Source organism: Meles meles, chromosome 11, assembly GCF_922984935.1.
Source record: "Meles meles chromosome 11, mMelMel3.1 paternal haplotype, whole genome shotgun sequence".
In the NCBI taxonomy this organism is placed as follows: Eukaryota; Metazoa; Chordata; class Mammalia; order Carnivora; family Mustelidae; genus Meles; species Meles meles.
This window is the reverse complement of record NC_060076.1, coordinates 95,467,381-95,539,469: the sequence shown is the minus strand read 5'-3', so window position 1 is coordinate 95,539,469 and position 72,089 is coordinate 95,467,381. Positions and strand designations below refer to the sequence as shown.

Genomic DNA, 72,089 nt, shown 5'->3' with positions numbered 1-72,089 from the left:
TGTTGATCTTTTGCTTAGATGATCTGTCCATTTCAGTGAGGGGAGTGTTAAAGTCCCCTACTATTATTGTATTATTGTCGATGTGTTTCTTTGATTTTGTTATTAATTGGTTATATAGTTGGATCCTCCCATGTTAGGGGCATAGATATTTAAAATTGTTCGGTCTTCTTGTTGGACAGACCTAATAGTAGACCAAATGACAGAGAATAAAGAAGCTGAGCAAAAGAGAGACAAATACTGGACCACAAGGGGAGAATTTGAGAGATGAGTGACACCATAAGATGAAACATTAGAATAATTGGGATTCCAGAAGAAGAAGAAAGAGAGGGGAGCAGAAGGTATATTGCAGAGAATTATTGTAGAGAATTTCCCTAATATGGCAAAGGGAACAAGCATCAAAATCCAGGAGGTGGGTTTTCAGACAATGATGTTCCCTGAGTTAGGTCCTCCCGCTCCCCTCAAGGGGGTGAGCTCTGAGGAAACTGTTTTTTTCAGCCTTTTGTTCTCTGGGGGTTTTTATGTTCTTTCATCTGCTTTCTCTCGCATTGACAGCTTTTGATGGTTTTTGGAGGTTTAGAGGAGAGCAAACTGCACCCCGACCTCCCTCTCAGAGAGAAGCCCCAGAGTGTTTTGGAAAAGCTGCTGGCTGAGTCGGTTCTGAGTCACTGTCCCTGGGGATGCAGGAGCTCCTCGTTGTACCCAAAACCAGGGCAGCGGTGGCTGTCTAGGCAGCTCCAGACCGCCAGAGAGGTTCCGAGCAGAGATCGCACACTGAGATTTTCCCGCTGTCCTGGGCTGGGAATGTCTGGTTTTTCCGGATGCCAGAGCTCCAGGCTAGTGCCTATGAGCATGTATCCCAAGGGAGGGTGTGGGATGCGCGCGTTTCAGGATTGCGATCTGGCCAGGCTCCCAGCCCCTCACGGGAGCCAGACCCCACTCGTTCTCGGGCGCACTGGCGTTCAGGCGCACTGGCAGCTCAGGGACGGAGACCTGATTTCTCCGCCGCACTCTCTCTGGCTCAGCGCCAGGGGAGGCTGTCCTGGGTCCGGGGACTTAGGTCCCTGACCCTAACCGCCCAGGTTCCCACTATTACCCCCCGCGATCCTTTGCTCTTTGTTTTTTGAGTGCTTTCAACCAGACTCCAAGTTAATGCTGGTCCCCAGACGCAGAGCACTCTCGTGTTGGGGTATTACTTTCCAATGGGTCACCTCTGGTGGCTCCCTCCCCCTTTTGTTTATCTTTCGATATCAGTCCGCCGCTCCCAGTCGGCTTTACCTGCCACTGGCGTCTTCTGCTCCTGTAGAGATCCAGACGTGTATAATTCTGATCTCAGGCTGATTTCATGGGTGGTCGGAGTTCTTTGGTAGGTAATCAGCTCACTTTAGGGTACAGGTTGAAATGGTGCCTCCTCCTACTTCCCCGCCATCTTGACTCCCCCCTAGGGTTGGATCTTTTATATTCTAGTTGCTCTTTCAAATTGTGGGGTTTCCCCCCTGTACTTCAAGGAAGAAAAGACAGCTCATGGTCCCTCAGCACCGTCCTTCCCCACTGTAGTTTTCACTTTCACAGCTGCCATTCTCTGTATGGTCTTTCTGTCTTCTGTTGTGAAGAGGCTGTTCAGTAAGGCCTCAGTTTTTCGAAAGTAATTACTTTATAGATAGGTGTAGATTTGGGGTGTCCATGGAGGGAGTGAATTCAGGGTCTTCCTGCATCACTATCTTGGCCCCTTTCTTGCTGAGATTCTTCTAAAAACTTAAGTATTTGCAGGTGGTTCATAGATAACCTACTTCTTTCAGGTTACTTACTACAAATTTGTTCCTTTGGTGGTATATTACCTTGGGTTTTTTTTTTTTAATGTTTCTTATAGCCTTGTGTTGATGTCTATACATTTGAAGGAGCAGTAGCCTCTTCTAGGCTTTGTGGACTGGCTTTGGGAAAGACTTTCACATCCGGGTGGGAATGAGGGCTCTGACTGAGTTGGGTGTAGCAGCTCCAGCTCCAGGGTGGCACAACAGTGAGCCCCACTCTGGCTCTCAGGGGGCACAGTGGTATTGAATATGGGCAGCTTTGTTAGTTCAGTCAGCATCATCAGAGACTGAAGATTTCCATGGGAGTAGTGAGGGCTGCTGGGATTCTGCTCTCCCTTTCCTCTGCATAAGGAGGTTGCAGTTTAAGGGATGTCTCTTGGCACCAGGATCCAAGGCAGGGACATACATTAGATAGTGACACCAGGGTCTCGGGCATGGGAATGCATGGTAGTTGTAGGGGTGGTGGGGAGATTCACAGCATCAGCTTCTGCTCCAGAGGAGCACAGTGGCATGAACCCTGGGCAGCTGTGTTGGTTAAGGTCCAGATCAGTGAAGTCTACACTAGTCCCTGGTGGTGAATGGCAAGGGCTGCTGGTGTCCTCAGTGATGAAGGCTGTTGGGGTCCTCCTGCTATCCTTTGGCCTGTAGAGGAGGGTTTCAGATCACATGGGGCACCAAAATGCTGGGTTAGGGGATGGAGTAACACAAGTAGAATGCTTTCTTCACTTTCCTTTGTGTATATCCATGGATTTTGTGCTCCACTGGGGTGCTGCAGCTTCTTAATTTTATTCCGGCACTTTTCCAGATCTATTTTTATTTGTGGGTAGTTGTTATATTATTGTTTTGTATAAGGATGGGGTTATGACTGCCTTATCTGCCATTTTTTAAAAGATTTTGTTTTATTTATTTGACAGAGAGGGATCACAAGTAGGCAGAGAGGCAGGCAGAGAGAGGAGGAAGCAGGCTCCCTACTGAGCAAAGAGCCCGATGTGGGGCTCAATCCCAGGACCCCAGGATCATGACCTGACCTGAAGGCAGAGGCCTCAACCCACTGAGCCACTCACTCAGGCACCCCCTTACCTGCCATCTTGATGTCATTCCTTGTTTAGTTCCTGTTACAGTTGAAAGACACAGGATTGGATAAATATTCAACATTTTGCTTATCCATTCAGCCACTGGTGGTTTGTCGTTTACAGTGTACGAGTCTGATATCTCCTTGGTTAAATTTATTCCTAAGTATTTTATTCTTCTATTTTTTTATTATGTCCAGTTAGCCAACATATAGTAGTACATCATTAGTTTTGATGTAGTGTTCAGTGACTCATTAGTTGCATATTAACACCAAGTGCCCCTCACAACACGTGCCCTCCTTAATATCCATCACCCAGTTACCCCAACCCCTCACTCCCCTCCCTTCCATAACCCTCAGTGTGTTTCTTGAAGTCCCAACTCTCTCTTGGTTTGTCTCCCTCTCTGATTTCTTCCCATTCAGTATTCCCTCTCTTCCCCTGTGGTCCTTCACGCTATTCCTTATGTTCCACATATAAGTGAAATCATATGATAATTGTCTTTCTCCGCTTGTCTTATTTCACTTAGCAAAACCCCTCCAGTTCCATCCATGTCAATGTAAATGGTAGGTATGCATCCTTTCTGATGACTAATATTCCATTGTATTCTTTTAGATGCTGTTGTAAGTGGAATTTTTCCCCTAAATTTTATTTTCTGATCGGGTCACTGCTAGATTATAGAAAACAGCTGATTTTTGTGCTAATCTAATATCTTGCAACTTTGCTGGATTTGTTGATTTGCTCAGATAGTATTTTGTGAGTTCTTTGGGCTTTTCTGTACATAGGATCATGTCACCTGCAAACAGATAAGTATACTTCTTCCTTTCCAATTTGGATGTATTTTATGTCTTTTTCATGCCTAATTACTTTGGCTAGAACTCCCAGTACAAGACTGAACAGAAGTCGCGAAGGCAAGCATCCATTCTTTCACCAGTAAGTATAATGTTAGCTGTGGATTTTTTGTACTCTTCTGCTCATTTAGGACATGACCTTCTGTTCCTAGTTAGATTATCTTTTTCCTATATATATGTGTATATGTAGAGATATACATTTTCTATATATAAAAGAATGATAGATTTCATTAAAATTTTTGCATAAACTGAGATAATCATGTCTTTTTCATTTTAACAGTTTTTATTTAAAGTCATATATACGATTACTTTATTCCTGCATCCTCTCAATTGTTTCTTCCTTATATTTGCCCTTTTCCTTTACTACATGGCGAGATATGGCTTTCTTTTTGTGGTCTTTGTCTAGTTTTAGTCTAGTGGTAACCACCTTGCGAGGGTGAATGCCCACATGGATGGTTGTGCTATTGGCTTTCTCTCACTGTACTTGTTCAATGTATATGATGTGTTTCTTCTTGTAAACTTGGACTACTTTGCCAATTTGCTGACCTCTGTAGTGTCCTCATACAACCTGTACTTTATCATCCTTTCAGATGGGCATGGATCAAATGTATTTCCTATATTGTGACTAAACATAATAAAAAAAAATGTTGTGCTTCTGTCTCAGCTCTGTGGAAAGAGAGGAAGACATAGTCTTCCTGCAAATATGGGAGGGTGCATTGAAATGCCTGTTACAGTTCTTGCTCTGATCAGAAGTCACAAAAGGATTGAATTTCATTTTGGCTACTGGCATTTCAGCAATGGCCACAAAAGGGAAAAGCCATGTTTGTTATTTCCTTCATTCTATTAATGTCATACATTATACTGATTAATTTTCATATCTTGAAACATCTTTCCATTTCTGTGATAAATCTCAATTCATCATGATGGCTAATCCACTTAAGATGCTGCTAGATTTGGTTAACAAGTATCTTTTTGAGGATATTTGCATCTGTATGTGAGGGATAGGGAAATAATATTTGTGTTTCTTGTGGTATCTTTATGTGGCTTTGATGCCAGGGTAATATTGATATTATGGAATGTTCCCTCTTGTATTTTTTGGAAGGGTTTGAGGATTGGTGATAATTCTTTAAATGTTTGGTAGAATTATTAGTAAAGCCCTTTAGTTCTGAGCTTTTCTTCATTGGGGTTTTTTTGTTGTTGTTTTTTTGTTTTTGTTTTGTTTTTGTTTTACTACAGACTGCATCCCTTTACTTGATGTAGGTCTGTTCAGATTTTTATTTCTTTGAGTCAGTTTTAGTATTCTGTTTCTAGGAAGTTGTTGATTTCATCTAGGTTATACTATTTGTTGGCATAAAACTGTTCATAGGATTCTCTTATGATTCTTTTTCTTTATGGAAAGTTAATGTCTCCACATTCCTATATGAATTTATTCATTTGAGCCTTGTCTCTTTGGCTTGGTCCATCTAGTTAAAGGATTGCCAATTCTGTTTATCTTTTATAACATTCCATGTTGAGCAGACCTTCTAGTGATGAACTTCTTTAGTTTTTCCTTCTGTGTATATGTCTTTAAAAATTCTAGTAAAAATACACATAAAATTTACCATTTTAACCATTTTTGAAAGCACAAGTCAGTGGCATTAAGTACATTCACATTGCGACACTACTCTTACCACCATCATCCACAGAACGTTTTCTTGCAAAACTGAAAATCTGTAATTATTATACAATAATTCCACATTTTCCCCACCCCCAATTTTGTCTGGTTTTTGTCTATGAATTTATTCCTTTTTGTTTCTATGAATTTAATTACTCTATGTACTTTATATTAAGTGGAATAATAATAGTATATGTCCTTTTGCAACAGGCTTACTTTACTTAACCTAATGCCTCAAGGTTAATACATGTTGTATTTTTATTTTTTGAATATTAGAATCAAATATGACACATTTTTAAAAGAATATTAATTCATTGTATGTGTATACCATATTTTATTTATCAATTCATCTATCAGTGAGCACTTGTCCCTTCTGCCTTTTGGCTGTAGCAAGTAATTCTGCTGTGAACATGAGTGAACAAATGATTCTTCAAGTCTCTAATTTCAGTTATTTTGGGTATACAATGGGAAGTAGAATTAAGGGACAATGTGGAAAGTCTATTTTTAATTTTGTGAGGAACCACCACACTATTTTCCATGGTATGTTTTAAAATTATTCTTTATTTTCCTGATTGACCCATTCATTTAGTAGGATCCTTTTTAACCTCCATGTAGTTGTGGTCCTTCCAAATTTTTTCTTGTGGTTGACTTCAAAACTTAATGAATTTTGGTCTGAAAATATGCATGGTGTAATCTCAGTCTTTTTGTACTGGTTGAGACCTTATTTGTGACGCAGTATGTGATCTATTCTGGAGAATGTTCCATGTGCACTCGAGAAGAATGTGTATTCTGGTGTTTTAAGATGAAATGCCCGGTATATGTCTGTGAAGTCCATCTCGTCCAGTGTGTCATTCAAAGCCTTTTTTCCTTATTGATCTTCTGCTTAGATGACCTGTCCATTACTGTGAGTGGGGTATTAAAGTCCCCTATTATTATTGTATTATTATCAGTGAGTTTCTTTAATTTTATTATTAGTAGTTTATGTATTAGGCTGCTCCCAGTGAGGGGTGTAAGTATTTACAATTGTTAGGTCTTATTGGATAGACCCTTTTAATATTATATGGTGTCCTTTTTCATTTCTTATCCAGTCTTTGGTTTAAAATATAATTTGTCTGATATAAGGATGAGCACTCCAGCTTTCTTTTGATATCCATTGAAATGATTAACGTTTCTCCACCCCCTCACTTTCAATCTGGAGGTGTCTTCAGTGTCTAAAATGAGTCTCTCATTGGCAAATTACCTATGGGTCTTGTTTTTTTTTTTAATCCATTCTGCTACTTTTGATTGGATCAGTTAGTCCATTAACATTCAGAGTGATTACTGAAAGATATGAATTTAGTGGCATTGTATTACCTGTAAATGTTCCTATAAATTGTCTCTGTTCCTTTCTAGTCTTTGTTACTTTTCATCTCTCTCTCTGCTCAAAGGGTCCCTTTTAATATTCTTGCAGGGCTGGTTTAGTGTTCACAAATTTCTTTAGTTTTTGTTTGTCCTGGAAGGTCTTTTTTTTTTAAATATTTTATTTTGTTTGTCAGAGAGAAGGAGAGAGAGAGCGAGAGCACACAGGCAGGCAGAGAGGCAGGCAGAGGTGGAGACAGAAGCAGGCTCCCTGCCGAGCAAGGAGGCCATGCGGGACTCGATCCCAGGACCCTGGGATCATGACCCGAGCTGAAGGCAGCGGCTTAACCCACTGAGCCACCCAGGCGTCCCTGGAAGCTCTTTTTTTAAAAAGATTTTTATTTATTTATATGACAGAGATCACAATTAGGCAGAGAAGCAGGCAGAGAGAGAGGAGGAAGCAGGCTCCTTGCCGAGCAGAGAGCCCGATGCTGGGCTCAATCCCAGGACACTGGGATCATAACCTGAGCGGAAGGCAGAGACTTTAACCCACTGAGCCACCCAGGCGCCCTGTCCTGGAAACTCTTATCTCTCCTTCTGTTGTGAATGACAGCTGTGTAGATAAGGTATTGATGGCTGTATATTTTTCCCACTTAGTATGGTGAATATATCATGCCAGTCCTTTCTGATCTACCAGGTCTCTTTGGACAGATCTCCTTCCAGCCCTTTGTGCCTACCCTTGTAGTTTAAGGATTTTTTTTTCTCCTAAGCTGCTTTCAGGATTCTCTGTGATTCATTGGGTTTTGTAAGTTTCACTGCAATATGTCATGGTGTTAACCTGTTTTGTTGACTTTGAGGGGAGTTCTCTCTCAGCTATAATTTGTTCAAGTGAACCTTCTGCCCCTTTTTCCCACTCTTTCTCTTCTGGGACTCCTATGATACAGATACCATTTTGGTTTATGGAATTGCTGAGTTCCCCAAGTCTACCTTAGGGATCTAAGAGTTTTATTTCCCTCCTCTTTTCAGCTTCATTATTTTCTGCAGTTTTTCCTTCTGTATCATCTGTAATCTCCTCTGCTTCTCCAGTCTTCATAGTAATTATACCCAGTCTGCTTTACATCTCAGTTTAGCAGTTTTTACTTCAGCCTGAGTAGTTTTTAGGTCATTTATCTCTGAAGCAAGTGTTTCTCTGCTGTCTTCTATGCTTTTTTCGAGTCTAGTTAATAGTCTTTAAACTGTTGATCGAAGTTTTTTTTCCCAGATATATTGCTTATACCTGCTTTGAGAAAGTCCGTGGATGTGATAGCTTCCTGACCTTTTGTTTTGGGGAGAATTCCTCCTTCCTGTCATTTTGGCTAAGTTTCCATATTTTGCATGTTATGAAAGCTTATTATGGTTCCGGCACCTGAAAGTATGCTATATTAAAAAGAAATCATACACTGTCCAGGGCCTGGCACTTCAGGAACTGTTTCTGGTGTCAGAAACAGTTGGCTGATGGATTCTGGCTATTCTTTCCCACTGGTCCATCCTCTACAGAGTTCCTCCTTCTCTGGGGAGTGTTTAGACCTTTAACTAGGTTTGCTTTATTTGTTAAGCTTGGAAAAGAAAAAAGTGTGATCCAAGACAAGTGAAGAGGGAGAGGAACAAAAAAGCAAAGAAACAAAAAAACTGTAAGTTTGATTCTAAAGAATAAGAAAGAAGGTGAATGAGTAAGGAAAGAAGAAAAATCAAAAGCCTGATTCAAATAATAAGAGAAGGAAACAAACCAAGAAGTGAACAAGAAATGATAAGCCTGATACCAAAAAAAAGAGGAAAAAAGAAAAAATACTTAAGGAAAGATTAAAAAATAAGACATTCTTTAAAACTGAAAAAGAAAGGGGCGCCTGGTCCTGTTTCCACTAAAACTGACGCACTCCTCCATCAGTAGACTTGGTACATGCCAGGAGCCTGCGCTGACCTTCTGAGGGGGAGTTCTGGGCTGGCTCACAAACAGTCTTTCCCTTGTAAAGATGAGCCTGCCAGGAGAGGGGGAGGGGTCGGTGTAAGCGAGTCCAGCCTCCCTGGACGTGCTGTGCTGCTCTCTGAAGTCTTGTGCTGGTAGGCAGGTGGAAGGAGAGGTGGTGAAGGAGGAAGATGGCGTCACCCCCACCTTCTTGTCCTTGGGAGGGCCTCAGAGAAAAGCAAACGGTCTCTTATGTCCTGGGCTTTTGTCAGATGTCTGCCCTTAACCTCTCTGTGCCTGGGCCATCAGCACATCTGGAGCCACGGATCTGCTGTGTTTTATCTCTGGCCAGTGGCTAGGATTCAAAACTCCAAATTTTAAAGTCCCTGGCAATGTATGGATCCACTCCCCTCCTCTGAAGGAGAGGCTTGCAGCACACCCAGCACCATCCTGTCCCAGGAAAGCGGTCGCACAGGGTGCACATGGTGGCTGCCGTCTACTATGATGCACAGCAGAAAGCTGCGACCAGGTTATCTGCCATGCGCCTCAGTCCCCTACTCTGTTCTGCCCCAGAAGAGCAGTCACGCCGCAGCTTGAGTCTGTTGTGGCATACAGTGAAATGCTGCAGCCGGGTTATCTGCAGTCTGTGTGTCACTGCGCTCTATTCAGTCCTGTCCCAGAAAAGCAGCCGCTTGGCGTGCACATGGTGGCTTAAATCTGTTGCGGCTCATAGTGAAAAGCTGCAACTCGGGTATTGGACGTCTGTGCACCTCTTTCCCTGCTTTTAAACTCCACTCTGGCTCCCAGGTGACCTTTTGTTTTTGGAGAAGCACATTACACTCTTCCAAACGTACTCCAGGAAGGGGAGCTTCTCCCCTGTGACCCAGATGATCCCCTCACTGTGGCTTACTGTGCCAACCCTATGTGCTTCACTCTCTCCTCCTCTCTCCCTGACTTTGCACCACGAAAAACGTTCCCTCCCTTTCGCTGCCTTGTAGCTTTCCTCTCCCCCGGTTCACGACTCTTTGAACCTCATCTTCCCTGTTCTCTCCCTTCAGTTGTGCTGGTTGTTTTCTTAATCCTCAGATTGTATTCCTAGTTTTTCAAAATAGTTACCTGTTGATCTGTGTTTGAGGGACAAGGCAAGCTCAGGGTTCCTCCATTCTACCATCTTAACCTCTAGGTTTAGCTGTGATAAAAAAGAGTTGTATGGAAAAACTTCATACCTTTAGTTCTCTTCCTCTGTGGTTCATGTTATTGATGTCAAAATTTACAATCTTTTTATTTACACTGTGAATTGCTTAACATATTTATATGTTTCTATCTATTCTACATTAGAATTGATTTTCTCACCATTACAGTATTTTCAGTCTGTATATCTCTGCATATTTATCTTGATGAGCGAGTATAATACTTTCATTTGCTCTCCTGTTGCTGTTTCGCATGCTTTCATTTCAACTTGAAGATTCCCTTTAGCATTTCTTGTAAGAAAGGTCTAGTGGTGAATGAACAGCTTCAGCTGTTGTTTATTTGGGAAAATATTTCTCTCTCCTTTGCTTTTGAAGGATAGTTTTGCCACATACAGTGTTCTGGGTTGTCAGGGTTTTTTTTCTTTTAGTGCATTGAGTATATTGTTCTACTGCCTTCTGGCCTGCAAAGTTTCCACTGAGAAATCTGCTCAAAATCTTATGGGGGACGCTATACATGAAGTCATTATTTTCTTGTTACTTTTACAGTTCTTTGTCTTTAGCTTTTGACAGTGTGATTATAATGCTTCTTGGTGTGAACTTCTTTGGATTCCTCTAACTTGATTCTGTTAAGCTTACTGGATTTGGTTGTCCATTTCCTTCCCTAGATTTGGCAAGTTTTTAGCCATAATTTCTTTGAATAAAATCCAGTACTATGTGCTTTGGTATTTGAAGCCAGCAGGACCTCAAGTGGCATACTTGTAAGTTCTCTATACTGTTTCGTCAACCCTCCTTATCACAGAGACCAGGTACGGTGCCATATTCATGAGAAGTAGGTTTCAGTTCCCTGAGAGCCCACAGAGTTACTCAAACAAAGCAGTAACACAGTCCTGTGGAATACAAAGGACTGCAAAACCTGTCTCCCATCATGGAAGGATTGGTGCTTTGTTTCTACTAAAATGGACACTGAGTTTTGGTGAAAGCAATGCATGCAGTGAAGACAAAACCATATCTAATAGACTCTCATATGTGGATTTACAGAATGTCTTATCTACCCTCGTGCTATTCCATACAGTATTGGTTCTGGTCAAAGAACTCACTTTACAGCAAATGAGGAGTGTGAATGGGTTAACACGTGAAATTCATTGGTCTTACCATTTCCCCACAATCCTGAATAGTTGCCTGAAGTGAACTGGCCTTTTGAAAATTCATTTCCAGCGCCAGCCTGGGTGGCAGCACTTTGCACGGCTTGTGCAGTGTACTCCAAGCTCTGGCATATGCTCTAAATCTGCCTTCAGTATAGAGTGTGGTTTTCCCACAGTCAGGATTCACTGGTCCAGGAATCAAGGGGTGGAAAAGGGAGCAGCTCTACTCACTATTAGCCATAGAGATCCTCTAGCAAAAATTGTGCTTCCACCAGGAGACAGCAGTAATTCTATTGACCTGGAAATTGAGACTCCTTCTCCCCCAGCCACTTTCAGATGCTCATGCCTCTCAATAGGCGAAATAGAAGATCACTGTAGTGGCTGGGGTGACTGGTCCTAATTATTCAGGAGAAACTGGGCTGCCACTACACAGTGGAGTTAAGGAAGAGTGTCTACAACACAGGAAGTACCCGAGGACATCTCCCAGGTCCTGTGATTAAAGTCAGTGGAAGGGGCACCTGGGTGGCTCAGTGGTTAAGCCTCTGCCTTTGGCTTAAGGTCATGGTCTCAAGGTCCTGGAATCAAGCCCCACATCAGGCTCTCTGCTCAGCAGGAAGCCTGCTTTAGCCCTCTCTCTCTCTCTGCCTGCCTCTCTGCCTACTTGTGATCTCTCTTTCTCTGTCAAATAAATAAATGAATAAATAAAATCTGTAAAAAAAAATTAAAAAGTCAATGGAAAATTGCAATTCAGGCAGAACTAATAATGGCCCATTCAGAAATGAAATTTTGGGACACTTCATCTGGCAAAGAACCATGAGGTGAGGGGCTTACTGAGGGCAAAGAGAATAGAGAATGGGTAGTGGAAGAATGTAGACATAAATACCAACGACAACTACATGTCCAGTGAACTCTGTAGGACCAAAAATGAACTGCCACTTCCCTACAGAGTTGTATCACTTTAGGCAGAAGTAACTTTGTTGTTACTTTATTTGGAGATTAAGTATGGTTTAAGGAGATGTATGTAGGTTTCAAGTTGACAAAGTGTGGGCTGTGGTGGATAATTCTATGTGTTAAATTGGCTAGACTATAGTACCTAATTATTTAATCAGACACAAATCTAGATACTTCTGTGAAGGTATTTTGTAGGTATAGTTAGCACCTACCATTAGTTGACTTAAAGTAGAGATTACTTTTAAGTGTGGTTAAGCCTCATCCAGTGAGTTCAAGGCCATAACAACAAAAACTGAGGTTTTCCAGATAAGAAATTATGCTGTAGCATGTTTGCTAGCTTTTTTTTTTTTTTTTTTAACCTGGGAATCATGAGTTGGTTCATTGTATCTGAGTTTATCTCTGTATTTTGTTGTTTATTTGTGCTCCAAAGCATACTTTTCACTGGGTTCTCAGCCTGCTGGCTTGTCCTACAGATTCAGACTTGTCAGCCCCTCTATCATATGACCCAATTCCTTAATAAAACACACACACACACACACACACACACACACACACCTATTGGTCCTGTTTTTCTGAAGAACCCTATACACTGAAGTTTTTTTTCTTCCTGTTTCATTTAGTTTCTGCTACTAAACACTTTCTTGTTTTTTATTTCCTTTTTCCTTGAGCATTTACCTGTTATTTCTCCAACTTTCTGAGTGAAATGCTCATTTACTTCCACCTATTAGTGTCAAATAATGGCAGCTTGGCTATTGATTTTCCTTTACCATTTTAATTGTTCTCTATTTATGATACATATTGAGTTCAGTATTATTCAGTTACAAACATAGGTTTCTATGATTTCATTTCTTAACACGTGAATTAATAGAATTTTGTTTAGTTTTCTAAATATAAGAGGATTTTTCTTATGGCTTTTATTTGTAATTTTATTGTATTTTGGTCTAAGAAAATGATAACATCAGCCCCCAGACTTTTGTGTTTTGTTCTTTTATTTATTTCCATTTTTTTCAAGGCAAGCTATGTATTAAAATTGTATGATTTTCTAGAATCCCTGTGTTGGGGAGTGGGCATATATGTTAGTACAATGTGTCCTATCTCAGGGATCTTGATGTTTTAGGAAAGGGGGTTAAAAACCCCTAATGTTTTTACTTTAGAAGTTGTTCTAGAAGCGCTGAAGTTGGGAATGCAGAGTCTCTAATATTTGATAATCTCGAACCCTGAACATTCTACACATTGTGTCACTTATTTCTAAAACAACAACAACAAAACCAAAAACCCAAGTGGTAGATACTATTACCAGTTTCAAGGATGACAAATATCTGTCCTATGGACAGAATAAATAGGAGTTGCATGCTTGGCTGTCAGGCATGTATGCAGAAAACAGGCTGCTGATAGCCCGAGTCATGTCCATTTGTGCTGCCTCTTCTCTTCGTGGACTAATTCTGAGAGTTCTCAGCACATTTCAGTCTGGTTCCTTCTGGAATGGAGCCAGGAGACTAGAGAGGGGATGGTGCTGATTGCAAAACCCTATCCCTTCCAGGAGACCCAAGAGTGAGTAAGTAGTGGTTTGCTGAGGAAACCAGAATCTTCTTGCACAGACTGAAAAGATGGACCTTCATTCTGTGCTCAGCTGGGCCAACCATATTATGTGGATTTAATAGAAAAAAAATTGTGTCCCATCTTTCTGCCATTTTAAAAAATAAGAGGATTGGAGTTTTTTGTTGTTGTTGTTGTTCCCATATGGAACAGAAGCAGCACCACAGTTGAGGGAAAGGCCATTTTATCTTTGTCCTGATTGCCTCAAACACACCACCACACAAACTTCCCTTGTGGCTTTCAGCTCTAGCCCTGGGAGACACAGTGAAGGACTGCACTTTATTGGAACTGTGGTGCTTATGAGGCCTAAGCATCATTTTTTTTTTTTTTTATTGGTAGAGTTTTGGGTTTATGCACAATTGTTGAAGTACTTATTGGTCTGAAAAGTTACTCAGTACAAGAGCAGTAGTAGATCTTAAAAGTTCCTAGAAAAGAAATCTCCAGGCCCAGATGGTTTCACTGGAGTATTTTACCAAACATTTGAAGAAGGATTATTAATACCAATGTTACACAGTCTCTCCCAGAAAAGAGGAAGGAACATTTCCAGACTTATTTTATGAGGCCAGTACTCCCTAATAACAAAAGCAAAGAAGGTGTAGAAGTATAAAATGACAGACCAGTATCTCTCATGAAAACGCATGCAAAAATCCTCAAAGTTAGCAAATAGAACCCAACCATGTATAAAAGGAATATTATGAATTCATTTTTATAGTGGTTATGTAAACACTCAGATTATCTATTTGACCTAGAATTTGGGATGTGGTTTTTAAGGAATTGGTCCACTTCTTTAGAGATATGGAATTTATGACCATAGTAAAATTGTTCATAGCACTCCCTTATTACCATTTTGATGGCTACAAGATCTGTAGTGATAATCCCATTTCATTCCTGATTTTGATGATCTGTATTTTTGCTCTAATTTGTGTCATTCTTACAAGAGCTTAGTCAACTTTCTTTTACTTCCTAGAGAACCAGCATTTTATTCCTTTAACTATTTTTCTGTATGAACTACATTGGTCTTTATTACTTCTATCCATTTTATGCTTTTGGGTTCTACTTTTCAAGTTTCTTTAGGTATAAATTTCAGTTACTGATTTGAAACATTTTTGTATGTATGATGTATTTAGTGCTGTCAGTTTCCTCTTCATGGCATTTGTGGCACCCCACAGGCTGATATGTTGTATTTCATTTTCATTCGGTGCAATGTATTTTTTAATTATTTCCTTTGAAACAACTTCCTGTTTGACCCATCGTTTAGTACTCTGTTAAATTTCAGAGTCTAAGTGTCCCTATTGTCTCTGCTTTTGATGTCTGGTTTGATTTAATTATAGTTAAAGAATATACTCTTTCTTTACTAATTCTTTTAAATTTGTTGAGGTATGTCTTATGGACCAGGATATGGTCTTGGTGAGTCTTTGAAAAACAAACATATTCCATTGTTTTTGGATGGAGTGATACATATGTCAGATCCTGGTGCTTGATTATGGTGTTGGGGTCCACTATACATCCTTGTTGACTTTTGTTCTGTAGTTCTCAGTTGCTGAGAGAGCAGTGTTGAGGTCCTCAACAATAATAATGAATTTTCTCAAAATCTCTTTCAGCTGTTTTTGTTTCACGCATATTGTTATTTGGTTCATTCACATTTAGGATTGTTATATCATCCTGGTGCATTGATTCCTGTATTATATAATAATAATAATATAGGAAATAATCCCTTTGTCTCTGGTCATTTCTTTGCTGTGAAGTCTGTTGTATTTGATATTAATGTGGGAACTTAACTCTTTAAAAATTAATGATTGCATGGTGTATATTTTCCCATACTTTGTACTTTCAGTCTACCTATGTCATTGAATTTGAGGAACAGTGTATAGTTGGGGAGTTGTTTTTTGTTTTTTTTGAAGTCCACCCTCACAATCTTTGTCTTCTGATTGGTGTAATTAGAACCAGTCTTAAGGTAATTAATTGCTGATCTGTTAGGGCTTAAGTTGGCCATTTTAGTACCGAATTTTAAATTTGTTTCCTCTAAGTCTAATTTTTCTGTTTCTCTCTTCTGTGGGTTAAGATTCTCTTTGGATTAATTCCTTGTTTTTTAGTGTATCTCTTTGTATAGTTTTCTTAGTGGTTGCTCTGGGTATTGCAATACACATAAGTCCTTATCACAGTCTATCAGTATATTACTACTTGGAGTGAAGTGTGAAAATGTTATTTTTATTCTGGGCCCTTTACTTTTCCCACTTTTAAACACCACTGTCTAGAGCATCAGGTGATACTATAACTTTGCTTCAATCATCACATCTAATTTTAAAAACTTGTGGGTAGAAGGATGGCCTGTTTTACGTGTCATATCTATGCTCTTTTCATGTTTTTTTCTTTCTTCCTGATGCTCCATTCTTTCTTTTGTTATTTTCTCTGTTTGAAGAACTTCCTTTTAGCCATTTTTTAAAGTCAGGCCTGCTAGCAACAAATTCTTAGTTCTCTTTCATCTGGAAATGTGTTTAATTCTGCCTTCATTTTTGAAGGATGGTTTTGGCGGATACTCAGTCTGCAATTAATAGTCTTCTTTCAGCACTTGGAAGAAAAAATGTTGTGCCACCTTCTTGTGACCTCCATAATTTCATGAGAAATCTGCTGCCATTTGAATTGGTGTCCCCCCTGTGGGTAATGAGACATATCTCAGGCTGCTTTCAAGATTTTTTTTTTGGTCTTTAGATTTCAGAATTTTAATGATGTCTTAGTGTGGACATCTTTGAATTTGGTGTTCACTTGGCTTCTTGAATATGCACATGTGTTTCTTGCCAAATACAGTATGTTTTATATTCGAAATATTTCTTCAAATATCTTCTCAGTCCCACTTCCTTTCTCATTTTCTGGGACTCGACATAAAAGGTAGCTTTTTTGTTCTTGTCCCAAAGATTTTTTTTTTTCAGTCTTTTTTCTCCATTGTTCAGACTTACTAAATTCTATTAATCTACCCTCTGTTCTTCAGTTCCATTTTCTGGCATATCAACTCTACCATTAAGCCCATCTAATAAGCTTTTAAATTTCTCTGTTTTTTTTAGTTCTACAATTTCCAATTGAACTTCGGTGTAACTTCTGGGTTTTTTGTTCTTGAGATCTTGTACTTTTTTCATTTGTTTCAAGAGAATTTGTGATTGTTTGAAGCACTTTTATGCTGGCTGCTTTAAAATCCTTGTCAGTTCTGGGGCACCTGGGTGGCTCAGTGGGTTAAAGCCTCTGCCTTCGGCTGAGGTCATGATCCCAGGGTTCTGGGATCGAGCCCCACATCAGGCTCTCTGCTCAGCGGGGAGCCTGCTTCCTCCTCTCTACCTACTTGTGATCTCTGTCAAATAAAATCTTAAAAAAAAATCCTTGTCAGTTCCAATATCATACTTATTTCAGTGCTGGTGTCAGTTGATTGTCTTTTCTCATAAATTTATAAGTTGTGATATCCTGGTTCTTATGATGAGTAACTTTCTATTGCATTTTGCACATTTAGCTGTTAAGAGACTACGGGTCTTATTCAAACCTTTGACTTCAGCAGGCAGTCACCCTATTTTTAGGTTTGTTTCCAAATCAGAGCCTATTTTTGTGGGTTCTGTTTGATCCAATGATAGTGTAGCTTTCAGAGCTCTTGCAATGCTATTTAGGGCTACTTGGCTTATTTGGTACCACTGTTTCTTCCACTTTCTCCTGCTGGTGTTGGGAGTGTGGAAAGAGTTGCCCCGAAACAGGATGCCTGGTGTCTCCAGATGGGGAAGGGATGCTCTGGCCCAAAAAGGAAGCAAAAGCTTCACAGGCTGAGCTGCTAACGTGTCAGGATCCCCATGTCCAGTGCCTCTTGGTGACCTGTTGTCTACCAGTAAGGGAGACGGATCTCTTCTTGGGCTGGGCAGTTTAGCAGGAACGTCCTTGCTGGTGCCACCTTCCTTAGTGTCTTGCATCTAGATGGGGAATCTCAGGTCTCTGAAGCCAAAGAGTACTTCCTGGAACAGGTGTTTCTGTGGCAGGACCGACCCTTCTTGGCTGTATTGGGTCTAGGTGAGGCAGGGTTCTCAACCCTGTGAGGAAAGAATCATTTCCACCTGCTGGTGCTGCTGGGCTCACCTGGTCTTGTCAGCAGGACTTCTGTTCCATCCCGCGAGGAATGGACCTACCTAGGGTGTCTTTGGCTAGTTTGGGAGCCAGAACACACTGGGCCACTTTGTTCTGTGGGGTGGGGGATGCAAGAAGCACTAATCGTAAGGTGCATTCTCTGGGAGCTTGGGCTTAATTCCCTTCTCTTGGAATATGGACTGGACTTAATGACTACTTCTAGTGAGTGGACACAGAAGGAGAAAAATGGGGAGTCCACAAGTCTACAGTAGAAAGTCGTGGCGGCCACCACTTCTACCAAGTGAGCAAGGTTACATCACTTGGAATAAGCCTTGCTGGTGTCATTACCCTTTGATACAATGTAGTAAGGATTCCTCACTTCTGTGGTATTCTAGAAAGTCCATAATGCAAATCTAATAATGAGAAAATATCAATCCCAAACTGAGGTTCTATAAAATATCTGACCAACTCTAAGAGTCAAGTTCATGGATGACAAAGACTGACAGAGAACTATCCCAGATTGGAGGAGACTAGCGAGACATGAGAACAAATGCAGTATGGGATCCTAGATCACAAAAAAGACAATAGTGGAAAACTGAATAGTTCCTAACAGTGCTGTCCTAATAGCTTAGCTTTGAGAAAAACACTGTAGTATGTTACTAGGAGAAATAAATGTGGTTACCAGTTGGCCCTCAGCATTCTGCTGTAAGCAGCAGACTGTGCTTATTTGTGTACTTAATAGTGGTCGTGTCTTTTGCCCACTTTCTGTGGCATTTCTGGTCTTTTGGTTTTGGGGAGTTCTTAGAAAAGGGAGATACCAATCCTTTATGAAGTATGTTAATAGATTTCCCTTCCAGACATTTGTCTTTGGTACTACTTGTTTTTTGACATGTAAAATTTTGGGTTATTTTTTGTGTATTAATCTTTTATTGCCTCTGGATTTTAAGCCAGTAAAGCCTCTGGGCCTGGGAAAAAGGACTTTGTGGGGACCATTCTGTGCCCAGAGCAAAGGGACAAGGCCTTTACTGGGCTGGGCACTTGTCAGGCTCTGGGGATTCGAGAGCAAGAAGCAGGCTAAAGGGACAGAACCTTGGGTTGGATGTAAAGACAGGTGCTCTAGTTCCTCAGTCCGACTGGAGGACTAGGGAGGGTCATAGAAGAAAGGCCCCACATCCTCAGGCTGGATCACTGGCACACGGGTGTGGCTAACAGGATGCAGGACTCGGGGTGCAGGAAGAGGCCCTCGGTGGCACTGTTGGAGGACCTACGAAAGGGTGATGATGAAGGCCCTGCCCACACACGGGGTCAGAGTCCAGAACAAACAGACGTGACCTTCCATGTCTCCTGAGGTTCAGGACCATGGGATTCTTGATAGCTGAATGAGATACATGATCGGGGTTTAGCTTTATAAGGAAGCAGTTTCTTAAACAGACCTGGGTGTGGAGGAGGGCTTAGAAAGCAGCTCTGTCCAGCTCTCCCCCACCCGCCACAAACACACACACACACCCTGGCCCCTGAGAGAACCAGCATGCTGCTTGCCTTCCACTTCAGGAAAGTGCAGCACTGCCCAGTGCTTCCTGCTAGCTTCACACTCCTGGGAAAGGAAAGATCAGATTTATGGCAGGGGTCGAGGGCTAGGCAGGAATTGGGCGGGGTCCAGAGGGCAGTGTTATGAATGGAATTTCCCTGCAGAAGTCCATGATGAAGCCCTTTCCTAATGTGACCATATTTGAGTACAGGACCTACGGAAGTACCGAAAGTCAAATGATGTTGTAGGGGTGGAGTAAGGGACACCAGAGCTCGCGTGCTCTCTGGCACACATGCACAGGAACAGCCACATGAGAAGGTGGCACCTGCCAGCCAGCGGGCAGGGTTCAGTAGGTCGCAGTGGTCTTGGAATTCCAGTCTCTTCTTTCGCCAGGGCTGCCGTAACAAAACCATACAGTTTGGGTATGAGTGATGTGCTGTGATAAATATGAGGACTCTGGAGGTGGTTTTGGAGCTGGGTCGTGGACAGAGGAAGTTTGTTGACAAGCTTGCTGGAGAAAGCCAGGGTTGCTTCAAGAACACTATGGTAGGAACAGGGGAGTTAGAAGGGATTCTGCTGGGGCCTCAGAACTGTGGAACATGACTGGAAACTAAAGGGAATCCTGATTATAAAGCACCAGAGAATGCCGCTGGGTTGTGTTCCAGTGTTCGGTGGAGGGCTGAAATCTTCTGTGACTTGGCTGAGGATGTTTCTAAGCAGGGTGTTGAAAAGTATGCCTGTTTCTCATGGCTCCTCACAGAAAGATGTGAGGAGGGAGGTAAACTGCAGGAACTGTTTAGCAAACAGAAGCCAACAACTTGAAGATGGAGAGCATTCTTAGCCTGTCCATATTGTGAAAATGAGAAACCCTGCTCCAGAGCGAACAGCAGTGGACAGTCACTTGAGGCTCAGTTGAACTAAGAATGGTACAGACAGGACAGAGCGAAGGCCAGCTGTCAGACTTGTGTGGTGCTGCCCACCCAGAGGAGGAAACGGTGACCCCAACGGTGAAAGCAAGCAGTCCCACGGTGGGCCCGGAAGGGAATGCCTCCATGGTCTCAGGGCGCTGCGCACGGCTGCTGCCGGCCCAGCAGGACTGGAGCCTTCACCAGCCATTATTCTCGAGCCTTAAAACCTAACAGTTTGCTTGCTGGTCACAGCCCTGCTTAGGACCCAGCAATCTTGTTTCCCCTTGTGTTAAGGAAATGCAGTTAGTTCTACATCTGTGGTAACTTGTCTGGTTCACGGCTGGAGAGGAACATTGCCTCAGGACGAAACGTACCCCTCACCTCACCCACATTTGATTTACATGAGATTTTGGACAGACTCATTACTGGAATTGGTCAACATGTTGGGAGCTGTTAAGAACATGAGTTTTGGGGGTTCAGGAGGCTGACTAATGGGCTAAAATGTTCCAGATTCATATGTTGAAGCCAGAACCCTAAGTGTGACCTTATTTGGTGATAGAGTGGCCCTAACCCCGTAAGGCTGTGGTTTGTAGAAGCAGCGCACATACAAAGGCCATGAGAGGACACAGTGAGGATGCAGGCATCTGCCAGCTGAGGAGCGAGGCTTCAGTGGAAACCAGAGTGCATCCACTGATCTTGGACTTCAGTCCCAAGAACTGTGAGAAAATTGTTCTTTAGCCAACAAGTGTGTGTGGTCTTTTGTTATGGCAGCCCTAGCAAATTAAAGCATATAGCTAGCATGGAAAAGAAACCGTAAATCAGGTATCTTCTGATCACTGAAAGAACACATTTCTTCCTCCACCACATTTGAGGAACATTTCCTGGTGCTTTCTGCCACTCAGAAGGAAAGGGAAGGTTAGGAGAGCAGCCCCGGAGGTGGGAGGCGATGGCCAGACTTGGTCCTCCTGTGTCTGTGAAGGTGAGACTTCTGGCTAAAGCCTCGGCCACACTCCCTGCACACATACGGCTTCTCTCCCGAGTGAGTGCGCTGGTGTCTGATGAGGGCCGACCTGAAGCCGAAGCCTCGTCCACATTCACTGCACACACACAGCTTCCTCGAGTGTGACCTCGGGTCAGAGGTGCAGTGGGACTTCTGGCCCAGTCCTTGCTCACATACTCCGTACACATCAGCTGCCTCTTCTAAGTGCGTCCTCTGGTGTCTGGTGAGGAGTGACTTGAAGGTAAAGGTGAGTCCACACTCTGGGCACAGGTAAGGCTTCTCCCCTGTGTGTGTCCTCTGGTGTCTGATGAGGGTGACCTTCTGACCAAAGCCACGGCCACACTCTGGGCAAAGGTAAGGCCTCTCCCCTGTGTGCGTCCTCTGGTGTCCCATGAGGGAGACCTTCTGGCTAAAGCCACGCCCACACTCCGGACACAGGTAAGGCTTCTCCCCGGTGTGCGTCCTCTGGTGTCTGACAAGGGTGACCTTCTGGCGAAAGCTGTGGCCACACTCAGCACAGACATAAGGCTTCTCCCCTGAGTGTGTGACTTGGTGGCTGAGGAGCAGCGCCTGCTGCCTGAAGCCACGCCCACACTCAAGGCACAAGAAGGGCCTTTCGCCCGAATGCGAGCTGCGGTGTTGGAGGAGCGACGCCTTCTGGCAGAAGCCTCTGCCACATTCAGGACACACAAAGGGCTTCTCCTCCAAGTGTGTCCTCTGGTGCAGGACGAGGGCGATCTTTTGGCGAAAGCCTCGCCCGCATTCCTGACATTCGAAGGGCCTCTCCCCAGAGTGTATCCTTTTGTGGCTGGTGAGTGAGGACGAGTACCTGAAGTGGTGCCCACACTCCCCGCACACGTAAGGCTTCTCCCCGGAGTGTTTCCTCTGGTGGATGGTGAGGGAGGACTTGCGGCCAAAACCTCGCCCGCACTCCCTACAGCTGTAAGGCTTCTCCCCTGAGTGTGTGCTCTGGTGCTTGGTGAGGTCTGACTTCTGACAGAAGCTTCTGCCACAGTCAGGGCACACATGGTGCTTTTGGAGGCTCAAGAAGTCAGATTTGGTATCGAATCCCAGTCTGTATTTTCCACACGGGGCTGCTTCAGATGCTGAGAGGCCTGCCTCCTCAGGACGCCCCGCTCTGTTGCCTTCCACCCAGTCTGCCGGCTGGCCCTGAGAGGGTCTGAAGAGCACCCTGGAAACCCCACTCAGGTGAAGTCTCCCGTCTGTTTCTCCATCATCTGCTTGTTCACTTGAGCAGTCTGGAGCTTCTGTTGGGATGGGGCTTCCTGCGTATGAGCTGGGGACGATGGGAAGAAGGTGGCCGCACAGCACATACTGTTCGAGGAACTGGGTGCTGGAAAAGGTCAGCGGGCAGGAATGGCCATACGGCTGGCGTTCTGTCCCTGGTTCTGCTGGAGAGAAAATGTTGGTCAGAATCACCACAGGTGCCTTGTGACGGTTGCTTCCACCGACCCAGTGTTCATTCCTCGCTCTTCCCACAACCAAGGCTTCCTTTGCCCACCTCCATTCCATCCCTCGCTGCCACATTCCGTCTCGCAACATAGCAGAGACACATGATGAGCCAGCTCCAAACACCAGCCCAGCGAGAAAGCGGCAAGGCAGCCTCCCCCTACAAACTGCCGCCTTTAGAGTTACACATTTTCCCTCCAATGCGATTCTCCAAGCCAGTCAGTCATCAAAGCTGATGCAAACATTATCCACAAATATATGCTTCCTCTGAGAAACCACGTGACTCGGGGGCAGCAGTGCAAGTCGGCAGCGTAAGAGGACCCTGAGCTCACCCGGTCCCATGGTTACAACTAGCTATCGCTCATACCCGAGTCTGTAAACGAGAATGACCTGAAGACGGGCAGAACTCCACACCTCACCTTTGAGAGGTTATGAAGGACAGAAACAGTGGCTGGAAGCTGCCTGAAGGATGAAGCTGTGGTCATGGAAAGAAGAAAGCACCATGGAGCCCACAGAGAGCAGGCAAATCCCCAGAATGTCTGGCCTTGAAAACCAGAGGGGCTGAATTCAGTGAGTCTGTCTAAGCGCTGGATTTGGAGCCTAGAGCTTTAAAAGTCAGCCACTTCAGTGCGAGGCCAGGGCTAGCCAGGGCCTAACCCTAAAGTGACAGAAGCCCAAGGAGAGGCAACACAGAAGTGAAAGCCTGCACAAGAGGGAGATCTGTATATACTGATTTCAGAGTGGGGGATGGTGGGGGGGGACTTCTCGGGACCAAAGGAGCTGGCAGGTGCCACTTTCCTCCCCCATCCCCCAGCGTAAAGAGAGGGCAACCTGTGGGAAGGAGGGCTGCAGAGACACGTGCTCTCTAACCTGCTAGCAGCACACCACACCCATGTGTTCTCCTGAGGATTTGCCCATGCCAAGCCTGCCAGCCTCGGGCCTGGGCTTAGCAAACATTCTGTTACTGTCCTGTGTGCTATGCTTCTGTGGCCACTGCATTTCTTCAAAAGAATCTGGATTAGGATTAGCAGTTCATGCATGCCTTGCCCAGTGGCTTCATGCCCTGAGCTGCTGCATTTTGCGGGGACTGGCCTAGGACTAGTGGCCCAGTGCAAATTTTGCTGACACTGTGCATGCCATGTCCAGCCACCATAGGCCCCCCAGCTGCCAAATGTCCATTGTTGGCCACGGCTGCTACTATACACCATGTCCCCGGCCATTACCACCCTTTGGGGTATCTGGCCTAGTGACTCAATGAAGATCTTACTAACACCATCACCCTACTACTGAGCCCTCCTATGGTCACTCTCCTTCAGAGCCAATCTGCCTAGGTCTCTCTCACACCACAGGTAGCAAGCAGAGCCTACCACAGGCAGAGTCAGTGCAGAGTCTAGACAGAAAGGAAAAGCTACTCAGACAATAGCGAGATGCAGGCACCACACACAGGAGACACTGCTAAAGCACCAGGTCCTGGTGAACAGGGAACGCTGCACGGGCACTGCAGGACCTCTTCACAGAACCACTACTTTCTAGAGGAGATGTAGCTGAGTTTCCTAACACCCGGAAACAGAGTTAGACAAAATGAGGCGGGGGACTATGTCCCAAATGAAAGACCATGACAGAAACACAGCAGGAGAGCTAAGCAAAACGGAAGTAGTAGCCTGAAAGAGAATTTGAAGTAATGATCATCAATGATCCATCAGTGGACTTGAGAAAAGTGAGACCCTTAACACAGAGAAAACATATCAGAGATGAGAACTCAGTAAGGAAACTAGAAACGCGGAGGATGGAATAACTAGGCTACAGGAAGAAGAGGATGTATCAGTGGCCTGGAGGATGGAGTAATACAAAGCAGTCCGACTAAGCAGAGAGAAACACTGCATAGAGGACAGACTCAGGGACCTCAGTGACTCCATCAAGCATAGTAACATTTGGGCGCCTGGGTGGCTCAGTGGGTTAAGCCTCTATCTTCAGCTCAGGTCATGATCTCAGGGTCCTGGGATCGAGCCCCACATCGGGCTCTCTGCTCAGCAGGGAGCCTGCTACCTCCTCTCTCTCTCTGCCTGCTGCTCTGCTTACTTGTGAGCTCTGTCAAATAAATAAAATCTTTAAAAAGAAAAAAAAAAGGCACAGTGATATTTGCATCTATATAGGGAGCCCAGAAGATGACAAAGGGGGGAAGAGAAGAAATTATAGCTGAGAATTTCCCAAATCTGCGAAGGGAAAAAGAAATTCAGATTCAGGAGGCACAGAGATCCCCCAACAAAATCAAAATCAACATCAAGACACAAAAGTAATTAAAATGACAAGACACAGTGGTAAAGAATCTTAAGGCTGCTTCAAGAGAAAAGACGACCTCCATACACAGGGAAACCCCGTAAGGCTATTAGCAGATTTTGCAGGCCAGAAGGGAGTGGCATGATATGTTCAAAGTGCTGAAAGGGCAACTTCTGCGGCCAAGAATACTTTATATCCAGCAAAGCCATCATTAGAATAGGTGAGAAAGTTTCCCAGACAAAAACTACAGTAGTCTGTAACCCCTAAACCAGCTGTAGAAGGGAACACTTTCAGTGGAATGGAAAGATAAGAGTGAAAAGCCAAAAACAGAAGCAGTAAAAGTATTTCTGTAAGAGTCAGTCAAGGGATTCATAAAATAGAAAGATGTAAACTAGGACACCATATACCTAAAACACGGAGGGGAGGGGAGGAGTAAAGAATGAAGGCAACACAGAGTGACCATCAGCTTAAAATAGACTGCTGTGTGCAGAACATGTTATGGTAAACACAAATCAAAAAAACAGTAATAGATAAAACAAAGAATAACTACATCGCTAAAGAAAACCAACAAACCATGAAAAAAAGAAGAATCAGGGGTGCCTGGGTGTCTCAGTGGGTTAAAGCCTCTGCCTTCGGCTCAGGTCATGATCCCAGGGTCCTGGGACTGCTTTCCCCACTAAGATCAGGAATAAGACAAGGATGTCCACTCTAATTGGCACAGCAAGTAGACAATATATAGAAATAAAAGGAATCCAAACTGGTTCATAGAAAATCCTAAGGACTCCACTAGTAAGCTATTAGAACTGATAAACAAATTCAGTAAAGTTGCAGGATACAGTATCAGTCTGGAGAAATCTGTTGCATTCCTGTATGCCAATAATAAGGCAGCAGAAAGAGAAATTAAGTAAATTCCATTTATAATTGCTCCCAAAATAATAAGATATCTAGAAATAAACCTGACCAAAGAGATGAAAGACCTATACTGTGAAAACTTTAAAATACCCATGAAAGATAATGAAGACAATACAAGGAAATCGGAAAACATTTCTGTGCTCCTAGATCGGAAGAACAAATATTGCTAAGATGTCTATACATTTAAGGCAATCCCTATCAAATACCAACAACATTTTTCACAGAACTAGACTAATCCTAAAATTTATATGGCACCACAAGAGACCCCAAATTAACAAAGCAGTTTTGAAAAAGTTGGAGTTATCACAATTCCAGACTTGAAGTTATATTACAAAAGTTGTGGTAATCAAAACAGTGTGGTACTGGCACAGGAACAGACACACAGATCAATGAAATAGAACCCAGAACCCAGAAATAAACCCACAATTATATGGTCAGTTAATCTTTGATAAAGCAGGGAAGACTATACACTGGGATATTCTTTTAACAAACAGTGGGGAAGACTGGTCAGCTACATGCAAAAGAATGAAACTAGATGACTTTGTTACACCATACATAAAAATAAACCCAGAATGGATTAAAGACCTAAATGTGAGGCCCCAAACCATTAAAAAAACCCTAAAAGACCATACAGGCAGTAATGTCTCTGATATCAGCTGTAGCAACAGTTTTCTAGATATGTCTCCTGAAGCAAGGGACACAGAAAATAAATTATTGGGACAACATCAAAATAAAAAGCTTCTGCACGGCAAAGGAAACAATCAAAACTAAAAGGCAACCTACTGAATGAGTATATATATTGGCAAGTGACCTATGCAATAACGGGCTGGTATCCAAAATATATAAAGAACTTACAAAACTCAAAATCCAAAAAACAAATAATCCAATTAAAAATGGGCAGAAGACATGAACAGACACTTCTCCAAAGAAGACATCCAGATGGCCAAAAGACCTGCAAAGATGCTCAGCATCACTGATAATCAGGGAAATGCAAATCACAACCATGATGAGATACCACCTCATACCTGTCAGAATGGCTAAAATCAAAACCCAAGAAACAACAGGCATTGGCAAGGATGGGGAGAAAAAGGAAACAACCCTCTTGCACTGTTTGGTGGGAATGCAAACTGGTGCAGCCACTGTGGAAAACAGTATGGAAGCTCCTCAAAATTGAGAAACAGAAATACCATATGATCCAGCAATTGCACCACTCGGTATTTACCCAAGGATACAAAAATACTGACTCAGAGGGACACATGTGCTTCGACATTTCTAGCAGCATTATTTACAACCCTAACCCTAACCCTAACCCTGGAAACAGCCCAGGTGTTCATTGATAGATGGATAGAGATGATTATAGTAAGTATGTGTGTGTGTGTGTGTGTGTATACATAACAATGTATACACACACACATATTTTTTATATATGATGTTCTCTGTGTATACACACACATACGCAATGGGGTCGTCTTCATTTGCAATGACACAGACGGAGCTAGAGAGTACAATGCTAAGTGAAATATGGCAGATCAAGACAAATACCAATGTGATTTCACTCATGTGTGGAATTTGATAAAACAAATGAGCAAAGGAGAAAAAGAGACAAACCAAGAAACAGACTGTTAACTATAGAGAACAAACTGACAGTGACCAGAGGGAAGGTGAGTGGGGGATGGCGCTACACTGGTGATGGGGATGAAGGAGGGCACCTGTGATGAGCACAGGGTGATACATGAAATTACTTAATCACTCGACTGTACACCTGAAACTAATACAACACTATGATAACTAAATGGAATTTAAATAAGTAAATATGTGACTTACTACAGATTTCTTTAGTGATTTTCTTCCCTATTAGAAAGGGACAGAGTAACTAACCAGGGTGTTCTGTCTGCCTTCTCCTTGGATTGCTTGTACCCCCACTGTGGAGGGTATAAGCAAGCCTTCCAGTGGAGGAAGCACTTCTGCGTGTCTTCCCTATTAAATGTGGTGGCTGACTGAAATACAGTTAGCATCATACTATGGAAACCATAGCTTCATTCATCACAACTTTTTCTTTTTTTTAAGATTTTATTTATTTGACAGAGATCACAAGTAGGCAGAGAGGCAGCCAGAGAGAAGGAAAAACAAGCTCCCTGCTGAGCAGAGAGCCTAATGCGGGGCTCAATCCCAGGACCCTGAGATCATGACCTGAGCTGAACGCAGAAGCTTAACCTACTGAGCCACCCAGGCGCCCCATCACAACTTTTGTGTCTATCTAGTAACGTGGAAAATTTTAACTAAAAGTTATTTAGAATTACAGTGTTCACTTTGGGAATCTAAAATTCAACATGCTTTCAAACAAGTAGAAGTTGTGGAATAAAAGAAAATTTTACAGGGGTGCCTGGGTGACTCGGTTAAGTGGCCAACTCAGGTCATGATTTCAGGGTCTTGACATCAAGCCTGCATCAGGCCTGCTTAAGGTTCTTGCTCTCCCTCTGCCCCTCTCCCACACCTCTCTTTTTGTCTCTCTCCCACCCTCTCTAAAAAATAAACATAAAAAATAAAATTGTAACAACAGAATATAGTTAATCACAATTTTTTTAGGATGTAAAAGAAAATTAAGCAGCTTCTAAACTTAAAATTTCCAACTGCTCTTGTGCTAGTTGACTTTTTAGACCAGTAAATACTTTAGTAATTGTAAATGAACTCAAAACTTTACACAGGAAAGAGAAAAATCAATGCCTAATGGTTCCTTAAAGAAAATTTTCCTTCTGGGGCGCCTGGGTGGCTCAGTGGTTTAAGCCGCTGCCTTCGGCTCAGGTCATGATCTGAGGGTCCTGGGATCGAGCCCCGCATCGGGCTCTCTGCTCGGCAGGGAGCCTGCTTCCCTCTCACACTCTCTGCCTGCCTCTCTGCCTACTTGTGATCTCTCTCTGTCAAATAAATAAATAAATCTTTAAAAAAAAAAAAAAGAAAAAAAAAATTTCCTTCTGCAGCTACAGTCGAGGAATGAAAAGTATAGCTGTGGGTATGTGAATGGTCTTAGACACTGGCCCTTGAAAGAATGCATGCCAGGCAGTCACTGTTTTTAAACAAGTTTCAGAATTCTGAGACATTGGTCCACAAGTAAAAGGGAGATTTTCAACATTAATCATAATTAATCCCTGGAAATCGGACAACTTTCATAATATACCATCTCCATGACTTCTTAAGTAAAAAGCTTAAGTCACTGATCCTAGAGGTTTCTTCTCTTCTAATATAAGCACTTCAGGCTATAAATGCCCCTTGTTAGTATACACTTTTTTTTTTTTTTAAGATTTTATTTATTTATTTGTCAGAGAGAGAGAGAGAAAGGCAGAACACAAGCAGGCAGAGCAGCAGGCAGAGGCAGAGAGAGAAGCAGGCTCCCCGCTGAGCAAGGAGCCCGATGTGGGACTTGATCCCAAGACCCTGGCATCATGACCTGAGCCGAAGGCAGCGGCTTAACCAACTGAGACACCCAGGCGTCCCAGTACACACATTTTTATTTTGCTAGAATAGAATTCTGAAAGATCTATAGAGTGGGTTTATCTATAGGTACACTAAAATTTTAATAGTGAAAACTATCCAGGGGTTCTTTCTTTCTCCTTTCCTTCATCCCTTCCTCCCTCCCTCCTTTCCCCTCTTTCCATTTCCCCATTTCCTTCCTTTCCTTTTTTTTTTTTTTTTGAGAAGCTGATCCTAAAATTTAAGTGTAAATGCAGAGAACCTACACTACCCAAAGCAATCTTTTTTTTTTTTTTTAAAGATTTTATTTATTTATTTAACAGACAGAGATCACAAGTAGGCAGAGAGGCAGGCAGTAGGGGGTGGGGAGGAGGGAGCAGGCTCTCTGCTGAGCAGGGAGCCCGATGTGGGACTCGATCCTGGGACCCTGAGATCATGACCTCAGCCAAAGTCAGAGGCTTAACCCACTGAGCCACCCAGGTGCCCCCAAAGTAATCTTTAAAAAGAAAGACTTGGGGCACCTGGGTGGCTCAGTGGGTTAAGCCTCTGCCTTCGACTCAGGTGATGATCCTGGCGTCCTGGGATCAAGCCCTGTGTCGGGCTCTCTACTCAGCAGGGAGCCTGCTTCCCCCCGCCCCCATCTTTGCCTGCCTCTCTGCCTACTTGTGATCTCTGTCTATCAAATAAAGAAAGAAAGAAAAAGAAAAAGAAATACTTACACTACGTGACTTAGAGAGGGAGGAGACATACTACCTGACTTCAAGACTTCTGATGGTCCTACAGTATTATAGACAGTATGGTTACAGACAGGCCTGTTAATGGAAGAAATAGAACTGAAAGTGTAAAACAGATCCACATTTAGCCAGTCATTGGATTTTTTTTTATTTTATTTATTTATTTATTTTTTTAAAGATTTTATTTATTTATTAGTCAGAGTGAGAGAGAGAGAGCACAGGCAGACAGAGTGGCAGGCAGAGGCAGAGGGTGAAGCAGGCTCCCCGCTGAGCAAGGAGCCCGATGTGGGACTCGATCCCAGGATGCTAGGATCATGACCTGAGCCGAAGGCAGCCGCTTAACCAACTGAGCCACCCAGGCGTCCCAGTCATTGGATTTTTAACAAAGCAGTTTAAGGAGGGGAAGGTAAGTCTTTTCAACAAATGATACTAGAGCCACTTGGTATCCATATGAATGAGAAAAACCTTGATCCCTGCCTCACACCATAAAAAAAAGTTACTTCAAGATGGACCATAAACTTAAATGTAAAAGCTAAAACTGTACAGCATTTAGAAAATTCAGATTATCTTCATGACAATAAAAATTTAAAAGAAAAATCAGACTTCCTCCAAACATCTGCCAATCAAAAGTAACTGTTAAAGAAAGAACAGAAAAGCTTCAGACTAAGAAAATTTTTGCAAAATGTACATATGGCAAAGGATTGGTGTCCAGAATTAATAAAGAACCCCCAGAGCTCAACAATTTTAAAAATGTAATAAACTGGCAACTGGAAGAAGATCTGAATGGATCCCTTACAAAGTAAAGTATATGATATATATCTGAATGATCAAAAAGCATAAAGTGCTCAACACTTAGCCATTAGCGAAATAGAAATTAAAGCCCCCATGAGATAGCACTACATACCCATCACAGATATGACAAAAACTGTCAGGATGTGAGACAACGGGAATTCTCTTCTCATATGTTCATGGAAGTGAAAAATGGTACAGCCACTTTGGGAAATGGTCACTCATAAAACTGCATATCCTGTAGCCTTGTGACCTGGTGTATCAGGTTGAATGGTATCCCACCAAAATTCACGTCTATATGAACACGTGAATGTGGAATTACTTTGATATCAGGTCTTTGCAGATATGATCGAGTTAAGATGAGGTCATACTAAGTTAGGGTGAGTCCTAAGTCAACAAATGCATCCTTACAAAGAGACAGAGACTTGGATCCAGAGGTACACAGAAGGAGGAAGGCTGTGTGATCACAAAGGCACAGACTGGAGTGACACAGCAACAAGCCAAGGAATGCTAAGGATTGCCAGTAACCACCAGAAACTGGAGACAGGTGAGGAACAGAATTCCCTCAAAACCTCCAGACTAAATCAACCCTGCCAACAGGTTGATTTTGAACTTACAGCTTCTGAACTGTGAGAACAGATTTCTTTAAGTCTCTCAGTTTGTGGTAATATGTTACAACAACGCTAGGAAACTAAAACACCCAACCTTACTCTAGGTATTTATCCAAAGGAAATGAAAACATGGGTTTCCAAAACAAAATACCTAGCATAAGAATACTAGTAACAGCTTTTTCACAATAACTAAGGACTAGAACCCATTAAGGTATCTACCAAGGGGAACGGATAAACAGTTGTATATTTATCTGACGGGATGCCACTGAGCTTTAAAAAGGAGCAAACTACTGATGTATGCAACAGCGTGGACGAAGCTCAGAAACTCAGTACTGGAAGAAGCCTACACTAAAGAATATTATGATTCCATTCATGCAAAACTGTACAGAGGGAAAAATTAATTTATGGTAAAATCAAGAGCAGTGACACCTCTGAGGGATAGGGTGGGGGTCTACTGGGATCGGCCAGAAGGGAGCTATGTGGGATGACAGTAATCTGTTTTATTGATAAAGTCTGGGTTGTAGACATGTACAGTTCATGCAAAATTTCACATTTCCTGTAAGTAAATTCTACCTAAATACAAGAAATACAGTACTCTAGGCAATGATACGCATCTACCCATTGCTCCTGGGGTCTACCACCTTTCACGGCTCTGACTAGCTGAGACGAGCTGCTAGGGATTGCCTCAAAATGTAGTGTCTGAAGATGCTTAGGGGGACATCCGAGGCCTGAGTCCCTGAGTCCCTGAGTCCCTGCCTGCCAGCCACCCACATGAGCCAACCCAGGAGACTGTCCCATTCCTCTCACTTGTTAGACTGTCTTAGCCAGGTTCATTCAGTAGTCACATCAGATCTTAAGACAGGTCACACCTGTCACCCGCTCTTGAAGAGGGTGTCTAAGGAGAATGAACATGCAAGGACATGCCAGAAAGACCTCACAAAATGACAGCAATAGCCACCTATGACCAGGGCCTTATACGCTCTTTACCTACCCTTGGGGAAAATACCAGTCTCTTTTCCAAGAAGAGTAAAGCCGTGATACAGCGCTCTTACTCGGATACGCTCAGCTATCCAGCTCTCACTGAGAGAAACTGCTTACCCTAAACGTATCATGGTACTAACCAAGGAGATATTGCTAGAAATCTGTCAGAACGGCCGAAATCAAAAGTCGTGCTGACACCAGATGCAGGCGCGAAGGGGGAGAAACGATCACTCAAACGTTGCTAGTGGGAACTTAAATGGTGTATCCGTACTACACTTTTTCTTTTTTTTTAACAAAACTAAACATTTACCATATGACTCACAACTGTACTCTTGAGCATTTATCCCAGAAATCAGACCTATGTTCACACACAAACCCGTATAGAAATGTTCAAAGCACCTTCACCTTTAATGGCCAAAAACTAAACAATCCAAATGCCCTTCAGCGGGTGAATGGTTTAACAAACGGAGTCCATTCACACTATGGAATACCGCTCAGCAGTAAAAGGAATGACGTGTTGATACATGGTTAGTTTGGGTGGATCTCAAGAGAACTGCATTGAAAAGGCATTCCCAAGGGTAGACCTCTCTTACTAACATTCTTGAAGTGACAAAAATTACAGAGACAGAAAACAGATTAGTGGTTGCAAGAGAGAGACGGCGGGGGTGGGGGCTTGGCTGTGACTACACAAGAGCCGCACAAGGCATCCCGGCGTCGCAGCTGTTCTATATCTCTGAATATGGTGGCAGTTACAGGAATGTACGTGGAATACACTTTCACAGAACTAAGTAAACATAGATCCCCCACCCACATACACAAAAGTGAAGTAAAACTGGTGAAATGTGGGCGCCTGGGTGGCTCAGTGGGTTAAGCCTCTGCCTCCAGCTCGGGTCATGATCTTCGGGTCCTGGAATCAAGCCCCACATCGGGCTCTCTGCTCAGCAGGGAGCCTGCTTCCTCCTTTCTCTCTGCCTACTTGTGATCTCTGTCTGTCAAATAAATAAATAAAATCTTAAAAAAAAAAAAAAACAACTGGTGAAATCTGAATAAGGTCAGTGCATTGTGTTAAAAACAAAAGGCTGGTTTAATAAAAAATGTCATTCTGTATATGGAATTTAAAAATCAAAATAGATGGACATAGGGGAGGAAGCGAAAAAAAAAAAAAGGGAAGCAAACCATAGGAGACTCTTGATTATAGACAACAAACTGGGGTTGCTGGAGGGGAAGTGGGTGGTAAATGGGCTAAAATGGGTGGTGGGTATTAAGCAGGGCACTTTGATGAGCACTGGGTGTTATATGTTAGTGATGAAACCAATATTAACGCTGTATGTTAACTAGCTAGAATTTAAAATCTGAACCATTAAAAAAATGTCTGCACTGGGCACCTGGGTGGCTCAGTGGGTTAAGCCTCTGCCTTCGACTCAGGTCATGGTCTCAGGGTCCTGGGATTGAGGCCCACATTGGGCTCTCTGCTCAGCAGGGAGCCTGCTTCCTCCTCTCTCTCTGCCTCTCTTCCTACTTGTGATCTGTGTCTGTCAAATAAATAAATAAAATCTTAAAAAAAAAAAATGTCTGCACTTAGATGACTACAGGGTGGTGTGTGGATTGCTGAATCACTACATTGTACACCTGAAACTAACATAATACTGTAAACTAAAATTAAAATAAAAACTTTTAAAAAATGAAAGACTAAAAAACCCCACATATGATCACCTCAAACAATGCCCAAAAAACACTGCACAAAATCCAACATCCATTCCCAATAAAAACTCTCAGCAAACCAGGAATAGAAATTTTCTGTGCTCATAAAGGGCAGCTATAAAACTTACACTTAGGAGAAAGCATTCCCCAAAAGATCAGGAACAAGGAAAGGGTGTCCAGGCTCACCATTTAAATTCATCATTGCACTGGATGGTCTCGCCTGTGCAATGAGGCAAGAAAAAGAAATTAAAGATATACTGAATGTAAAGAAGTAAAACTTATTCACAAATAATATGATCATCTATGTAGAAAATGCTATAGGATTTACCAAAAAAGCTACAAGGGCTAAAAAGTAAGTTTTGCAAATTTACCAGATATAAGATCATTATCTATAAGTTAGTTGTATTTCTCTGTACTTTCAACAATTAAAAACTGAGTTTTTTTTTTTTCCTTAAGATTTTAATTATTTGACAGAGATCACAAGTAGGCAGAGGCAGGCAGAGAGAGAGGAAGGGAAGCAGGGTCCCTGCTGAGCAGAGAGCCCGATGTGGGGCTCCATCCCAGGACCCTGAGATCATGACCTGAGCCGAAGGCCGAGGCTTAACCCACTGAGCCACCCAAGCACTCCTAAAAACTGAGTTTTAATATAGCTTAATTTAATAGTATCAAAAATATGAAATATAGAGGAACAAATCTGACAAGAGATATATAGGACCTGTGTACTAAAAATTATAAAAACAAGGCTGACAAAAATTAAGTCCCACTAAAAATGGGGACATATACTGTATTCACATATAGGGTGATAAAATATTAATCACATGTAAATTAAATTATCTGTAAAATGAGGTAGATCTAAATACAAATCAAAATCGCAGCAGGATTTTTGGTGAAAATTGCTGATTCTGAAATCCATATGGTAATGCAAAGAATCTAGAATAATTAAGACAAATTGAAAAGGAAAAAGTGTTGGAGAATTATACTATCTGAGCTCCAAACTTATAAGACTACATTAATCAAGATTATTTGGTATTGGCATCAAGAGAGACATGAAAGGATGGGGGGGGGTGCTGGAGAGGAGTCCAGGGACTCCTGGGTGGTTCAGTTAAGGCTTGGTTAAATATCTGATTATTGGGGCACCTGGGTGGCTCAGTGGGTTAAAGCCTCTGCCTTTGGCTCAGGTCATGATCCCAGGGTCTGGGGTTTAGCCCCGCATCTGGCTCTCTGCTCAGCGGGGAGCCTGCTTCCCTTCCTCTCTCTCTGCCTGCCTCTGCCTACTTGTGATCTCTGTCAAATAAATAAATAAAATCTTAAAAAAAAAAAAAGTATCTGATTATTGATCTCAGCTCAGGTCTTGATTTCAGGGGTTTGAGTTCAAGCCCCATGTTGGGTCCCATGCTGGGCATGGAGCCAACTTAAAAAAAAAAAAAATAGTGTCCAAATATAGACCCCATACACATTGGTTAACTAATTTACCACAAGGGTAAACAGGCAATTCAATAAAGAATAGGTTGCCTTTTCAATAAATGGTGCTGGAAAATTTGGGTATTTGTATGCAAAAACAAAGAAATATGCTTAAATCCAAAGCTGGTACTAAGTATAAAAATTTACTCAAAATAGATTATAGAGCTAAATATAAAATAAAAATTACAAACTTTTAAACGAAAAAATATATGTAAATCTATTTCACCTTAGATCAGGCAAAGATTTCTTAAATGCACTACCAAAAGTAAAATTCACGAGATAAAAACTGAATATCAGACTTCATCATAATTAAGAATTTCTCTTTGAAAGACACTATTAAAAGAATGAAAAGGAAGCCATAGGGGAAATACCTGTAAACCAAACATCTGATAATGACCTTCTCTACAGAACATCTGAAGACTTTTCAGAATTCAATTAGCAAAAATATAAGAAACCAAGTTTTTAAGTGGGCAAAAGATTTGAGAAGTCATTTCACAAGAGAGGTACATACAGATGGCAAATAAGCACGAGAAGATTCTCAACATCATCAGACACTAGGTAAACGTCAAGTAAAACACAGATGCCACTACACAGCTCTGTGAATGCCCAACATTAACAATACGAAGTTGCCAAAGATGTGGAGCATCTGGACCCCTCATACCCTGCTAGGGGGAATGTGGATGGTACAGCCCCTCTGGCAAACAGTTTTGAGTTCTGTAAAAACTAAATATATACTGTATCCTACAACCCAGCCTTTCCAGTCCTGGGTATTTCTCCGAAAGAAACGAAAGCCTTGTAATGAATGTTCACACTTATTTTACTTGTGTTCATCAAAACTGGAGACTACTCAAATGTTTTTCAATAGGTGAATGGTTAAATTGTGAAAAAAACTGGAAAAAAAGTAAGATGTTATAAATAAATGAATAAATAAATAAATAGTGGTATCTGTATACTGGAACACTATTCAGCAGTAAAAAGTGAACTATAATTCACACAACATTATGGATGAACTTCAGAATAACTGTTGAGTGAAAGAATCTGGTATATATTCTGTATTATTCAACTTATATTAATTCTAGAAAATGTAAACAAATCTATAATGATAGAAAGCAGATCAGTGGTTACCTGGGTATGGGGACGAGGAGGAAAGGAGGGTAAGCCAAGGGAGGCACAGGAGATAGGGATTATATATAATAAGGCACAAGGAAACTTTGAGGTGATACGTATGCTTGGCATTTGGATTGTGGCAATGGTTTCATAGTTACATACATATGTCAAAACTTAATAAATTTTATCCTTTAAATATGTGTAGTCTAGGAGCACCTGGGTGGCTCAGTCGGTTAAGCAGCTACCTTGGCTCAGGTCATGATCCCGGGGTCCTGGGATCAAGCCCTCTGTTGGGCTCCCCGCTCAGCAGGGAGTCTGCTTCTCTCTCTGACCCCCTTCACCCCTGTTCATGCCCACTTGCTCTTTCTCTCAAATACAAAAGGTCTTAAATAAATATGTGTAGTCTAATATATTTTGATAATATACCTCATATCATCTCTTAACTATTATACTGTAACACCTTATATTTTTGTGTTATGGCATAATTACAGCTTATATAATAGTTCTCCTTAAAAAAAGCACTGAGTTCACTATAAAGTACAAGTCCAGACATATAGTTGCATTTAGAAACACAAGAAAATGCCAGGACTATTAAAAGAATAAAAAAGCTAAATCCATTAAAAAAAATTATTCTTACCGCCAGACATTCACATAAAATTAATGCCCACTACATTAAAGACCTGAATGTTCCCTGAATTTATATGGAATTTATATAATCGTAACAGAAACAGCCCAAATGAAAAGCAGGAAAACTCTGAGCAGACAAGTCACCAAACATAGGAAAAGGTACTCCTGCTCCAACAACGTAGGGAAAGATACTCCTGCTCCCTGAAAAAGCAAAGCCCCTCTAAGGTTTCACTGCGAAAGCAAGAGATGACTGGAAACGAGGTCTGACAATAGCTAGGACTGGTGAGGATGTGGAACAGGAACCTCTAGGCTGCCCATGCCTAAGAACCAGCTACTGCGCTCCCGGGTATACATCCTGGAGAGACTCTTTCCCTTGTTTCCATGGAAATAACAAGAATATATAGCATTATTTAAAAGCCAAATATTGGAAATACATGTTCAAAAGAAGGGAACTGATAATTCAACAGCATTAAAATAGAAATATTCATTATAATGGAATCAATATAACAGTTTTTAAAAGTATAAACTAAATCCCATTTTAACATGATTCTCACATAAAGACAGTAAAAAAGCATGTTCCAGAAGGATGTGTACATTGCAATACTATGTGTAGAGACATTTATGAACGTGCAAACAACACTGTATGGTTGAAGGACCCATCAGATGCGGTAAAAAGGACAGAGGCACATGAGAATGCTCATGCGGAAACTGGATTCTCAGGCGGGGTGGAGAGCAAGACAAACCCTGGAAGGTGCAGGGACTGTTTTCTGGTCTTTAACGTCTGTCTCTTAGACCACAGGGAAGGCACACAGGCACTCGTCATACAATTCTACACACCCTGCTGTAATCTTAAATGATCCATCATAAAAGGCACAAGGTTATGGGGATTTATGGGGTAGAACTGATGCACTAAGAAGTTACCAGGTTCAGAACAGAAACAACAGTGTCTTCCAGGGGCAGAAGACTTAGTGTCAGAGGCCAAATGCTATGCAGAATAAACCAACAAAAGCCAAGAACGCAGAGATCAGAAAAGTAGAAAAGGTGCTGGAAAAGAGATACCACACGAGTGGGAAGCCCTTTGGGGAGCAGGATGGCATGGAAGGGGCCTGAAGAAGAGCCCTCCCCAGAAGTTCAGGTGCCCTCCTTCCTTATCTGCTGAGTGCCTCACTGCCCAGTCTCCTCGTCTGCCCACTGCTTCCCACTCACCTGGACAAAGGTCCAGAAGACATTCGCTCTCCTCTCTCCAGGGCTCATCCCCTTGCTCCAGCTGTGTGATGAGTTTGGGTTTGGAAAAGGCAATTCCTACTCACAGGGAAAGAAACCAAGGCGACCCTAGGTTAGTGGCTTAAGAGACTATGGCAGAACTCAGTCAACAGGCAAATGCAATAACCCAAAAGGAGCCAGGGAAGCACGGGGAGGTGTGCAAAGGCTCTCTGAGTGCTGAGAAAGGATGAGTAAAGGGAGGGGGGGATCCCGGATCTAAAGGCAGTACACTGTGGTTAAGTGAATACTGGTATTCCCAGATCTGAAGGAAAATCACTGTGGAGGAGGGCCCAGCCTTGGAAGAGGCCTGGCAATTCAGTGTCAGACCACATCCCCCCCATCCCAGACATTCTCTGGGGGTGCAGGGAAAATACTGTTTTCCTTTCTGAGCCAAAAGCATGGCAGCTGTTACATAAAATCTTAAGGTGCCCACAGGCGGTCTGAGACCTGAGACAAACTGTCCTTACCCAGTGATACCAAGTGACTGTAGTTCTCCAGCATTACATCCCGGTACAGGGTCCTCTGAGCAGGACTCAGTAACTTCCACTCCTTCTGGGTGAAGGCCACAGCCACATCCCTGAAGGCCATTAATGCCTGTAACACAAACACATTCCTGCTCACCCAGAAGCCAGCCACATGCACTAGTCAACCTAACCTAAGCCACTAACCAGGGCCAAATCAGGAAGAATGCTGGTGTGGGGCACCCTGGTGAGTTTCACAGATCCCACTTTTTAACACAGCTTTGATTGGCTATAGTTTAAGTCTTGAAATCAGGTAGCCTCATTCCTCCCACCTTATTCTTCATTTTAAAGGTTATTTTAGCTATTCTAAGACATATCCTTTCCATATACATTTTAGAATCTTGATCTATATCTACAAAACAAAACAGAACACCTTGTTGGAATTTTGACAAGATTTGCATGAACCTTTGTATTAATTTGAGGAGACCTAAAATCTTTACTACGTTGACTCCTCAAATCCATGAACATGGTATGTCTCTCCATTTACTGAGATGTTCTTTAATTTCTTTCATCAGCCATTTTGTGGTTTTCAGCATACAAATCCATGTATGTTTTGTTAGATTGATACCTAAAAACTTCTAATGCTATGATATTTTTAATTTCAGTGACATTATGTTCATTCCTAGGATACAGAAGTACAATTTTCTGTTTACCTTAAATCCTGCAGCATGACTGAACTCACTTAGTTCTATGATTTTTTTCCCTCCTAGATTCCTTGAGATTTTCTACATAGACAAGCATGGTATCTGCATATAGGGCCAGATTTATTTCTTCTCTTACATAAAATCTGTATGCATTTTCTTTCCTCTTCTTGCTTTATTACAGTACTAATAGATAATAAAGAGTGGTGAAAGCAGACATCTTTGCCTTATTCTTGACATAAAGAGGAAGGTGTTAGTCTCACAGCATTAAGAATACTACTCCACACCATACTCACTGGGATAGCTATTACCAAAGAAAAGGGAAAGAATAAGTTCTGGCAGGGTGTGGGAGACAATGGAACCTTTGTGCATTTCTGGTAGGAAATGTAAAATGGTGTGGTTTCTGTGGAAAAGTCCAGCAGCTCCTCAAACAGTAAATGTACAATGAACCCTACGACCCAGCAATTCCACTCTTAGCTATCTACCACTCTATACTTGTACACCAAAGTCTCTAATGGCATTATTCACAATAGCTCAAATGTCCATCAACAGATAAATAAAATGTGGTATATGCATACAATGGCATATATTCAGCCTTAAAAAGCAAGGAAATTCTGATACGTTCAACATCAAGGATTAGCCTTGAAAACATTATGCTAAGTGAAATATGCCAGTCACAGGGCAAAAAGTGTTTGATTTCACTTACAGCAGGTACACAGAATGGGCAAACCTTAGCAACAAAGTAAAAAAGAGGTTACCAAGAACTGGGAGGAATGGGGAATGAGTCAGTTTTTAATGGACAGAATTTCAGTTTGGGAAGATGAAGCAGTGCTGGACATGGAGAATGGGGATGGTTTTACAACAGTGTGAATGTACTTAATACCACTGAACTGTACATTTAAAATTGGTTAAAACAGTAAATTTTATATTATGTATACCTCAGCAATTAAAAAAAAAAAAGGTAAATGGCCAAGAAAAGCCTCACTGAGGAAAGAAAAAAAGTTAGATATAGATTTTTTGGTAGACGTCCCTATTCAAGTAGAGGAGTTCCCCTGCATTCCTTTTGTTACAAGAATTTTTTTCCCACTATAGTTATTATTGAATTCTGTCAAATAAATGCTTTTACTGCATCAACTGATACAATCATGTGGTTTTTCTTTTTAGTTTATTAATATGGTGGATTACACTCAGTTTCAAATATGGAACTAGTCTTACATTCCTAAAGTAAACTGTACTTGGTAATAGCATGTAATTATTTTGGTATCGATGTAATATGTGCTCCGTAGAGTGAATTGTTAAGTGTTTCCTCTTCTATTTTCTGGAGGAAGTCATGTAGCACTTGTGTTAAATGTTCTTTAAAGATCGGGCAGAATTCCCCAGTAAAAACATCTGGGCCCGTAGAGTTCTTCTGTAGGAATTTTTAGATTGCAAATTAAATTCCTTAATAGTTATAAACCTGTTCAAATTACTCCATATTGGGTGGGTTTTGGTAGTTTGTTTTTCATGGAAGCAGTTCATTTCAGCTAAGCTGTGAAGTATATGGGTGGATATTCTTTTGGTGGCTTCAGAATATGTAGAGATAAACTTTATTTCTTTTCTTTTTTTTTTTTTTAAAGATTTTATTTATTTGAGAGAGAGAGAAAGAGAGCATGAGATTTGGGAGGGCCAGAGGAGACTCCCTGCTGAGCCAGGAGCCCGATGTGGGACTAGATCCTGGGACTCAGAGATCATGACCTGAGCCAAAGGCAGATACTTAACTGACTGAGCCACCCAGGCGCCCCTTTGTTTCATTCTTGATATGATGATTTGTGTCTACTTTTTTTTTTCTTCTTAGTCTTGCTGGAGGTTGTTTCAGTGTTACTGTTTTCAGAAGAGCAGCTGATTTCTGCCTTTAACACTACTATTTCCTTCTATTTGTTTTCCTCTGAGTTTACTTTGCTCTTATTTTTCTAGGTTCCTGAGGTAGAAGCTTATTGTCTTGAGACTCTTACTCTTTTCTAACATACATATTCAGTGCTACAGGTCTTCCTCTCAGGACTGCTTCAGCTGTATTCCAGATACTTTGATATATTGTATTTTCTTCTCCATTCTCTTCCATGTATATTTTTATTTCTCTTGAAATTTCATTTTTGATGCATGGATAACTTAGAAGTGTGTAGTTTATTTTTAAGTGCTTAGAGGCTTCTCTGTCAACTTTCTCTTACTGATTTCAAGTTTGATTCTGTTATCAGAAAACACACCTTGTTTGTTATCAATTCTCTACTTTTGTTAAGATAAACAAATTCTTGTGTTTTATGTGTTTTATGGTTCAGAATATGTCTATCTTAGTATGTTTTTGTGGGCATGTGAAAAGAACATGTATTCTACTATTGTTGGGTGACGTGTTCTGTAAAGATTACATTCTTTTGGTTGATGGTATTGACAAAAACTCTTAACTGATTTGGGGTCCACTATTTCCATCATTGAAAGAAGGGTGTTAAAGTCTCCCAATTGTTGATTTGTCTATTTCTTCTTTCAGTTTTCTCTTCAAATACAGTGAAACTGGTATGTGATGCATACATATTAAGGATCATGGTCTTCCTGGAATTGACCATTTATCACCCTGTGTCTGGTAACTTTCCTTACTCTGAAGTCTACCTTACTTGATTTAATATATAGCCACTCTAGCTTTCCTTTGGTTAATGTTTGCATGATTTTTTTTATCCTTTTAACTTGCTTATGTTATAATGTTTGAAGTTTCATTTAGACAAAATATAGGGTTTGTTGATGCTGCTGCTATTTCTTACTCTACTATGCCAGTCCCTCTTTTGGCTGGTGTATTTAGATCATTTTATTCTTTTTGCTTTGTTTTCTTTTTACTGACTCCTTTTGGGTTACTTGGACTTTTTTTTAAAGAATTCTATTTTGATTTCTCCAGTGCTGTGTATTTTTTTTTTTTTTTTTTTTTTTGTATAACACTTCTAGTAGCTACTCTAGGAGCTACATTATATACATACAACTAATCAGTCTACTGGTATCTTCATTTTCCAGTTTAAGGAAGTATAGACATTTTACCTCCCATTATATCCTCTTGCCCTTCTGGTAATCTTAAGTATTTCCTCTCTATCTTTAGAATCACATCAGACTGTGTAATAATTTTTGCATCAACCATCAAAATTAGTTTAGAAAATTCATGTGCAAGAGGAGTGCCTCCTATATTTACCCATATTTCTCCTGTGTTTTCTTTCTTCCTGATGGTGTCAGGGGTCCCCAAGACCACCCCCAGGTTTGATGTTCACTAGGACTTGCAAGACTCATCATATGGTTGTACACATGGCTACAAACAAAGGGATACAAAGCAAAATCACCAGAGAGAAACGGTACAAAAGACAATGTCTAAAAGAAACCAGGAACAAGCATCCAAGAATACTCTCCCAGTGGAGTAATACATGACCCACTTAACTCCACCACCAAGGACCTCTCCTTCTTTCTTGAAGGATAATTTGCTGGATATAGAAATCTTAGTTGACAGTCTTTCTTCCAAGCCCTTCAATATGTTACCCTACTGACTGGTAGTTTCCATGGTTTCTAATGAGAAATTAGCTCTTAATCTTACTGAGAAACCCTTCCTAGTATGTAAGTTATCTTCTTGCTGCTTTCAAAATCCTATCTTGGTGTATGGATTTTTTGATAATTTCAATGACATGTCTGGGTGTGGATCTGAGTTTATCCTACTTGGAGTTTATTAAGCTTCCTAGATATATAGCTTTATGGCTGTTTTTTAAAGCAAGTTTGGGGAGTTTTTTGATATTTCTTGAAGTTTTCTATCCCTCTCCTTTCCCTCTGCAATTCCCACTATGTATATGTAAGTACATCTGTTGGTGTCTTACAGGTCTCTTAAGTTCTGTGCATTTTTCAATATTCTTTTTTTCCAGCTCCTCAGAGTGGATAATCTCAGTTTAGGTATTTTCAAATGCACTGACTCTATTTTGCCTGCCTAAATATGCTGTTAAACTCCCATAACAAGTTTTTCACTTTAGTTGTACTTTGCAGCTCCAGAAGTTGCGTATGGCTCCTTTTTATAATCCCTTCATTGATATTCTCTGTCTCTTCAAACACCGTTGACCCAATTCCTTTAGTTCCACGTTTATGGCTTCCTTTACCTCTTTGTGTATAATCGATATGGTTGAGAGGCAGGCAGCTTAAAATGCTGCCGCACTCTTCTGCCACAAAGTAGGAGCTTCTTTCTTCACCAAATTTTCCCCTTTTGACTAGGTTCCCAAGTTTGATAAAACGTAATTCTGGCAGATTTCAGCAGCTCATCAGATGTTGTAGTATCCTGTGGATTGTTTTGAAAGCAGACAAAAGAACACATTCTACTACACAGTTGTAGCTCATACAATTTAAAATATACTCATATCTTCTCATTTGGCATATTTTCTGGTGAGAAGAACTGTCAGACTACAATTGATTTCATGAACAAAATTTCCCACCAAAATAGGTTACCAAGGGGCACCAGGGTGGCTCAGTCAGTTGGGCATCCCACTCTTGATTTCAGCTCAGATCATGATCTGAGGATTGTGGGATCGCGCCTCACATCAGGTTCTGCACTCAGTGGGGAGTCTGCTTAAGATTTTCCCTCTCCCCCGTCCCTCCCCCTACTTGGGTGCTCTCTCCCCGCTCCAAATAAGTAAATATTAAAAAAAAAAAAAAAAAAAGGTTCTCAAACATTGGGAACAAGTTAAATTTCGCAATCACTGAGAAACAGTGTGATGGGATAGTGAAAACCTGTGAATGTTTTTAACCTGTAAAGAGTCATATATTTGAATGTTTGAATGTGAATGTTTCTTTCTTCTTATTATTATTATTATGTTCAGTTAGCCAATATACAGTACATAATTAGTTTTTTGGTTTGTTTTTTAAGATTTTACTTGACAGAGAGAGATCACAAGTAGGCAGAGAGCGAGAGGAGAAGCAGGCTCCCTGCTGAGCAGAGAGCTTGATGCGGGGCTTGATCCCAGCACCCTGAGATCATGACCTGAGCTGAAGGCAGAGGCTTAACCCACTGAGCCACCCAGATACCCCCATAATTAATTTTTGATGTAGTGTCCAACGATTCATTAGTTGTTTTAACACCCAGTGCTTATCATAACTTAACCTGCCTCCTTAATACCCATCACCCAGATACCCCACCCACCTCCCTTTCCACAACCCTCAGTTTGTTTCCCAGAGTCAAGAGTAGCTCATGACTTGTCTCCCTCTCTGATTTCTTCCCTTCCCCTGTGGTTCTCCATGCTATTCCTAATGTTCCACATATGAGTGACACCATATTATAATTGTCTTTCTCTGGCTGACTTATTTCACTTAAACATAATACCCTCCAGTTCCACCACATCGATGCAAACAGTAGGTATTCATCTTTTCTGGTGGCTGAGTAATATTCCATTATACGTATGAACCACATCTTTTTCCATTCATCTGTTGAAGGACAACTCAGCTCCTTCCACAGTTTGGCTATTGTGGATATTGCTGCTATGAACATTGGGGTGCATGTGCCCCTTCTTTTCACTACATCTGTATCTTTGGGGTAAATATCCAGTAGTGCAATTGCTGGGTTATAGGGTAGCTCTATTGTTAACTTCTTGAGGAAACTCCATACTGTTTTCCAGAGTAGCTGTAGCAGCTGGCATTCCCACTAACAATGTAAGAGGGTTCCCCTTTCACTGCATCCTCACCAACATTTGTTGTTTCCTGTTTTGTTGATTTTAGCCATCCTAAGTGGTATAACGTGGTATCTCAATGTGGTTTTGATCTGTATTTTCCTGATAGGTAGTGATGCTGAACATTTTTTCATGTCTGTTAGCCATTTGTATGTCTTCTTTGGAGAAGTGTCTGTTCATGTCTTCTGCCCATTTCTTGACTGGATTTTTTATTTTTGTGGGTGTTGACCTTAAGAAGTTCTTTACAGATCTTGGCTATCCACCCTTTATCTGAAATGTCATTTGCAAATATCTTCTCCCATTCCGTGGGTTGCCTCTTAGTTTTGTTGACAATTTCCTTTGCTGTGCAGAAGCTTTTTATCTTGATGAAGTCCCAAAAGTTCATTTTTGTTTTTGTTTCCCTTGCCTTTGGAGACATGTCTTGAAAGAAATTGCTGTGGCTGATGTCGAAGAGGTTACTGCTATGTTCTCCTCTAGGAGTTTGATGGATTCTTGGGTTTCCTCACCTTTAAAGATCTGACACTGGGGTAGTCACTAGATCAATTTTATCATTAAAATCTCAAATATGTGCATAGACCAAAGATCCCAATTTCCAATGACAGGAATAAATGAAATTTACATCAACTGATGAATGATGAATGAAAAAAACAACAGAATGTTATTCAACCATGAAGAGAAATGAAATATTATTGATATGGGCTACAACATGAATGGACCTTGAAAATATTATGCTAAGTGAAAGAAAACAAACACAAAAATCACATATTATATGGTTTCATTTATATGAAATCCCCAGAAAAAAACAAACTTATAGAGAAAGAAAATAGATGAGCACTTGCCAGTGGTTAGGAAAGGGAAGAAAAGGGAGTGACTCCTAATGGGTGTGCACTTTCTTTGGGGGTTACAAAAACATTATGGAATTAGTGGTGAGCGTTGCACAACTTTGTGACTATACTAAAATCTACAAACTGTAGATTTTAAAATAGTGAATTTTACTGGATGTGAATTATATTTCAATAAAGGAACTTTTAAATGTTTAATTCCAGTGACACCTAAATAAGTTGGGAGTTTTATAAGAATGGAGACTGTGCTGTGGATATTGTTGTTTGTTGACTAAAGGCTCCCTTACACAGCAGACATTCAAAACAATTTCTTAAGATTCAATGAAAGAGTGCTAATTTCTTACTAGTTAACAACCTGTAGGTCCAGCCCTAATCTATGTCACAACCCTAAAGCATATTCCAATTTCTTCTATCAGGCCAAACTCCTTAGACATGACCAAATACCATGTGTATATATGGCCAACAATATATTCATTTAGAACATATTGATCGAAATATATAAAACCGAAAGATTTTATGTAATTCAGATCAGATACATACCAAAGTACATGGAAATGCAATTTAAAGAATCCTTAAAAATGTAATTTCTATGCCTCAAATAAACAGAAAAACAAACCCCTTTATGCTTTTTCTTCCCCCCCCCCCCCAAAAAAAAGTTGAGATTGTTTTGGGTGCCTGGGTGGCTCAGCTGGTTAAGCATCCAACTCTTGATTTCACCTCAGGTCATGTCAGGGTTGTGGGATAGAGCCCCACATCGGGCTTCATGCTGGGCATGGAACCACTTAAGATTCTCTCTTGCCCTCTGCCCCCCCCCCCCCAAAAAAAAAAGTGCGGACCGTGTTCCGTTTCTGAAACAAGTAGGTTTACCTGACACTCTTCCAGATAGGGAAATTTCATCTTAAAAAACTTAGCATTTCAGATACTTAAGCCCTCACATCAATTTCTCATAAGGAAATAAAAGAAAAAAATGTATATTGAGAGATACTGGTCACAGACAGGATGAGATTCAGGGCGTGCTAGGGATCCCACAGGAAGTGGCAGAGTAGGGATGGAAAAAGTGAGCCAGTGCTACATTCCATTTGGCCAAGAATGCTTCTCTAGGAACGTCATAAATGGTCAAGTGAAACATACAGAAGTTTCCTCTCTCACCTTAAGTAACATTCTGAATTGTATGTGCTACACAAACATTTTCCCTCAAAGGTATAAAATATTTGACAACTGAGGGGCAAGCAGCTGTCAATGGTTCTGATAACCAATCATTTATTTTTAACTTGTACAATAACAGGCAACTATTCACTGTATGAGCCGCGTATTTAAGATTAAGTTCAGCTCTTTTGCAAAATATTCTACACCTGAAAGGACAGGCAATGAAGAACTGAATACAACTGACAGTATTTTGTGTAACTGATATAACCAAGACAAAAGAATCTCATCTGGTATCTATTTAGGTGGTTACTAAATGTTAATTTTATCCAATTATGCCAATTTCACATACTGCCTAATCTTAGAGAAAACCTTTAGGACATAGTATTTACTCAATTACAGTTGATCTTTGATCAACACAGGGGTGAGGGGTGCCAAACCACCATACATTCAAAAATCTGTGTGTAACTTCTGACTCCCCCCAAAACTGAACTAATAGCCTACAATTAACTGAAAGCCTCACTAATAACATAGTCAGTGAACATACATTTTGTGTTATGTGTATTATATACTGTATTCATAAAGTAAGCTAGAGAAAAAGTTATTAAGAAACTTATGAGAAAGAAAAAATACATTTATAATACTGCACTGTATTTACTGAAAAAAATCCACATATAAATGAACCTACACAGTTCAAATCCATGTTGTTCAAGGATCAACTATACTATTTATTTCCCAATCCTTGATTTCAACATGACGAAATCCATCTCAAAATCCTTCAAAAGCCGGCTTACTCTAAGTTCAAGCCCACAACCCTCAGCCTAGCTTTCCAGATTCTGGCTGAACTGTCCATCCAGGCTCAGAGCAGGTGAAGGCAAAGAATTCAGGGTCCAGAACAGTAATGAGTGAGTGAATCAGACTCCTCAGCCTTGGAGTCAGGGGGGTGGAAGGGAGTATGACTGCACTGTACTGACACTGTTTGGGTTCAACTACTTGTCATTTGCCAAGAGTGTGGATTCTGGAGAGTGATGAATGACCTATTCTCAGGGAAGCTGGCAATCCAGACCTTCAGATACAATCTTCCAATTTTTAAGTGTGGAAAACTCATTTAAATATAAAGTACAGGGTCTCCTGGGTGGCTCATTTGGTTAAACATCTGCCTGCAAGCCCCGTGTTGGGCTCTCTGCTCAGCAGGGAGTCTGCTTCTCCCTTTCTTCTATGCTTTCTCTTGCTCACATTCTCTCTCAAGTGAAATAAACAAAATCTTTAAAAAAAAGAAAACATATATATATATATATGTATATATATATATCATAGGACTAGCCAAACTAAATGTATCGCCAAGTAACAAGCAGACACCCTCTCTACTACACAGAGAGAACTGATGTGACCAAAGGCCACTGGCTGCTCCATCTTTCCAAATGGTCAGGGACGGGCTGCCGGTCACCTGGTTTCTGAGATGCACTAGACTTCCTGTCACACTCCCACTGGAAGTTCTTCAATTTGCCAAGTCCATCAGGGGCAGCTCAGGTAGCTTTGCAAAGAACTTTGTCCTGAAAGCCTTCCTTCACTTTCTTAGACCTTGGGAATCACTGGGCATATAAGCATGAATATCCTGTATTTGTATTTTAACTGTGTTGATTATAGTTCCCTACTTGGTGAATGCCTAAGTCATGAATGGAACAGAGGAGTCTGAGAAAAGGCTCTGGGTAAGATGCGCCACACCTCCAGAATCAGGGCTAGATATGACCTAACACCACCAGGGCAGCTCCAGAACAAGCAAAGACAATGAGTTCATCCTGCAAGAGCTAGGGAAAAAATTCAGGACTCACCCCATCCCTGGTTGTCAGAAGCTCTGGGGCCATATTCCTGGTCAGCTTAGTGCTCCTCCTAGAGAAGAGTCGAGTTCCAGGGCAGAGCTGGGGAAAGAGAACAGAGGTGAAGGGGCGCTTGGGAGAAGTACCCTTCCATTAGCCTCCCAGTTCAGCAGGGGTGAGTTAAGGAAGGGAGGTTGCAGGGGTCATCAGAGCTGCTCATTCTTAACCAGTGTCCAAAAAAAGGGCGGGGGGGAGGTCCTAGAGCCAGATCAGCAATAGGCTGTCCCAATCCCCAGTTGAGAATTTAAGCCTTCAGCCCCCTGCAGGTAGAAAAGACTTTTCTCACTGTGGGGATTCTATTAAGAAGAAAAGGGCTTCAGAGTACCCACAGGAGAGCACTCACACTGAGAGCCAAAATCACCTATCATAGCAAAGACAGAAACTCACCATCCACATCTGCCCTGAAGCCAAAGGACAAGTCCCAGGAAATCCAAACAGAAAGAGTGCTACAGGTCTCCAGAGAATGTAGACCAGGGCAAGGGGGGGTTAAGTTAGGCAGGGTGTGTGCCATCATTCTGGCTGCCCCCCCCATTTATATGTCCAAGATTGAGTTCCCAAGATTTTAAATGCGACTTGAGATTTAAGAAAGGGCAGTCAGCAAATGGCCCAGGACTTCAACAAGCCAATGTCATGAAGAAATTATTAAAAGGGGAGACTTTCCTTAATGCAAAGACTAGATAACCATTCTTCAGATGTGATTATACGCTTCACACAAATAAACCAGAAAGCATTATGGGGATTACAAAGGACAATTTAAAATGAACTGGGCATTAGAGAAGTACTGTGAACACTGTTAGCTATGATCATGATATTCAGCATATGGGGAAAACAAGTCATTATTAAGAAATGGTGAAGTGGGCACCTGGGTGGCTCAGTTGGTTAAGCGACTGCCTTTGGCTCAGGTCATGATCCTGGAGTCCTGGGGTCGAGTCCCGCATCGGGCTCCCTGCTCAGCAGGGAGTGTGCTTCTCCCTCTGTCTTCCCCCCTTCTCATGCTTTCTCTCTCTCTCAAATAAATAAATAAAATCTTAAAAAAAAAATGGTGAAGTACTGAGGGGTGAATTGACATGAGTGTAATCTTTTCAAAATGTGAAGCTTTCAACAAGTTAACAGCATAAAAAGAGAGAGAGCTCTTATAGAAGGGACTTTCAAGACCCAGCAGCCAAAGGCAATGTGTTTTAGAAGTTTTGAGCATCCAGGAAATATGAACACTGGATGGATGTTAGGGACCAGTAAAGAAGTGACATTAATTTTTTCAGGCTCAGGTTAAGAACAGGCTGTGCTGATGGCCTCAGCAGGTAACTGTGGCTGGGTTTTAAGAAAAAGTGGAAAAGCCAGTACTCATATACACTGCTTAGTGCTGAGAAAGCAGATGCTGTCCCTGAAGAACAGGAACAAAAGCAAGGATGTCCCCCTCTCACCTCTCCTATGAATTCCACACTGGAAGTACTAGTTAATATAAGACAAAAAAAGAAATAGAAGGTACACACATTGGGTAGGAAGAAGCAATACTAACTTTGCAAATGCCATAATTATTTAGAAAATACCAACGAATAAATAAATTTCTGGCACTAACAAGTGAATAAATCAAGGCTGCAGGATACAAGATTAATATACAAATATCAATTGCTGGAGCATCTCAGTGGCTCAGTCAGTTAAGTGTCTGACTTCAGCTCAGATCATGATCCCAGCATCCTGGGATCGAAACCCACATTAGACCCCCGGCTCAGTGGACAGCTTGCTTCTCCCTCTCCTTCTGTTGCTCCCCCTGCTTGTGTGTGCGCGCTCTCTCTCTCTCTCTCTCTCTCTCTCTGTCAAATAAATAAAATCTTTAAAAAAGAGATAAGGCCATGACTTTCAAGAGCAGAAAACATAGCTGACTTTCCCAACACACAGAAACAGACACAGAATGAAGAATCAGAGGAATATATCCCACATGAAAGAACAGAACAAAATCACAGCAAAAGAGCTAACAAAGCAGTGATAATATGCCTCAGAAATAATTTAAAGTAATGCTCATAAAGATACTCACTGAACTTGAGAAGCGTGGAAGACTTCAGTGAGACCCTTGACAAAGAGATAGAAAACATAAAAAAGAACTAATTAGAGATGAAGAACTTAATAACTGAAATTAAAAATACACCAGAAAGAATAAATAGTAGACTAGAACAAGGAGAAGAATAAATCAATGACCTGGAGGACAGGAATGGAAAGCAAGCTCAATAGGAAGGAGAAAAAAATAGTAATGAAAAGTGAAAACAGACTTAGAAAACTCAGGAACACCATCATGAGTAGTAACATCTGCATTATAGGGATTCCAGAAGAAACAAGAGAAAAGGGAGCATAAAATTTATTTGAAGAAACAATGGCTGAGAACTTCCTGAATCTGGGGGATAAAAGATAAATCCAGACCCAGGAGGCACAGAGAGTCTCCCACAAAATAAACCCAAGGAGATCCACACTAAAACACACAGTAACTAAAATAGCAAAAAGAAGTGAATAAGAGAATTTTAAAAGCATCAAGAGAAAAGAAAACAGTTTCACATAAGGAAACCCCATAGGGCTATCAGCTGATTTTTCAGCAGAAACTCTGCAGGCCAGAGAGAGTAGCATGGTATGTTCAAAGTGCTAAAAGGAAAAAATGTGCAACTAAGAATATCTGGCAAGACTATCATTCAGAATAAAAAGGAGCAATAAAGAGTTTACCAGACAAACAAAAGTGAAAGAAATTCATGACCACTAAATCAGCCCCACAAGAAACATTAAAGGGGATTTTGAGTGGAAACAAAAGACCATAAGCCTGAATGAGAAAAGTAGGAAGCATAAAAGCAGTAAAATTAGGTATATTTATAAATATCAGTCAAGGGAGGGGGGCCTGGGTGACTCAGTTGAGTGTCCAACTCTTGGACAACTAAGCTCATAATCTCAGGGTCATGAGATTATGACTTGATTATGAGATTATGATTATGCACTCAATGCAGAATCTGCCTGTTCCTCTCCCTCTGCTCCTCCCCACACTGGTACACTCTCTCTCTAATAAATAAAAATAAATTCTTTAAAAAACATTAGTCAAGGAATTCACAAAATAAAAGGATGTAAAGTATATCTTCATATATCTAAAACATGGCAGGGAGAGGAAAAAAGAATCAGTTCAAACTTAAGTGACCATCATCAACATAATAAAACTGCTATATACATAAGATATTCTATAAAACCTAATGGTAATCAGAAATGAAGAGCCAATAACAGATAAGCAAAAAAAACAAAGAGAAAGTAATCCAAGTTTATCACTAAAGAAAGTCAGCAAACTGTAATAGACAAAAAGAAAAAAGGAACAGACAAGAACTACAAAAACAACTCTAAAAGAAGTAACAAAATGGTAATAAACACATACCTAGTACTAAACACCTTGAATGTAAATGGGCCAAATAATCAAAAGACACATGGTGGCATTATGGATAAAAAAGCAAAACCCATCTATATGTTGTCCACAAGAGCCTCATTTCAGACCCAAAGACACATGCAGAGTAAAAGTTAAGGGATGGAAAGCACTTATCATGCAAATGGAAGTGATAAGAGAGCCAAAGTAGCAATATATAAATTGGACAAAATAGACTGTAAAACAGACTATATATCAAGACACAAAAAAGGACACTATATAATCATAAAGGGAACAATCCAACAAAAAGATATAACAATTGTAAATATTTGTGACCCAACACAGGAGCACCCAAATACATAAAACACCTAATGATAAACATAAAGGAAATAATAGTTTTAATAGTACAGGACCTTAACAGCCCACCTACATCAACAGATAGATCAACCAAACAGAAATCAACAAGGAATTAGTGGCTTTGAATGACACAGTTGGCCAGATGGATATAACAGTTATATTAAGAACATTTCATCCTAAAACAATACAAATTCTTTTCAAGTGCACATAGAACAGTCTCTAAAAGAGATCACATGTTAGGCCACAAAACAACATGCAACAAATTCAAGATCAAAATCATATCATGCATCTTTTAGGACCACAATGCTATGAAACTAGAAATCAGCCCCAAGAAGAAAATCTGGAAAGAGTACAAATATATGTTAGTTAAATAACATGCTGCTAAATAATGAATGGGTCCACCAAGAAATCAAAGAGGAAGTAAATAAATGAGAAAAACACAATGGTCCAAAACTTTGGGATACAGCAAAGGTGGTTCTGAGAGGGCTGGTATACAGCAATATAGGCCAACCCCAAGAAACAAGAAAAATCTCAAATGAACAACCTAACCTTACACCTAAAGGAGACAGAAAAAGAACAAAAAAACCCAAAGCCAGTAGAAGGAAATAAATAATAAATATTACAGCAGAAATAAATAAAACAGAAGCTACAAAACCAAGCCAAATAAAAACTCAACAGGACAGATCAATGAAACCAGCATCTGGTTCCTTTGGGGAGGAAAAAATAAAATTGATAAAAAGTAGACTGGTCAGAAAAAAAAAAAAGAGCAAACTCAAAATCAGAAATGAGAGAGGAGAGAAAGCACAACTGACAATACAGAAATACAAAGGATTAAAAGAGAATATTATGAAAAATCATTTGCCAACAAATTGGACAACCCAGAAGAACTGGACAAATTTCTAGAAACGTATAGCTTACCGAAATTGAAGCAGGAAGAAATAGAAAATTTGAACAGACTGGTTACCAGCAGTGAAATTCACTAATAAAAGCCTCCCAATCAACAAAAGTCCAAGACCAGACAGCTTCACAGGTGAATTCTACCAGACATTTAAAGGAGAGTATGATTTTCAAAAACAACAACATGGTGGAGGAGCAGGGGGCCCTATTTCAACCGACTGACCTGGATATCTGCCAGACAACTCTGAACACCCATGAAATCAGCCTGAGATGTAAGAAAATATATCAGGATCTATACCAACGGAGTATCTCTGGCAGCCGGTTCTGAGGTATGAAACGGGGAGCCACGATTCTGCAGACAGATCGGAAGATACACGGAAGGGGGAGGGAGCTGCCGTAAGTGCTGGCACTGGGAAGCTGAAGTAACGCAGGAGCCTAAAAGCTCCTGCACTGGGACCTGGGCACAGACTCAGACTGGTAGCCACTGGGAAAGGACTTTAGGGCAGCGCCCCCCAGGCTGAAACCTGGAGCTGCCAGGGCTTGCATATGACCTGGGAGTGGCTGGTGGTTTTAGAAGCACAGAGGGCAGAGACATGCCTGGACCTAGAAGCAGAATGGGAGTGCTGCTGTGGGGCACACAACCCAGGCTGCTGCTGTTTTTTGAGCAGCACAGACAAAAATGGAGTCAGTGGGACATGGAGGGCTTTCTGGAGAACAGGCTGCGATCTCTCTGTCTGAGACAGAAGTTTGGAAGTTTGGACACAGTCACTTCTGCTCTGACTCTTGGAAGGGACACAGAAACCCACCAGGGAAAACCGCCAGAGAACAAAAGCCCCCTCCCCGCCAAAACTGGTTTTCACTGGCCCATTCCCCACCACAGGGGGCAAGGTAATTCTGCCCAAACAGGGTTGCCTAACAGCATGGCAGGCCCCTCCCTCCAGAAGACAGGCTGAAAGAACAAGAGGCCAGAAACCTAAAGTCCCTATAAAGCAGGTACATTTTGCTTGGACTGTGGTCAATACTTTGAACTCTGTACATTCCCTCAACTATCCCTCAACAGAATGACTAAGAGGAGGACCCCAACATAGGAAGAACTCAGAGACTGCGACCTCTGCCACAGAGCTATTGGATACGGACATAAGCGAGATGTCCGAAATAGAATTCAGGGTAATAATTATCCAGACAATGGCTAGGTTGGAGAAAACCACTAGTGGCAACAGTGAGAGCTGATCTGGCAGAACTTAAAAATGTTATCAATAGGGGCGCCTGGGTGGCTCAGTGGGTTGGGCCGCTGCCTTCGGCTCGGGTCATGATCTCGGGATCCTGGGATCGAGTCCCGCATCGGGCTCTCTGCTCGGCGGAGAGCCTGCTTCCCTTCCTCTCTCTCTGCCTGCCTCTCTTGTGATTTCTCTCTGTCAAATAAATAAAATCTTAAAAAAAAAAAAATGTTATCAATAGATCCAATCTAATTAAATACTCTAACAGCTAAGGTAAATGAGACAGAAGATCAAATTAATGATCTAGAAGACAAACTGCTAGAAAAGAAGGATCAGGAGGAGGCCTGGAACAAACAGCTTAGAAGCCATGAGAACAGAATCAGAGAGATGATGCCATGAAACATTCCAATGTCAGAATTACTGGGATCCCTGAGGGCGTGAAGAGAGACAGAACCAGAAGATATAGTTGAGCAAATCCTAGATGAGAATTTCCCTAATCTGGGGAATGGAACTGTTAGGGCCAATTTAATATTAAAACCTGTTTAACTATTAGGGCCTGCTTAGCCAGAGCAACTCCATATTGCCTAAGTAGCCATATTGTTGTTTACATCCACGGACTTCATTCCGGGAATAAACGCCCCAGTAGTTCCTGGTATGGTTCCGGGTATCGATTCCGGGAGTAAACGCCTTAACAATAAAAGCCATGTACCTCGGGTCTGCGGTTATGCCCTATAAAACCAGCCTGTGAGATCGGGAGGGGGTCGCTCTCTTTGGAGGGGGCCCTGGCTGGTCAGTCTGACTTCTAATGCTTGGCATGGAATAAAGCTCTACATAACTTTCGCTTTGTCTCAGTCTCATTCCTTTGATAACGGACCCCAACAGGAACAAGTGTTCATGTCCCAGAGGCAGAGAGGACACTCCCAAGATCAACAAGGGTAGAAAGACCTCCAGATATGAGTGTGAAATTCACGAATCGTAAATTCAGAGAAAATGTCTTAAGGGCAGCTAGGGGGAAGAGATTTCTTACGGACAGTGGGAGGAACATCAGAATAATGTCAGACTTGTCCACAGAAAACCTGGCAAGCCAAAAGGGGCCGATAAGACACAGGGGACTAAATGAGAAGAACATGCAGCCAAGAATACTTTATCTGGCAAGGCTGACATTCAGAATACATTATCTGGCAAGGAGAGCTACAGAGCTTTCAAGACTGGCAAAGACTAAAAGATCATGAGACCATCAAGAAATATCAAGGGGGGTTCTACAAAAGAACAAAAGAAGAAAACCCCAAGAGTGATATAGAACAGAAATTTACAGAGACAATCTATAGAAAAAAGGACTTCACAAGGCACATGATGACAATAAAAACATATATTTCAATAATCACTCTCAACATGAACTGCCTAAATGCTCCCATAAACCAGCACAGGACTGGAGACTGGATTAAAAAACAGGACCGATCCATATACTATCAACAATAAATGCATTTTGAACCTGAAGATACATCCAGACTGAAAGTGAAAGAATAGAGAACCATCTTTCATGCCAACGGGCCTCAAAAGAAAGCTGGGATAGCAATTCTCATATCAGCAAATTAGATTCTAAGCTAAGACTGTAGTCAGAGATACAGAAAGACACTACATAATTCTTAAAGGGTCTATCCACCAAGAAGATCTAACAGTTGTAAATATTTATGCCCCTAACATGGAAGCAGCCAACTACATAAGCCAACTGTTAATCAAAATAAACATATTGGGGGCGCCTGGGTGGCTCAGTGGGTTAAAGCCTCTGCCTTCAGCTCGGGTCATGATTCTAGGGTCCTGGGATCGAGCCCCGCATTGGGCTCCCTGCTCAGCGGGGAGCCTGCTTCCTCTCTCTCTCTGCCTGCCTCTCTGCCTACCTGTAATATCTCTCTCTGTCAAATAAATAAATAAAATCTTAAAAAAAATAAAATAAACATATTGATAAGAATATGTTAATTATAGATCTTAACACGCCACTCTCAACAATAGACAGATCGTCTAAGCAGAAAATCAACAACAACAACAACAAAAAAAGAGCTTTGAATGACACATTGGACCAGATGGACCTCATAAATATATACAGAACATTCCATCCTAAAACAATAGAATAGTCATTCTTTTCGAGCGCGAATGGAACTTTCTCCAGAATAGACCACATACAGGGTCACAAATCAGGTCTCAACCAATACCAAAAGATTCAAATTATTCCCTGAATATTCTCAGACAACAATGTTTTGAAACTGAAACTCAATCACAAGAAAAAGTTTGGAAGAAATTCAAACACTTGGAAGCTAAAGACCATCCTGCTCAAGAATGTTTGGGTCAGCCAGGAAATCAAAGAACTTGAACAATTCATGGAAACCAATGAGATGAAGACACATTGGTCCAAAACCTATGGAATATGGCAAAGGTGGTCCTATGGGGGAAATACATAGCCATCCAAGCCTCACCAAAAAAAAAAAAAAAAAAAAATCCTGAATACACAAACTCTCTTTACACCTTAAAGAACTGGAGAATCAACAACAAATTAAGTCAATCCCATGCACGAGAAGGGAAATAATTAAGAGTAGAGGAGAGATCAGTGAGTTAGAAACCAGAGATACAGGAGAATGCATCAACGAAACTAGAAGCTAATTTTCTGAAAGAATTAATAAGATCAATAAACCACTGGCCAGACTAATCCAAAAGAAAAGAGAAAGTACCCAAATTAATGAAATTATGAATGGAAGGGTAGAGATCATGACTAAACCCAAGGGAATAGAAACAATAATTAGAAATTATTATCAACAACTGTATGCCAAGAAGTTAAACAAACTGGAAGAAATGGATGCATTCCTGAAAACCTATAAACTTCCAAGACTGAAACAGGAAGAAATTGGCAACCCAAATAGACTATTAACCAGTAATGAGACTGAAGCAGTGATTTAAAAACAAAAACCAAAAACCTCCCAAAAAACAAAAGTCCAAGACCTGATGGATTCCCTGGGGGAATTCTATCAAACATTCAAAGAAGAAATAATAGCTCTTCTCCTGAAGCTGTTTCAAAAAATGGAAGCAGGGGCGCCTGGGTGGCTCAGTGGGTTAAAGCCTCTGCCTTCAGCTCAGGTCATGATCTCAGGGTCCTGGGATCGAGCCCCGCATCGGGCTCTCTGCTCAGCAGGGAGGCTGCTTCCTCCTCTCTCTCTGCCTTCCTCTCTGTCTACTTCTGATCTGTCTCTGTCAAATAAATAAATAAAATCTTAAAAAAAAAAAAATGGAAGCAGAAGGAAAACTTCCAGACTCTTTCTATGAAGCCAGCATTACCTTGATCCCCAAACCAGGCAAACACCCCATAAAAAAGGAGAATTTCAGACCAATATCCCTGATGAATATGGATGCCAAGATTCTCAACAAGATCCTAGCTAATAGGATCCAACAGTACATTAAAATTATTATCCACCATGACCAGATGGGATTTATCCCTGGGATGCAAGGGTGGTTCAACTTTCACAAATAAATGTGATTAGAACAAATCAATAAGAGAACAAAGAACCATATGGTCCTCTCAATTGATGCAGAAAAGGCGTTTGACAAAATACAGCATGTTTTTCTGATTAAAACTCTTCAGAGTATAGGGATAGAGGGAACATTCCTCAACTTCATAAAATTCATCTATGAAAAACCCACAGCAAATATCATTCTCAGTGGGGAAGGCTCTCAGCCTTCTCCCATTGAGATCAAGAACACGACAAGGATGCCCACTCTCGCCACTATTGTTCAACATAGCACTGGAAGTCATACAACAGCATCAGAAACAAAAAGAAATAAAAGGTACTCAGATTGGCAAAGAAGAAATCAAACTCTTTCTCTTCACAGATGACACGATACATTATGTGGAAAACCCAAAAGACTCCACTCTCAAATTACTAGAACTTATACAGCAATTCAGTAATGTGGCAGGATACAAAAACAATGCACAGAAATCAGTTGCTTCCTTATACATTAACAATGAAACTGTAGAAAGGGAAATCAGAGAATCAATTCCACTTAAAATAGCACCAAAAACCATGATACCTTGGAATAAACCTAACCAAAGAGGTAAAGGATCTGTACCCGAGGAACTACAGAACACTCATGAAAAAAAATTGAAGAAGACACATAAGGATGGAAAAGCATTCCATGCTCATGGACTGAAAGAATAAACATTGATAAAATGTCTATGCTGCCCAGTGCAATCTATACTTTCAATGCCATCCTGATCAAAATTCCACCAGCATTTTTCAAAGTGCTGGAACAAACAATCTTAACGTGTATGGAATCAGAAAAGACCCTCAATAGCCAAGGAAATGTTGAAAAAGAAAAACAAAACTAGGGGCATCACGTTGCCTGATTTCCAGCTAAAATTACAAAGCTGTGATCACCAAGACAGGATGGTATTGGCACAAAAACAAACACACAGACCAACGGAACAGAGTGGAGAGCCCAGATAGGGACCCTCAATTCTATGGTCAAATAATCTTCAATAAAGCAAGAGAAAGTATCCAGTGTAAAAAAAAGACAGTCTCTTCAATAAGTGGTGCTGGGAAAATTGGACAGCTATGTATAGAAAAATGAAACTCAACCATTCTTTTACACCACACACAAAGATAAACTCTAAATGGATGAAAGACCTCATGAGACAGGAATCCATCAAAATCCTAGAGAATAGGCAGTAACCTCTTTGACATCAGCCACAGCAACTTCTTTCAAGATGCATCTCCTAAGACAAGGGAAACAAAAGCAAAAATGAACTATTGGGACTTCATCAAGATAAAAAGCTTTTGCACAGCAAAGGAAACAGTCAACAAAGAGGCAACCCATGAAATGGGAGAAGATATTCGCAAATGGCACTACAAAGGGCTGATATCCAAGATCTATAAAGAACTTCTCAAACTCAACACCCCAAAAAAACAAATAATCAAGTCAAGAAATGAGAAGACGTGAACCGACACTTCTCCAATGAAGACATACAAATGGCTAACAGACACATGAAAAAATGTTCATCATCATTAGCCATCAGGGAAATTCAAATCAAAACTACATTGAGGGGGCACCTGGGTGGCTCAGTGGGTTAAGCCTCTGGTGCAGCCACTTTGGAAAACAGTGTGGAGATTCCTCAAAAAGTTAAAACTAGAGCTACCCTATGATCCAGCAATTGCACTGGGTATATACCCCAAAGACACAAATGCAGTGAAAAGAAGGGCCATCTGTATCCCAATGTTCACAGCGGCAATGTCCAAGGGATGCCCTTCAACAGACAAATGGATAAAGATGATGTGGTCCATATACACAATGGAGTATTACTCAGCTATCAGAAAGGATGAATACCCAGCTTTTGCCTCAACATGGACGAAACTGAAGGAGATTATGCTGAGTGAAGTCAGTCAAGCAGAGAGAATCAATTATCATATGGTTTCACTTACTTGTGGAACATAAGGAATAACATGGAGGACATTAGGAGAAGGAAAGGAAAAGTGAAGGGGGAAATCAGAGGGAGAGATGAACCATGAGAGACTATAGACGCCAAGAAACAAACTGAGAGTTTTAGAGGGGAGGGAGTGGGGAAATGGTTGAACCTGGTGGTGGGTATTAAGGAGGGCATGTATTGCATAGAGTACTGGGTGCTGTATGTAAACAATGAATCATGGAACACTACATCAAAAACTAATGATGTATTTTAGGGTGATTAACATATCACAATAAAAAAATTTTTTTAAATCCTCACCAAAAAAAAAAGAAAGAAAGAAAAAGAAAATACAGTATTTGCTTCATTGTGTTGTCTTTGTTTCTTTGACAAAAATCAGTTAACTATATTTATATGGGTCTTTTTCTGGGCTCTTAGCATCTACGGTCACATTAGACCATCAGTCATGATTTCTGCAGCTTTGTAAAAAATCTTGAATTTGGAGATCATCCATCTTTCAGCTTTCTTCCTTTTCAATACAGTGTTGGCTATCTAGGTCTTTTTTTCTCCCACGTAAGTTTTATAATCACTTTGTTGGCATCCACAAAATAACTTGGTGGCATTTTGATTGGCACTTCATTAAATCTTTAAGTTGAAATAAGTAGAACCAACATCTTCACAACATTAAGTTTTTCTATCCACGAATATGGAACATCTAATCATTTATTTGGTTATAACTGTATTCATTAGAATTTCTTAGCATTTTATGTAGAAGATCTGGTACATATCTTATTACATTTGTACCCAACAATTTTCTCTTCCTTTTTCTTTTTTTTCCATTGGTGCTAATGCAAATGATATTATGTTTTCCATTTCATATTACACTGTTCATTGATGGCATAGGGCAGGGTTGCATTTTGTATACTAAAATTTTGTATTGCAAATTTGCTAAATTATGATTTTCACAAGTGCTTTTGTCAACTCTTTTGGATTTTCTACCCAATTGATAGCTCGTGTATGAAACAAATAAAATAATAAAGGAGAGTAAATAACTATTCTTCTCAAACTATTCCAAAAAATAAAAGAAGAAGGAAGCTTCCAAATTCATTTATGAACCCAAGATTACCCTGATACCCAAACCAGATAAAGACACCACGAAAAAGGGCAGGTGGGGGGGGGGGGGGACTACCAGTATTTCTAATGAACATAGATGCAAAAACCCTCAAAAAAATAAAGACAGTATTTGCTTCACTGTGTTGTCTTTGTTTCTTTGACAAAAATCAGTTAACTATACTTATATGGGTCTTTTTCTGGGCTCTTAGACAGCATCTATTATCATACCAGACCATCAGTCATGATTTCTGCAGCTTTGTAAAAAATCTATTAGCAAACCAAATTCAACAATACATTACAAAAATCATTCACAACCATGAAGTGGGATTTATTCCTGGGCTGCAAAAACGGTTCAGTATTTGCAAATCATTCAACATAATATATCCCATCAATAAGACAAAGCACAAAAACCATGTTCATTTCAATAGATGGAAATAAAGCATTTAACAAAGAATGACATCCATTCATGATAAAAACCCTGATCAAGGGGCGCCTGGGTGGCTCAGTGGGTTAAAGCCTCTGCCTTCAGCTCAGGTCATGATCCCAGGGTCCTGGGATCGAGCCCCACATCGGGCTCTCTGCTCAGCAGGGAGTCTGTTTCCTCCTCTCTCTCTGCTGCCTCTCTGCCTAGTTGTGATTTCTCTCTGTCAAATAAATAAAATATTTAAAAAAAAAACAACCCTGATCAATGCAGGTTTAGAGGGAACATGCCTCAACATAATAAAGGCCATATATGGGGGCGCCTGGGTGGCTCAGTGGGTTAAGCCGCTGCCTTCGGCTCAGGTCATGATCTCAGGGTCCTGGGATCGAGTCCCGCATCGGGCTCTCTGCTCAGCGGGGAGCCTGCTTCCCTCTCTCTCTCTCTCTCTGCCTGCCTCTCTGCCTTGTTGTGATTTCTCTCTGTCAAATAAATAAATAAAATCTTAAAAAAATAAAAATAAAAAAATAAAGGCCATATATGAAAAAGCCACAGCTAACATCATACTTAATGGAGAAAAACTGAAAGCTTTCCCCCTAAGATCAAAAATATGGATGATTGGGGCACCTGGGTGGCTCAGTGGGTTAAAGCCTCTGCCTTCGGCTCAGGTCATGATCCCAGCGTCCTGGGATCGAGTCCCGCATCAGGCTCTCTGCTCAGTGGAGAGCCTGCTTCCCTTCCTCTCTCTCTGCCTGCCTCTCTGCCTACTTGTGATCTCTGTCTGTTAAATAAATAAATAAAATCTTTAAAAAAAAATATGGATGATCATCCTCATCACTTTTATTCAACATGATACTGGAAGTCCTAGCCATCAGACAAGAAATAATAGGCATCCAAATTGGTAAGGAAGACGTAAAACTTGCACAACTTGCAGATGACATGGGACTATATAAAGACAACCCTAAAGACTCCACCAAAACAACAAAACAAAAACAAAAAACTAATAGTACTGATAAATGAATGCAGTATGGTCACAGGATATAAAATCAATATACAGAAATCCGTTGCATTTTTACACGCTAATAACGAAGTAGCAGAAACAGAAATTAAGAAAACAATCCCATTTACAATTGCCTAAAAATTAATAAAGTCAAGGAATAAACTAAACCAAGGAGGTAAAACACCTGTTCTCCGAAAACCATAAAACACTAATGAAAGAAACTGGAGATGACGCAAACAAATGGGAAGATATTCCACGCTCATTGTTCAGAAGAACATTTATTGTTACAATGTCCATACTACCCATAGGAATTTACAGATTTAATGCAATCCCTACAAAAACACCAATAGCCTTTTTCACAGAACTAGAACAAATAATCCTAAAATTTGTATGGAACTACATACCACACACACACACACACACACACACACACACACACACAAAACACCCAGAAATAGCCAAAGCAATCTTAAGAAAGAACAAAAATGGAGGTATCACAATTGCAGATTTCAAAATCTACTACAAAGCTGTAGTAATCAAAACAGCACTGTAGGGGCACCTGGGTGGCTCAGGTCATGATCCCAAGGTCCTGGGCTCAAGCCCCACATTGGGCTCTCTGCTCAGCAGGGAGCCGGCTTCCTCCTCTCTCTCTCTCTGCCGCCTCCTTGTGATCTCTCTCTCTCTCTGTGTCAAATAAATAAATAATAGCACTGTACTGGCACAAAAGGTAGACACATAGATCTGAACAGCAGAAAGAACACACAGAAATAAACCCATGACTGGTCAATTAATCTTCGACAAAGCAGGAAATAATATCCAATGGGAAAAAGTCTCTTCAACAAATGGTGTTGGGAAGACAACAGCTACATAATGAAGGAATGAAACAGGACCACTTCTTCCACCATACACAAAAATAAACTCAAAATGGATTAAGAATCTAAATGTGAGACCTGAAACCAAAAAATCCTGTTAAAAGAGCACAGGCAGTAATTTCTCTGACATCAGCCATAGCAACATTTTTCTAGATACTGTCTCCTGAGGCAAAGGAAACAAAAGCAAAAATAAACTATTAGGACTATATCAAAATAAAAAGCTCTGCACAGCAAAGAAAACAACCAACAAACCTAAAAGACAATCCACTGCATGGAAATATATATTGGCAAGTGACATAGGCAATGAAGGGTTAGTAGGCAAAATATATAACTTATACAACACTACCAAAAACCGCCCAAGTAATCCAATTACAAATAGAAGACAAGACCAGACATTTCTCCAAAGAAGACAACACATGAAAAGATGCTCAACATCACTGATCATCAGGGAAATGCAAATCAAAACCACAACGAGGGGCACCTGGGTGGCTCAGCGGGTTAAGCCTCTGCCTTCAGCTTGGGTCATGATCTCAGGGTCCTGAAATCAAGCCCCGCATCCGGCTCCCCGCTCAGGAGGGAGCCTGCTTCCCCCTTTCTCTCTGTCTGCCTACTTCTGATCTCTCTCTCAAATAAATAAATAAAATATTAAAAACAGCAAAATACCACCTCACACCTGTCTGAATGGCTAACATAAAAAATACAGGAAGCAACAAGTGTTGAGGAGGATGTGGAGAAAAAGGGAACCCTCTTGTACTGTTAGTGGGAATACAAACTGGTACAGCCCCTGTGGAAAACAACATGGAGGTCCCTCAAAGAAATAAAATGAAAATAGAACAGATGATGCAGTAAGTTCACTATTGGTTATTTACCCAAAGAATATGAAAACACTAATTTGAACAAATATATGTACATCTATGTTGACTGCAGCATTACTTACAAAAGCAAAAATGTGGAAGCAACCTAATTATCCAATGACAGATGAATAAAGAAGATGTGATACACACACACACACGGAATTACGCAACCATAAAGAAGAAGGAAATATTGTCATTTACAACATGAACGGATCTAAAGGGTTAGATGGTAAGTGAAATAAGCCAGTCAGAAAAAGACATATACCATATGATTTCACTTGTATGTGGAATTTAAGAAACAAACGAACAAAGGAAAAAAGAGACCAAAAGGCAGACTCTTAACTATAGAGAACAAAGTGATGATTACCAGAGAAGTGGATAGGGAGATGGGTTAAACAGGTGAAGAGGATTAATAATGCATTTATCCTGATGAGCACTGAGTAACGTCGAGAATTGCTGAATCACTATATGTACACCTGAAACTAATATAACACTGATGTTAATTGTATTGAAATTTTAAAAAGAGAAAGGCCCTCAAAATGGATTAAACACCTAAATGTGAAACTTGAAGCCATAAAATTCCTATGCTGTACATATTTTCATATTCTTTATGCTGTACTATACTGAAAACAGAGTAATTTCTTTTGATATCAGCTGTCAGCATTTTCCTAAATATGCCTCCTCTGGGAGGCCTGGGTGGCTCAGTCAATTAAGCATCTGCCTTTGGCACAGGTCATGATCCCAGGATCCTGGGATCAAGTCCCACATTGGGCTCTTTGCTCAGCAGTGACCCTGCTTCTCCCTCTGCCTGCCACTCTCCCTGGTTGTGTGCACACGCATGTGCTCTCTCTCACTCTCTTTCTCTCTCTGACAAATAAACAAAATCTTAAAAAAAAAAAAAAATATGCCTCCTCAGGCAGTAAAAACAAAAGCAATAACAAACTATTTAGACCACATTAAAATAAAAAGCTTTTGCACAGTAAAGGAAACCATCAACAAAACAAAAAGACAACCTTTACTGAATGGGGAGAAGATATGTGCAAATGATATATCCAATAAGTGGTTACCATCCAAAATACATAAAGAACTTATACAATTCAACACCAAAAAACATTTGACTGGAAGAGGACCTGAACTGACATTATTCCAAAAATATAGATGGCCAACAGACACATGAAAAGATGCTCAACATCACTTATCATCAGGGAAATGCATATTAATGAAATATCACCTCACACCATTCAGAATGGCTAGTATTAATAAGATAAGAAATAACAAGGATTGTCAAGGATATGATGAAAAATGAACCTTCACACACTGTTGGTGGGAATATAAGTAGATACAGTGGTACAACCACTATGTAAAACAGTGTGGAATTTTCTAGAAAACTTAAAAATAGACCTACCATGTGATCCAGTAATTTATTACTGGGTATTTACACAAAGATGAAAATGCTAATTCAAAAAGATACATGCATCCCTATGTTTATTACAGCTTTATCTACAATAGCCAAGACATGGAAGTAACTTGAGTGTCCATCAATAGATGAGTGGATGAAGAACAAACAAAACAAACGAACCAAAACACAAAAAACAGACTCATGAACAGAACAAAATGGTGGTTGTCAGAGGGGAGGTGGTGGGGATATGGGCAAAATAGAAAAGGGGGATTAAGAGGTGCAAACTTCCAGTTATAAAATAAGTAAGTCACAGAGCTGAAAAGTACAGCATAGGGAATAGTAATACTGTAATAACACTGTATGACGGATGGTAACGACGCTTATCATGGTGAGCATGCGTAACGCATAGAGTTGTTGAGTGAACATGTTGTACACAAAGTAATATAATTGCATGTTAATTATACTTTAGTAAATTTTTAATAAAAATATTTTTAAAAATTCCTTATTCATAAGAGATGCATATTGAAGTATTCACAGTTAAAATGATATCTGGGATTTGCTGCAAAATACTTCATCAGAGAAAACCGAAAAGGAAGAGGAAGAGCAGAAAGTGACAACTGCTGAAGCCAAGGGAGGGGCACAGAGATGCTCTTTCAGTGCTCTTGTTACATTTGGCTACTTGTAAAATTCCCATAATAAATTTTAAATTTAATAATTCCATCTCACTTCACACCCCCCAAAAATAAAGAAAGTAGAAGAAACTTTAAAAGGCTGGGGATATGTGGACCGCAAACACGGGGTGGCCTGATTTCTGTTAATGTCCATAGGGGCTGAGAACCAGGATCAGAAGAAAATGAATGAATGTTATTTAAACAGCATTAGAGGTATGAGACAATCTTTACAAATAGAGCACCTCTTTTTAAATGTTCATTAACTTTGAAAGTAAAGAACAGCCACCTCCAAGGTAAAAGTTATTTAATCCTCTGCTGCCCCATTTACCGTTCTACACAATGAAAATTCTCCCACCTAACGTGCAAGATGGCTGAGGAAATAAAACTATGGCCAATACAAGACTACTGTTCTCGGGGCACCTGGGTGGCTCAGTGGGTTAAGCCTCTGCCTTCAGCTCAGGTCATGATCTCAGTGTCCTGGGATCGAGCCCCAGCTTGCTCCTCTCTCTCTGCCTGCCTCTCTGCCTACTTCTGACCTCTATCAAATAAATTAAAAAAAACAACAACAAACCTACTGTTCTCGAAACAGCGTTTCTCCCCATCTCTGTTTTGCTAGCACTGCCAAGGCCCCGAGAATACAGCAGAGTGAATGTATGGAGATGTTGAAAAGCTCCTGAATGAAGGCAGAGACACGTGCCCCAGGAATGTGTCCTTTCAAGAACAGGCCAGGCTTCTTGGGAATCCACCTGCAGCTCTGGGCCCCACGGGGAATATTCCACACACGGCAAAGGTGGCACCACAAGAACACAAGGAAGTGCACGCACCTGAGATGGGCTGCCTGGCCCTTGGGAATTCTCCCCTCCCTATCAGGCAATTAATTACCCCTGATGTGGTGGGGGAGGGCAGATTGCTCCAGGGCCCACCCGGGTACACCAGAAGCAGTTCCAGCCGGGAGAGGCAGTTCCCACCTCAGGAGTCTCTCCCGGCCCAGAGAGCAGGCTAAACTGCCAAGGCCGCAGCTGGGTTCCACTTTCCGGAAGCATCAGAAGGAGGCAGGAGGGGATGGACAGGCTCGGGAGTAGAGGGGGTGGGTTTTAGCGCAAACCTGCTCTGAATTCAGGCTGATACCCGGTATATTAATCCTCTACAAGCCCATGGGGCCCAGGAAAAACACACATGAATGTTATCAGTCACTTAGCATGTGTCAGACACAAGTTTTAACTCTTTCCACACTCACATCAGCTCCAGGAAGTTCAGTACTCGCTCAGGATGAGTCAGTGAAAAAGGGGCAGACCTGGATTTGAACTCTCCCAACGGGACAGCTGGGGGGTCCTGGGCGGGATGAGGGTGGGGTGCGGAGGGGGAGTTTCCAATGGCAAGGCCTGCAGAGGCCCCCTGGACAGGGGCACTGCCCAAAGAGATGTACACTCGGGGCTGCAGACTGGGGGAGAAGGCTAGGGTTCTCAACTCGTTAATCTGAGTGATGAACTCATGAACTTCACAGCTACTTCTGGGTATGGTTGTTTCATTTTCTTAAAGAAAGTTAAAAATTAGAACTTATGTACGGAGGTCGGAACCTCCATTGCTTCCCCCACTTCCAGGAATCCAGGGGGTGAGCCCCGCCAGGCGCTGGGGGAAAGAGCCCTGGCCGGCGGACTCCACTGCACTTGCGCCGCCCCAGCCTCGGGGATAGGACGCAGCACGCAACCCGGGGATCTGACCCCGCTGGACCCTTCCAGCGCCCTCAGGGGTCCGCGGGCCCGAGGCCACTGACCCGAGTCTCTTGCCCCGGCTGCCCCCACCGCCGAGGCAAAGCTGGGTGCTCGCCCCAGGCCGATCTTCCCCGCCAAGACCTGGGCGCCTGGGGCCAAACGCCACGGCATCACGGCGGTGGGCGCGGGCCCACCGCCCGCGTAGCCCTCCGGGACAGGACGCTGGGACCCCAGACCCGCGGACTGCGCGCGCCCAAGCTCCCGCCCACAGCCGTTCCCAGGTGGACCGCTCCGGCCATGCCGGGAAAACCAACCCCGCTCGCCCTCGCCCGGCCTTCCCCACCCTCCGCCGGGTGACTCGCTTACCAAAAGCGCGCAAGGACGGCCACCAGGGACCAGCGACGCCGGCCCGCACGGCACAGCACTACCCACAGTGCCCCGGGGCGCGGGACTTCGGTTCCCACAGGGCCCCGGGCGAAGAGCTTCAACACCCACAGTGCCTCAGAGCCCAGCGCGCCTGCGCGGACGCCTCAAGACTAGACCGCGCCTCGGGCGACCCCATGTGGTAGCTGCCCGCTGCACCCCTTGCACCCCTCAACTCCAGGGACTGATTTACAGTCCTTTAGGCTTTTGCGGAAATTGTGAAAAATCAGGAAGTAAAATCAAACAGATTTTCCCTACAAGAGAGGGGTGGCTCGGGTGAGCAGAAAATCTTTTTAATTTATAGGGCCCTTGTGTTTTTTGTTTAATAATAAAGAAATGCTGAGCTGGATGTGTAATTGTCCTCCATCCTGCAGATTCAGCCGAGCTTACACTTAAGTAACAGTGCAAGATGAACGAACTTCCTAAAAAAATGCCAAGCGTACTGGCATTGTTCTTTTTTAAAGAAGATACTGAAGTTCATAAAGTAATTAGAGGAAAAATGAGGAAAAACTTGTTAACTTTAAAAAATAAAACTGCCAGGGGGCACTTGAGCCGCTCAGTTAGGTGTGGGACTCTGGATTTCAGCTCAGGTCTTGATCTCAGCCTGAGAGTTCAAGCCCAGCCCTGGGCTCCAAGCTGGGGGTGGAGCCTCCTAATAACAACACATCACATCACAACACAACACAACACAACACAACACAACACAACACAACACAACACACACTGCCAGTTATTTTAACAGCAGAAACGGGTTCACTAAGAAATTGAGAATTGCAATCCCACACAAGCAGGTTTTAGCAAAACCATCAAGTCCAGGAACAAATAAGAAGGAGCTCTTTTAAGGAAGAAAGGAGGCCTTGGGAGGGGCTGTTCTAAAACTAAAAGTCCATGGGGCGCCTGGGTGGCTCAGTGGGTTAAGCCTCTGCCTTCCGCTCAGGACATGATCTCAGGGTCCTGGGATCAAATCCGGCATTGAGCTCTCTGCTCAGCAGGAAGCCCGCTTCCCTCTCTCTCTCTGCCTGCCTCTCTGCCTGCTTGCGATCTTTGTCTGTCAAATAAATAAATAAAATCTTTAAAGCAAAAACAAAAACCTAAAAGTCCATTGGAGAGAACCAGGAGTTGGAAGTGTAGTGGCTTCTCATTGGCTGGGCTGCTGCAGGGGTGTGGAGAGGAGGAGGAAAACTACCTAATTTCCTCCTGGTGTAGTAAAGTAGTATCTTTTCCTATTCTGTCTGCAATTGTCCCTGTGTGATAGGAATTGAGAGCTCCCTCTGCCTGCCTCTTGGCTCCACTCTTTTTTTTGGCTCCATTCTAAATGAGGTTTCCTTTTATTTTCACATTTCCCTCTTTCAATCAAGATTTTTCTTCAAAAGCACTGTTGATCAAGTGTTAGGTTTTTTGTGTGTAGTTTTGTCCCTAGATGCCAGGAAAAATGTTTCTTGGTTGTCACGGCCTACATCAGAGGGAAAATGCATAGCAGGTGGAAAACACTTCCGGCCCCATTTGAGGAACAAGGAAGGTTAAGAGGGAGAACTCTCAGGTACCCGAACCTGAAGTCCGTATCTTCTCAAGAGTGTAAGTGTTAAAGATCATCGTGAAGGGTTGAGCCAGCATTGCTTTTTTGGTTACATGAAAGGTTTTTCTTTAAGTTTCCCCAGGCAATAAAATATGAAACGTAATTATACACAACAGAAGTAACATAACACTTCCAAATTGTACCATGGTTCTAAACCAGGAATTGAGGTCTGAAAGTAGCCAAAGGAAATATCTGTTGGCCTTTATTCCAACTTAGGGGAGAATGGTTTTCATGAAGACAAACATGGGATCATGTATACTTCCTGGAAGTTTCTTTTTTTTTTTTTAAGATTTTTATTTATTTATTAGTCAGAGAAAGAGAGAGCGAGCACAGGCAGAGGGCGAAGCAGGCTCCCTGCGGAGCAAGGAGCCCGATGTGGGACTCGATCCCCTGACGCTGGGAATCATGACCTGCGCCAAAGGCAGCCGCTTAACCAACTGAGCCACCCAGGCGTCCCTTCCTGGAAGTTTCTGCTTAAAATAACCACTGTGGAATGCCTGCGTGGCTTAGTCAGTTAAGCATCTGCCTTCAGCTCAGGTCATAATCCCAGGGTCCTGGGATCGAACCCTGCGTTGGGCTCCCTGCTCAGCAGAGAGTCTGGTTCTCTCTCTTCCTGCAGCTGTCCCTGCTTGTACTTTCTCTTTCTCTCTCTCAAATAAATAAATAAACTCTTTTTTTTAAAGGTTTTATTCATTTATTTCTCAGAGTGAGCACAGGCAGACAGAGTGGCAGGCAGAGGCAGACGGAGAAGCAGGCTCCCGCTGAGCAAGGAACCTGATGTGGGACTCAATCCCAGGACGCTAGGATCATGACCTGAGCCGAAGGCAGCGGCTTAACCAACTGAGCCACCCAGGCATCCCAATAAACTCTTTTTTTAAAAGATAACCACAAAAGCTGTTTAGTGGCTACTGCAAGAGCACACTTAAAGAATTAACCAAGTACATTTGGGAAGATACCATGCAGATATAAATATGAAACAGCTGATGAACTTTTTGCAAAAACGGCGCAACTTCAAAAACATTCTAAAGCAGTGTTGTTATCTCAAAAAAACTGTTTGGGACCAAATATGCTATTGATAATACAGTTTATAAGCTTGTAAATTCAGAGATGATGAATTTGGATAAGGATCCAAAGTCAGTTAATAGTTCAGAAGAAAGAAGACTTGTGGATTCTGAAATTTCTAACCCTTTGAAAAATACAAGTGAAATTTACTTGTCCTGGGATCATAATGAGGTTGTTTCTAAAATACACACACACACAATAAGAAGATACTCCCCCCTTTCACAAGAAGTCGGATAAAGCAGAAAGGGGTACTGTCTTCCTACAGAAGAGAGAAGAAACAACAGTAAGAAGAAGGTGTACTAGCCTGGTCCAGACATTATGGAAAAGCTGTCTGGTCAGATGTTGTCTACTTCAATTCTGGGAAATCTGTACTTTCTAGACATGTCTCCCAAGGCAAGGAAAACAAAAGTCAAAATAAACTATCGGTACTATATAAAAATAAAAAGGTTTTGCATAGCAAAGGAAACCACCAACAAAAGGTAACCTGGTGAATGGGAAAAGATAT

The 72,089-nt window shown here is 41.5% G+C and overlaps 1 protein-coding gene and 1 pseudogene across 3 annotated transcripts; both read right to left on the bottom strand.

Moving 5' to 3' along the window:
- Nucleotides 1–4,036: 4,036 nt before the first annotated feature.
- Nucleotides 4,037–4,501, bottom strand: LOC123953398 (annotated as a pseudogene).
- Nucleotides 4,502–15,611: 11,110 nt separating this feature from the next.
- Nucleotides 15,612–68,956, bottom strand: ZNF169 (zinc finger protein 169). Of its 3 annotated transcripts, none has more exons than XM_046023307.1 (5): nt 68,890–68,956; nt 49,147–49,233; nt 38,936–39,062; nt 38,412–38,507; nt 15,612–22,476 (listed from the first exon to the last, which is right to left on the bottom strand). In XM_046023307.1, the coding sequence occupies exons 2-5, from the start codon at nt 49,177–49,179 to the stop codon at nt 20,984–20,986; spliced, it is 1,749 nt and encodes a 582-aa protein (XP_045879263.1). In that variant the 5' UTR covers nt 49,180–49,233; nt 68,890–68,956; the 3' UTR covers nt 15,612–20,983. The 3 variants fall into 3 exon arrangements, with proteins under 3 accessions (XP_045879263.1, XP_045879262.1, XP_045879264.1); XM_046023306.1 differs by lacking the exon at nt 68,890–68,956 and adding an exon at nt 67,383–67,490 and having other exon boundaries at nt 15,612–22,479; XM_046023308.1 differs by lacking the exons at nt 49,147–49,233; nt 68,890–68,956 and adding exons at nt 42,833–42,946; nt 43,773–43,918 and having other exon boundaries at nt 15,612–22,479.
- Nucleotides 68,957–72,089: the final 3,133 nt, after the last annotated feature.

Coding starts and splice junctions, on each gene's coding strand:
- ZNF169 (XM_046023306.1), bottom strand. CDS start 49,179: ATGGCCCCAGAGCTTCTGACAACCAGGGATGGG. Junction 38,508..38,935: donor CAGTCACTTGGTATCACTGG/GTAAGGACAGTT, acceptor CCCTGTGAGTAG/GAATTGCCTTTTCCAAACCC. Junction 22,480..38,411: donor TCTTCTGGACCTTTGTCCAG/GTGAGTGGGAAG, acceptor TTTTCTCTCCAG/CAGAACCAGGGACAGAACGC.